We start from the raw sequence: 72,089 nt of genomic DNA on the forward strand, positions 1-72,089 counted from the left end.
ACCTGTGTGCTTCACCTAGGTGGGGCAGCAAAGATTAACCTTCACCTGCAGAAGGGTTCCAACTACGGTCTCTTGTCAGCCACAGCCACCTTAAACTTTCCTCAGCTGCGTAGGCGATCTCCCCTATGGCTCTCCTCAGATGCTTAGGTTCCATGCCAAACTTCTGCAGGAAGAAGCGTACTGATGTTGCTGGGAATCCTCTGCAGCCAACTTCAGTTGGGGAATAGGGTTGCATGCCACCCCCTCACCAGAGCTTTAACAATCAGGTCCTGGTACTTCGCCTTCTTCAGCTCATGGGCAACAACAAGCCTGTCCTCCCATGGCACTGTAAGCTCGGCTACCGCTATGGCTTTACAGCTCTTGGATAGAAGGATCACGTCCGGGCGGAGCGAGGTAACTGCCACCTCCTCTGGGAAAACAAGCTTCCTTTTTATGTCGACTTGCATCTCCCAGTCAGATGCTCGATGCAAGATGGAGGGTGAGGTTTTGACTGAAATTTCCCTGAGGAAACTGATGGGTCTCGGTAGAAAAATTAAACCAAAGATTAGCCTATGTTGTTGATGACAGTAGTAAGAAAAAAAACAATATGCAAGATCTGCAGCTCAAAAATTAGTGCCACGAGCGTCACAACATGCAACTTGATCCGATATTATGAAACCCACAAAGAAAAGAACTTATTAGCTTACTGGCTGGTCAAACTTTAGCTAGCTAACATAAGCAGGCTGCTACAGTTTGTCTTAATGTTGAAAATAAAACTCAACCTGTGACTTACTCGACTTGAGCAATGACATGACTTGTCTTGTCTTTACTTTTCTCAGGAACTCAACTTGTTTGATTCTCACCACTGTAACTTGGGACTTGATTGAGACTTGAAGGTTAAGACTTGAGACTTGCTTGTGACTTGCACATGCGTGACTGACTCCCACCTCTGCATTGAGGGGATGCATTTAAAAGCTGTAAGAGATTTCATTGTGTTCTTTTACAAAATCTGTCGTTAGGAATCTGTGAGATGTCTCTGACATGCACGTGCATTAGTGCACATATTTGCTTGTGCATGCATTTCTCTGTCCACCTTTGCATGGAATCCTTACCCTCTCCCTCCATCTCCACAGTCACTGGATACAGTTGCCTCTTGTTGAACCACAAAAGCCCAGCCACTCCGCCAACGAGCCAGCACATATCTGCTTGCAAAGTATTTGCAACATTTTTTTAATCAGGTGTCTGCAGTGACAGCACCACCATCTTTGCTGGCAAGTCAGCTTCAACGCGTGTCAGAGAGCAAGCATGAGCATGTGCAAAGGCACCTGATGAGCGTACCAGTTAACTGATGTGTCAGTTGTACAGAAACGGATAAAAACAATTTCAAAGAACACAAAAGTGGTGTCAGCTTGCCACGTAGGAGTAAGGTTACACGTTGGACAAGATGACTGACTGAAACATGGCACATGCATTTGACTATGACAACTCATTTGGACATTTGTATTGTTCGTCTCAGAGACCATTTGTACTGTCAAAAAGCAATGCAGGAACAGAAAACTTGCTGAGAGTTGTCAAACATTTGCCAGCATATGTTTGGTAGCAGCCAGGTATGTTTCACCAAGGAGAAGTGCTTACAAAAACACAGTGAGAAACACAGTGAGTTCAGGCCCTCAGACATAATAAACTATAAATACTTTGTCTATCTTTTAATCCATTCTAAGTGCCATGAAATAGCTGTGAGATCATAATTCTCATTCACAGTTGTGTTTCTGCACGAAATCCTGGCTGCATATTGGGGTGTGACTTGATCTTTGGAGAGACTTGGTTTGAAAGGTCTGTGTTAGGCTGGACAAAAACTGCCAACTGGTCACTGTTCATAAGCCAACGAGGCTCTTTCACCACCTCCGTCACCCTTACGTAAAGACAAGATAGAGGACAAAAAAAATGAGTGAAATGTTTTTGGATGAATGTTTTAGACTTTGTAGAGTAGAAGAAAATACAGTAATGTTAATGATGTTGTTATGAACTGAGAAATACACACATCTGACCTATATTGATGCTGCTACTTAGCATGTTACTATAGCAGCAATAGAGTTTAGGTTTGTGCAAGAGCAGTAGTATTTCTTGCTTTTGCACGGTAATGTATTTTTAAGGGCAGCCTGCACAGCATTGTTTTTCATTGTTATACTGAACTGAAATTGATACATATGTATAGAAAAGTAAAACAAACACACCACAAGACCGAAATCTAAGGTATGAGTTGGAAAACAGTTGCCATTAAGTGTCGTTTATAAACTTCACATGTCCATCAGTTTGAGGCTGGAAAATCAGCCCAGTCACCAGAAGAAAATGTTGGCACTGTATGTTTCAAAAAACAAAAAACAAAAAACAAGATACGTTACCTTCATACGTGTCATACCAATGTTTTTAGAGTGACATAGTCCTGAATACATGTATATGAGCTAATTTTGTTGTTGGTAGGTGGAGGGAATGATGGATGGTGTGGCACCTAAGTGAGACAGCTGCAAAGCTGCAGGCCACTGCAGAGTATTGATAAAGACCAACAAACAAAACAACTGGTTGATTTTTGGCAAGATGGCACTGCATTTCCAGTGGCAATCGTGCCACCAAAAGCGAGTGTTTCTTAGCAAGACATCATGGCATTTTCAGCTGTGACTGTACCATCAAAAGCAGTTGGTATTTTAGGAAGACACTGACTGCATTTCCAGCATCACTTGTGTGTTTTGGCGAGACATCTGCGGCATTTCCAGCTGTGATTATGCAACCAAAAGGTTGTGTTTTTAGAGCAACATCTGTTGAATTTTTCCAGCTGTGATTGTGCCACTGAAAGCAAGTGTTTTTTAGGTAGACATTGGTGTCACTTCCAGCGGCAGTTATGCAGCCAGAAGTGGATGCTTATTAGCAAGACATTGGTGGCAATTTTCAGCCATCATCATGGCACCACATTCTCACTCCAACCTCATCACATATCAACGTTGATTGTGGACTTTCCATGTCAACATATAGTGTGCAAGCTACCCCGGGTGTGTTTGTCGTTAACGTTCTGGGACACCACATCAACTTCTGCCTGTTACATGTATTATGTGTTTTCAAAATACATGCTCATTTTCACAGGTAATGTACAGTTTGCATACAGTCTCTTTCCAAATAAAGCTTCTACATCAGTACAATACCGCAAATTTACTTTTTTCTTCCTTCAACAGTAAATGCACATGGTTATGTTTAACCAACACTCACACGTGGTTAGGTTTAGGCAACAAAAGCACGTGGTTATGTTTAGAAAGAAATAACAGGGTTTGGCTTTACATTTATACAGGGCATGAACACCAGCCTTACAGGTGAAAGTTGGGGGTTGCTGGACCCATCCACCACCGCTCTCACCCTCCCTACTTGGACTTTTCACGCCCTTCACTTATGTTGTTGTTCAGCCACATTTCCCCCTGACGCCACTGGGCGCCATCACAGAATAACAGCAACCGGTTGCGTTATTCTATTCTATTCACGCTGACGTGAAAGGACGGCTTTTTTCATTGGTGTCTGACGCTAAAAGTCACTGCCCAAGCGCCAAATTTGACGGCTTAAGAATGAGACCAGCTTTGTTTTTTAGCAAGACATCGGTGGCATCTCCAGCCATGATTGTTCCAATAAAACGAGCCATTTCAGGCCAAAACATGAATTGTTTCCTTACCATAAACACGTAGCTTTATGTGGCTAAAAATAACCGAATGTTAACAAATGTAAAGAAACATATCCACTACATAATAATCAACAAATGTTAAAGTTCCCTGGCTTGCAGAAACGTTCAAAGCCAACATTTATTCTGGTGACTGGGTTGGCATAATGATTAACTAAGGGAACTCTTTTCAATCTGACATTCAGTGTTTTGCAGTGGAGAATGGAAATAAAGTTGAGAGTTTGCTGTGCATATCAACTACGAGCCTCTGGGTTAAACAGATGTACAGTGCCTGTGCAGTCCACAGTCCTTTGATGTAACAGCTCAACTGACCGAGGGGGTGTCAAAATCTGTGTCTGCCTTTTATAATGCTCTATTGATCATTTCTGTGCGGACAGCTTCTCCAACATGTTTTGTCATTCAGGTACAGTTCAGGTATGGGCTGCATTAGCTGTCTCTACACGCTAATACAAACTCTGCACATCAAAGAACACCGCGAGCACATTAGATTCAGCGTCATCCAAACAAACACAGTTAGTTTCTATTTCTTTCTGATGAGCGTGGCAGCCAGCGCAGGATCACGACAGAAATATGTTAATATTTTCTTTAGCAAAGGTCAAATATTTAATCTATCTCCACCCATTTTTGATATGACAGTTGAGGTATGGTGTCAAGTTTACACAGTAAAGATAAATGAAAGCATACTATGTTTGACAGGCTTTTACACTGCTGGGTCAAATTCTGTCAGAGGACAGTCTTGATACAATAACGCTGTGAGAGATGAACAATGAGGCAGTAATGAGAATGACAAAATATTTTGAATGTCAAAACTGTTTTATCAGTGCTTAATGGTGGGTTGCTGCAATGAATGATTTTGAATTATGAGTTGGAGATGAAGTAAATGTGTTATGATGAAGAAGAAAAGGAACTAGCTGAAGATGGGGAAAAAAGACGAGTAGAAGAATGAGAAGACACACACGAGGTGGACCGTTGTCAGGTTGAGACACTTCACTTCTTTAAACAGAGTTTACTGCTGTAGATGACCAAGTCTGAGTCACTACTACACCGACAAAGAAGTGATCCCTCACCCGCTTCCCACCTTCAGTTGAGTTCACTGGAACCATCGATGTTCAAATATGGCACCTCATTCAGTCCATAAAAGGCTAATGTGTTTTTGCCTTCTGCTAGGGACCACTGCATGATGTACCCCATTTTTGTCTCATTGGTTTTGACTCGGCTTATCGGCAGGGTTTTGCATCTCCATGCAGCAGAGCTACCCACTTGAAACGTTTAAAAGCTGCACCCTTTTTAATGCTGTTTACTATTGCACTGTGCAGTCGAGCGGCGGGGTACACCCTGGACAGGTCACCAGACTATCACAGGGCTGACACGTAGAGACAGACAACCATTCACCAATTAACCTGCATGTGTTTGGACTGTGGGAGGAAGCCTGAGTACCCAGAGAAAACCCACGCTGACATGGGGAGAACATGCACACTCCGCACAGAGGGGCTCCTGCACCCGGATTCGAACCAGGAACCCTCTTGCTGTGAGGCGACAGTGCTAACCACCACACTATCGTGCTGCCCAGCCAGATATTTGGTCAGTTTTGGTCAGCATATACCGCTTGTTGCTTGAAAAGCGGAGACAGGATGTGACGGTAATTGTCACTGAACGTGGATGCTGAATCTTCCCTAAATGATGAAGAGGCCAATCTGATGTCACTGCAGTCCACTTGGAGGTGGTCAGGTGCGCTTTGACCCGACTCCGAAGGTGGTCCATCTTGGGCATGACTTGTTGTTTTGAAACTGGGAATGGAAACGCAAATCAACATGGAATGGTTTGACTCGGTGTGATCCAAAGTGCCAATGAAAAGCCCAACTGTGCTGTTTCAGGGAGCTTGGTTAAGAGTGTCTGACCAAGCCGGAGGTACTACATTACATGTCCCCACTTTTGCATGCTGTACCACATCTTTCTCACTGGCATGGTATTGCACTGCCATACAACAGGGTTACCCACTTGAAGGTGTGTCTTTAAGCGCTGACATGCTTGTCCTGAGTTGATAACCCAGGGAATGTCGCTAAATGTTGATGCGGAGTCATCCCTAAATAATGATGAAGTCTCCAATCCTCCAAGCTTGGAGGCAGTCAGGTGCGCTTTGACCCGACTCCAAAGGTATTCCATCCTAGGTGCGACTTGGCACAGCTCAGTGCATTTAAACTAGTAATGGAAATGCAAATCAGCGTGCCATAGTTTGACTCGGCGTGGTCGAAAGTTCCAATGAAAAGCCTTGCTGTTCCTTGGAGCTTGGTTAAGAGTGTTCAACCAAGCCAGGAGCACTGATCCTTTGTGAGCAATTGTATTGCCATCCATGTGGCCCCAAAACACACCATTTGAAAAAGAAAAAAAACTGCAAGATTGTTTTTTTGGCACAGCTGGAAGACTTTTGTCCTAAAGGGCTTTTTACCAGAAAGGGATTTCTTGGTGCAGGTTTGGGGAAAAGTTGTGGTTTGTGTTAACATGAATAGATTTCTGTCAAAAAAAAGGACTTTCTGTAAGGTAAACCTTTACCATGTGCCTTTTGGCTTTGGCTTCATCTGGTTGGGCCAAAATGTCACCTGACCTGTTATGTTGTCTCATGAAAAAAGTGCTTTACTTTCCTTCCATTTTGTTGCCTGCCTCCATGCTAACACTTGATTGTCAGCTGAACTCAAATTTGCTGATTTAGAGTTTGCTTCAGTAAATCTGTCTGTTTATGACCAACCAAACATGTCCAGTTGTTTTCATCTTTGCTACTTGAAGTTTCTCTTCTTTTACCCCATATAACTTTATGCACTCTCACTTCTATAGAGTTTGAATAAATAAAAACTATATGACATTTGTTTGGAGTTGCACATTAATTGTGTTTCTGTTGTGGGAAAGCTCAAGCCACGAGTATATAATTGTCTTCCCTTCCATCTAGTCTACAAGAACCTTTTTAAAACCTCATATTTCCAGAGGATATTGACTTGGGAAATGTATCTCCAAATGTAGTAACACGAGAAATACCTGGAAAAACACAGATCAAAGATTACACCGGGCACACAGTCAAATAGATATTAAACTGAGAAATTGAAACATATCATGAAATAATCTCAGAAGGTGTTTCTCTTCTCTCCCTCCTCCTGTTCGAAACAACAGGTGATAGAGCGGCTGATTTAAAACCCCTGACTGTTGCAGCACCAATTAGTTTGGTGTACATTTACATGTGTCTGGGGCTCATGGACACTCGTAGATCATACTGACTCAAGTGGGAGCTGTTTGGCCTGGAGCAGCACCGATGAATTATAACAGTTTCCAGCTTTAGCTTGGAGGGCCCCCGCGTTTTGGGGATGAATCAAGTTCCTACATCACCAAACTGTCCATTTTAGCAAATCACCTTGCAGTCAGATTTAAAGTCATATAGTTCTGTGAACAAGACGTGGGGTGCAGTGACAGCTGCTAATTAATTTTGTTTGAGGGTAACAAAAAAAGTGAGTGATGATCATTATTTTAAGATGACAACACTGGCAAATATTATGTCTGTGATTTATGGAAAGTAATTAGAGACTCAAAATGTACATTATTTAGTGATTTTCTTCTGCCTGAAAATACTGTTTTATTTTATTTAATGCCTCTATGAGAAAGCATCAAATTAAAACTTTAAAGGGATAGTGCACCCAAAAATGAAAATTCAGCCATTATCTACTCACCCTCATGCTGAGGAAGGCTCAGGTGAAGTTTTAGAGTCCTCACATCCCTTGCGGAGATCGGCGGGGGGAGCGTCTAGCACACCTAATGGCTGACGGCGCTCCAGACTAACGTCCAAGAACACAAAATTGAAACCACAAAATATCTCCAACATGCTCATCCGTAGTGATCCAAGTGTCCTGAAGCCCCGACATAAAAAGTTGTTTCGAAAAACATCATTTGAACTCTGTTTTTAGCCTCACTGTAGCCTGTAGCTCTGACTGCTTCTCTGTGCTCCGCGCTCACATGGCCTCATTCCTGAGGTATTCTTTTGGTTTGCACTATAGACTGTATGATAAAGATGAACGAAATGACAGCTCCCTAAAAGCAAAAGTGAAACATCTCGATCGCCCCCTGGTGGCTGGCTGCAGTATAGGTCATAAATCCCGCCCCCTCCATGGTAGCTGATGGTAAATGGGCCAAACTAAAACATCAAAGTACACACCAAATTAATTTTCCCCAAATATGGTTTCTGTCACTTTGAGTAGTTCTTATCACGCTGGTGTATCAAGAGTTCATTTTTCTGTGAAGTCTGGTTTTAGTTTATTGATGTCAAAAAAAGGGGGTGTGACATCAGATTGACATTGACGAGATTGGTCGGATGGCAGGAACTTGATACCATGAATAATGCTAATGCACAGACTCTGGCTCCAAATGACGTCACTAGCAAAAGATGGCAGCGGCCATATCAGGGAGTTGTTCATCTTTATATAAAGTCGTTGGTTTGCACCAAATTTCATGGCATTCTGTCCAATGTAGTTAACAAGCTATGTAACTCAGAACCACAATTACACCCTAAAAAAGTCTTTCGGACATACTGAACTAGGAATGTGCCAATCCACCCAGAAAATGTCGAGAGTTTTCCCTGGATAGGTGAAAACTATGACCTGCTGGTGGCACTAAAGCTAAGTGAAGGGATTGCCAAAGTCATTAAGTTTCATCCCCTGGGCACCATGAATATCTGTATAAAATGTAACAGAAATCAGCCAAGCAGTTGTTATTTCAGTGAATGTTTCACACAGGACAAAGTGGTAGTCCCCGCTGTTCATAAAGCCATGCTGCTAGTGTGGCTAAATGATAATAAACACGATACTGTGTTGTGTCCTGTGTCTGACCTCCAATATGCCAGGTGCATACTGTCTTTTAAAGAGTCTACCAGTGTGTGTTTGTGTGTAAGTGTGTGTGCACAGTGTTGAGGAGAAATATGAGCCTCTTAATTAGATGCTTTCGTAGCATGTTTTCAGTTATGAGTTAAAATTTCAACAAGTCCCTCATTTTGAGGGAAATAAACTACAAAAGAAAAAAATGCTGATTCCACTTTTAGAAGTAAAGACCCCAAAATAGCTAACAACCTAAATGCAGTGCTTTAAAAAGCTTTACTTTAATGTCTGTAAATGGATTCCTAATGGTGGGTGTTCGTTTAAATGGCAGGAATCTTTTTTTTTCTGGGGAATCAGTCTATTTGTCAAAAGCTCAAATTGGCTTCTTGTGAGGGACGTGGCACCATGACCTCCACTTTACCGTAAGCGCTCTCATCGTCAGACTTCCAGCACATGATGCAGAACCCAGGACTCACTAATCAGACGATGATGTTGCGAAGAAGCCTCAAGACATGATGCTAGATAAAGACGAGGGATAGAAAAACACTCGCTGAACTAAACATCCTGCTCTTCACAAACCAAGTGGTCTTTGTCCTGTTTTTTTTTCTCCTCCACACTATTTGCTAATGAGGACTTGGGGTCAGTGTAATTGTTGCAGGAAACACCGCGCTGATCAGAGGTGCAATTTGAGGGAAAATTAGGTTCTGTCGGATGACCTCATCTCTTTGGTCGGGCAGGCCGAGCCCCAAGGCTTTTCTGATTTGTCTTCTTGGGTCAGCACCACCACATATGTGGGGTTTGTGTGTATGTGTGTGTGTGACAGACTGAAGTGAAGTCACCACAGGGAAAAAATGCCAGTGAGGATGAGTCTGGGTGAGGAGCTGAGATGATTAGACCACCTACAGATGATTCAGCGCCCAGTTGAGAAGATTTACTCAGTTCTCAGTGGACTGGCTCCTCTGTCTTATCAAAGCTCTCGCAGCAGGAGTGCTGATTGGGGATCTTATTAAAGAGGAATGTAACATGATTTAAGTTAAGTAGATAAAGGATGAGTTAATGTATCATTCTTGTAAAGGCCAGTAATTTGGAAGACTACCAGCAGGCTCAGCGCCAGGATGAAGTGACTGAGAAGGCTATTGAAAATGTATAGTGTATGTATTTTATGTAATAAAACTGTATTATCATCCCGACATGCCAATTCATGCTTTTTTTTTAATCGAATTGGTGGCAACATCGTGGCGTTTTGACAAGATGTGAACAATTCCCAACCTTACCTTTTCCATGTGTTTGTGTGCCATAGTCACTCTATGAGTTAGGACTATTTGGGGCAGATTTCCAGACGACCATCTGGCGGTAGGTTCAATGAAATTCACTGATATAACCATGATTAGCCTCTGAAAGGCAATATAACAACAACATAAAACTACTTGTGTTGGGCTGTGGGCCCGTTCTGACCTTGCCTCTAACATCTTCTGCAGCTGGTAGAGCTAGCAGATTAAGCTTGGCCTCATTGCTGCTGTTGGGGCCACGAGCCTTGGTTGTGGTTTTGTTTGTGGTTGTGGTTTTGTTTTTCAGAAAATACAACAGAGGGGCCAAAGCCTCCTTTTGCCTGCTCATGGCATTGTGTGCGTGACCAACTCATACCCAGAGCTAGAGATCACAGACAAACAGACTTAATAACAAGGCATGAAACCAAGGAACTATGACTTATACCTGCGATGTCATCTAAATGTAACTGAGGAAACTCTCTGTAAAATAAGTACCATTGTAGTGTGAGGCTAATTCAAGTGACCTGCTCACTTTCTGAGAAGCGCATTCAGATCTGATATAGGATGTGTCAGTAGCCAGTTTAAGTTTAAGTTTAAGTTTATTTACTTTATTAATCCCCCTGAGGGGAAATTCAATGTTTTCACTCTTGCTTGTCAATTACACACAGGTCCGAAAGACACACACATGCACAAACAGGACCTATACATGCGCAAAGTGGAGAGATGTCAGAGTGAGGGGGCTGCCCTTTGGTCAGGCGCCCCGAGCAGTTGGGGGGTTTGGTGCCTTGCTCAAGGGCACCTCGGCAGTGCCCAGGAGGTGAACTGGCACCTCTCCAGCCACCAGTCCACGCTCCATATTTTGGTCCGGATGGGGACTCAAACAGGCGACCCTCCGGTTCCCAACCCAAGTCCCTATGGACTGAGCTACTGCCACCCCCGATAACCATGTGCATGGTTATGGCAGCATGGGTTAGGGGGTAGATAGTCTCTATATACAGACTCTACATTCAGTGAATGTAGAGTCTGTAGGCAAACCCAGGAGATCTTGCCTCCGGAAGAAGAGCGGAAGAGCCCTGGTTTCCGGTTGTAGGCTGTTTGTAGTCCGCGTGATATTGACCAATCACGTTTGAGCCGGCTGCAGTTGTTGCCAGGTTAAACGGTCCATGCGGTGAAAGAACAAGGCGGAACATAATTGGCGTCAGTGCAAACTCTGAATCCATTTCAATGGTTCAGCATATTTACTTATATATAAACGGAAGTCGGAAACGGAAATTCGCCTCCTCCGCCTAAATCAAACCGGAATGCCAAAAAAATCGGGGGTCTGCCCCCAGAGGCTGTATCGCCGTCTGCCGGAAATCAGACGCCGAATACAGCCGATGGGTTCCGAGAAGGGGGTAGACAACCCAGAACCATGATTTAATGAGAAAAATAGAAAAAAATTGTGCATGAATGATGCAAGAACCAATATGAACATTTAGGTAAAACGGAAAATGGAAACTACAGGTCTAACAGGTTTGTAATGTTACCAGAGGTAGTTTGAGAAAATGGATTTCCAGCTTGGGAGGTACTGACAAGACGATAAACGTATGAGAACAAAACACCAGAAGAAAGGTTGGCATTGTACGTGTCTGCAAACCACAAATACATTACATTTATGATATAGCAAATATGTTGAAACTTTGCATGTCAACCACACTGTGGTTAGGTTTAGGCACAAAAAACCTTGGTTATGGTTAGGGAAAGATTGTAGTTGGGCTTTGGGCTGCTAAAAAGCTGCTGGTGTGATATTCTGTCAGGTTCATGTTCGTGTGTTTGTGTCTACTTCCTGTTTATTCTGAAATATGTTCTCATTGTGTTTAGTGTTTCTTTTACTTCCTGAGTTTTCCCACCTTTGTTAATTACCTCGTGTGTTTCACCTGTGTCTTCTTCCACTCACCTGTGTGTAGTTAGTAATCAGCCCTTGTGTATTTAAGTGTGCTCATGCTCTCCAGCCTTTTCTTTGTGATTGATTCCTTAGTTTTTGACTTTGCTTGGATTTATGGACTTTTCTGTCCTTGCTGACTGCCTCCACTTGTTTGACCCCTGACCTCCTCAGTAAAGATTTGATGAACTGTTCTTGGTGTTTTGTGTTTTTCTCTGCAACTGAGTCCCCATTTTGTACTAGATTACTACAGCTAGAAAACACATGCACTTTTCAGTACTATGGCAATTACTGATGACTGTCACAGTTAAACATTAATTCATTTCAGGGGGTTACAAAAAAAGGATGGGAACCACTGGCCTAAAAACTGGCAACTGTATTTCTGACACCTTGAGTATGTAACAATATTTATTTCCCCATTTATTATAATAGATGTCAATACAAGACTCAAATAGCTTGTTAGATATACATTTTTCAAGCTTTATTAACAACAGAAGGCAATTGAGTTTATACAGAAATAAAAGGAATGAATCCCAACTTCATTCTTTTGTTACAAAATCACTTATGTCAATTGGGCACAGTCTCAAAAAGAGTATGTACATATGAGAAAATAAGTAATGGATGCTTCTGAAAGGATCCCTTGTCCACTTATTTCACACAGAACAGCATGCTTTAGCTCTCCTTTAATCATATCATATCTTTGATCCACCCACCTATCGGAAAATTAAAGGCTCTCACTCACAAATTCTCCATTAGCTGGGAAATGTGTGCACTGGACTGGTTGTCCTCGCCAAACCTCCACCATTACCAGCTGTGGCCAAGCCTTACAGCGAGAGGAACACGACCAGACAATAGGTACACTCAGTCTGACTCCAGGTCAGAGGCTTGGTTTATATCTGGCATCTTTTGATCTCTCTATCTCTCTGTGGCAAACACAGTTTTATATCAAATAAAGAGTTTATTTGATCATTTAAAGAGACACAGATGACACGCAACAAGGATCAGAGACCAGATCCGAATGCAGGATGTTGTGATTATATGGTTGCATTTAAGCCAATGTGTTCTTTTAAATATCATTTTTATAGATTTTCTGCTCGTAGGAACAGATAAAAGATAGGAATGGCATGTGACAAAGATCCAAATCCTCCGGGGCTTAAAGGAATACTTTGTTATTATACAAAGCTGGTTGAAATTGGCAATGTGTGCAGTATGTGCAAATGGACTATGGGGAACTTCCTCCATCTAACCAGTGCCCAGATCTCTCTGCTCATCTTCCAGCTCAAATGACAGATTTTTGCTGGCCCTTGGGCTGATTTTACTGCATAGACAGCCCAGTTTTGTAAAGAGACCATCATTCCAGTAGTGACATACTTCTTTAAAGATACTTTAACAAGACACAAAGGTAAAAAGGTGATTATGACTTCTCTGGAAGGACAGTATAATCACCAGGTTAGTGTGCAGCCTGAGGACAAAACTAGAACATATTCCAGCTGGACATGACTGTTGCACTGCTGCGGTTAAGGTTTGGTTAGCTTTAGGCATTAAAACGACTTATTTAGGGTCATGACTATGCATAAAGATCGACCACATGAAAGCTGCCTAAAAGTGAAGCTGAAACATCATCATTACCCCTATCGTGGCTGGTTGAAGTATAGGTCATAAACCCTACCGCCTCCATGTTAGTGGATAAGACATGTGCCAAACTAAAAAAATAAAAGTACACATCAAATTTTCTATGAGATGGTTTCGTCATTGTTGTGTGTTCAAGTGTTTGTTTTTCTGATGAGTTTGGTTTGAATTAGTTATTCGATGCCATCAAAGGGCGGTGTAATGTCATGATTGCGGTCGATGGCACATCTTGGGTTGGATGGGTGTGTAGGTGGCACCTCGATACATTGGCTCCACTTCACAATTGCTATTGCGCAGATGACATTATTAGCGCAAGATGGCAATGCCCATATCTGGGATATTTGGCTTTATTTTTCTATAGCAAGAGGAAGATGAGACATGTCATCCATCTCTATAGACTTTATATACAGTCTACGGTTAAGGTTAAGGAAAGATCATGATTTGGGGTAAAGCTGCTACTATTTCAAGGTTCCAGTGTTGGAAATGCATAGTGAACCACTGTCTTCCTTGATGGGACTGCCATCCTGCCCTCCTACTTCAGTGGACTTTCCATCCATACATCCATTTTCATCCGCTTATCCAGGGCTGGGTTGTGGGGGCAGCAGTCAAGCAACGCACCCCAGACATCCTCTCCCCAGCAACACTTTCCAGCTCCCCCTGGGAGACCCTGAGGTGTTCCCAGGCCAGATGAGATGTGTAATCCCTCCAGCATGTTCTAAGTCTACCCTGGGGCCTCCTACCAGCGGGATGTGCCCGGAAGACCTCCAACAGAGGCCTCCTGATCAGATGCCTGAACCATCTCAACTGACCCCTTTCGACACAAAGAAGCAGCGGCTCTACTGTTAGCTCCCTCTGGATGGCCGAGCTCCTTACCCTATCTCTGAGGCTGAGCCCAGCCACCCAAGTGGATTTTGTGGCACTATAATGCCACACATCTTCCTTCCCTGCTCCTGATGAACATGAGGTCTTTGTCACTTGAGCATGCACATGTGTCATGAGCGTTGGTGAAACAACTGATGCTTTTCATGGGAAGACAGATTCTGGTATTTCATGCATCCTAGACTAGAAAGCAGAAAAAGAAAAGAGATCATATGAGTAAATCAAAGCACTTCAGTTAATTGTGCAAAAATCCCAGTTTCACTCAAATTACAGATTACAGTTCAATGCTAACTTTCCAATCACTGACTGCTCCTTTGTCATGTGCACTAATGTAAACCGTGCAGCCAGTCGTGCAGCCACTGCAGTCAGCTGATAGACAGAAACATGTCAGTTTCCACATCTCAACACTGAACAAACATGCAGAACCTGAGAGCCGCCAAAACTCTATCCCCCTTAATCTCTCAGCCTACATCGCAGACCAGGAAGCAGCCAGACAACCCCCAACCCAAAGCCAAGGGCAAGCACGAGAGCACACCTTCGACTGCGGAGAGCAAACAGGGGAGAGGGGAGATCTATATTTCACAAAGCGGGCCCCGGCACTCAGGGCTTGGCAAAAGTAAACAACAGCACTAGCAGGCCCATAATTGATGGCACTGTTCCTTTTTATACAGTAAATAGATGTCAAACAGTGGTGGAACGCAGCGACCAGATTACAAAAGATTTGCAACACCCCAGGATTACAGAAGAATGCCTTCCTTTGATCTTACACCACTTACTCTTTGATTCCCTGTAATTACTCGAAGCAGCCGCTTTCTTAGAAAACCTTGAAAATGATGTATGGCCTTCAACAATTTCTTAATTTTAGGAGGAATTAGTCACTGGGCTGTGGGTCATGCACGTGATGGTGGCCAAGAACTAAGGTAAAAGATTAGAGTCCATTTTGGGTGGTTTTAAATTTAAAAAAAAACATTTGAATGCATGTAATTAGGAGAAACATTGCATGTCTTCAATATTGTATTTATCGCAGGCTGTTTGAATACAGCTGGTTATTGATGTTGAATAAAAAACTGTGTCTCCAATTTGTCCACTTTTTTTCAAACAAATCTGACCATCGTATATTTTTAGCCATGCTGTCACAGCTCAAGTGTCTTTAGGTATGTTTTTTTTATTTCATTCATTCATGTTTCCTGTTTTACTTTGAAACTCTCATCTCCTCCCGTTTCAGATCACTTCACTTCCTGCCCCTGTGTGTTTTCCCTCCCTTTTAATGACTCCACCTGTGTCTGATTGTCTGTCCCGCCCTGATTAGCCTCACCTGTGTCTCGTTATCCTTCCCCTCACCAGGGTATTTAGTGTGTGTTTTGTTTTCTCTCAGTGCCAGTTTGTCTTAGCTCCTTATATGACTAGTGTTCCAGCCTTTCGTTTCCCAGTGTCCATTTAGCCTGAATGACTCTGCCTCTGCCTCATCCCTATTGGATTTGCTTGCCTCCACTGATAGTCCTTCTGTGTATTACACCTACCCTTTGACCAGTAAAGACTGTTATTTTACATGAACTGTCTCCAGAGTCGTGTGAGTCCACTTTCACCTGGTTCACCAGTTGTTACACATGCTAGCAGCACGGCTCTGGGCGTGATGGTCTGTCAATCAGTTAGTTAGTCGATCCACCACCTAAGGCCGGACCAAAATATCGACAGCTAGGCTATTTGGTGTATTACCAATTAAAGTTTAGTTACATTACAGCTGGGGTAGGCAGAAATCAAGGCAGGAAAACAACAACAACACAAAAAAAAAACAGCAGAATTTGAAAACACACGCTCCTCCTGCAATTCTCCCCTCTCTGTCCTAAGCCCCTTCCACCAGACAACCAAGGGCATGTGTACACCTCACTGTTTCCCATACATTGATTTATTTATTCTTATTTAATTGTAGAGTTGCATGTAGTGTAATCACTGAAACCCTCCTTGTCCCACTCTGTCTGTCTTTGTTTATCAGACAACAAATGAGAATTAGCTAGCTAGCCACCCCATGGTCCCTTTGATTCACTCCTCTACACTGCTTCGCTAGAAGGAAAAGAAGTAGCAGCTCAAATTCATCCAGCACAAACCCTCCAGCGCCAGGTGTCAGAGCAGGCAGGTAGCCAGTGGCCTAACCTGTGTAACAGCAGCAACAGAAAGCCAGCACTTTCCAGGGTTTACGCTGCCTGGATACAGGTTGCTGCAGGAGCTGACTGGCGGTCCTTCTCGGGGCTGCTGCCTGCTCTCCTTCCGTTGAGGTGGTCTGTAGCGGGAGTGATTTGAGGCAACATAAAGATGAATTTGAATTAGTTGCAGTTGTGAGCCTTTGACTCCGGTTAGCAGACAGCAGGCGAAACTATTAGTATCATTTTCTCTCCATCGCTGAGACACTTTGCTGATATCAACATGTTTTATTTTATTTATTGTCAGACCCTTTCTTGACTCTGTTTTTCTTCCTTTTTTGGGATGCTTTGCAGTGTAGGCAGTTCTTGCCAATGCTGGAATAGCAACCTTTTCTGCAGCACTCTCCGTCATTGAACCAGGCTTTCACCAAAGGGACGTGCACACACTTGTGCATTTGTAGAACAGCCAATGGGAACGCCCTCTCATTGAAATGACCCTTCACAGGTTAGATTTTACAGAGCCAAGAGGAGGTGCAGAAGTCTAGTTTTCTCTCAGTCCACTTGAATTACAAAATGTTCAAGTTTAATATGCAATTTTTACCCAATTATGCCAAAATAAAACTGCTTACCCAAGCTCTGAAGCCAAAAAACTTCCGACTTACATATTTAACATATTTATTACAGACTGGTCATACTGCATATTATCATACAGTGTATTCGTACTCCTATCTTTTCATATCTACTGATCATTATTATTATTATTTATGCTACAACTACATGTCTGGTCTCAGTGCTTGTACTTTGTGCAATGACAATAAAGTTGAATGTAATCTAATGTAAAATTCTGTACATGGTTGCTTTACATTTTAGATTCCCTTTTGTCTGCAAGATTTTCAATTTAAAACTAACATATTGCTTGGTGTCATCTAAATGTGCAGTATCTGCTGTCTTTTCAGTTGTTAAGCATCCATGAATCATGCATGTTACAAATTGTTTTATAAACATAACACTCATCAGCTCTCTTCCTGTGTGTATCAGTGACGGTGAATGCTGAGCTTCATCAAGACAACCCATGCAGATAGCTCTGCTTCCTCTAAGAAGTGGCGGCGTGGGTTGGCGATCTCAGCAGTTGCATGCTACGAAAGAAGATAGAAAAGATAGATGAAAGACTGCCTGCATGTGAGGCTGGAAGAGAAGAAGATGAGACGGGGGTGAAGTCTCCAAAACAATTCCATTATTGACACAGTAAGTGCAGGCAATAAGGGTCTTCTCTTCTGGGTCCTCATCAAAGTTCTTTACAGGAGGCCAAAAGGGAAATAATGTGCCAGAAAGCTTGAACCAAATCACTCTCGGGCATCAAAGGATTGCCATTATCTTACACAAATACACACACACACACATAAGCTCACGGCATTCTCAGAAGAATCTCGGAGCACCAAAATGCTTTGATGTGCATTTATCTGGATGTTGCAAACTAGTGATACAGGGCCACCGTGTTTTAAGCTGTCGACTGAGTTACAGTTGGTTAAAAAAGACAGATACTTATATTTGTGTAGACAACATAAAAAGGACAACTTTCAGCGCAGTATGTCAACAGAGAGGTGATCCTAATTACATAAAAACTTGTACATCTATAGCTATTATTATTCGTCTTTGTACATTTCTGTAGACCACAGATACGGTACACGTGTACATTATTTTGTAATGGATACGTTAAAACTTTATGGATCTTTACATTTACAAAAATGTGTGGTTAATGTGTGGTTAGGTTTAGGCACAAAAGACTTGGTTATTATTAGGAAAATGTAATGTATTGATTTAAAATGCTTTTGGTGGCACTATCCACAGTGGAAACACGGCAGTGGGTCACTATGTTTGTTGGCGAAAAAGCTGCTTGAAACACAGCAATGAGTCGCTATAAGCAACCAGTTTCGTTGTTTGTTGGTCTCGAACAATGGTTGCTGAGGTGACAAGCCACCATCTCCTCAACCTCCTGATGACAAAGTCAGCTCATATACATTAGAAACATTGGTATGATAGGTATGAAACGCATAAATGCAGCATATCCTTGGTTTGCAGAAATGTACAATGCCAATCTTCTGGTGACTGGGCTGTTTCAGAGGGTAGTTTTCTAGAAATGTAAGACAATTTTGGGACATAAAATCTCTCCACTGGAACACAAATGGATGAAACTGGAGTTAGCAGTTTAGGTCTAGCAGATCTGTATGACCCATCTCACCTGTTAAAAGTGCTCCATCTGGTTTTCTTTTCTTTTACGTGTGCTAGCCCAGTATGACAAAACATGCTCCATAGCACCTCTAGTGGTCAAAAACACAACAAAGTACCTTTAAAAGATACAGAAAACTTTGGCATACACTGTGTTTTTGCCTTTAAATGAATAATTAATTCCAAAATATATACCACTTATAACTTGTGACAATCACGACAAATCGTGCTTATCTTGTTGTCAAGAAGGAATACTCACAAGTGGTAATATTAATCATACTTTATAACTGGAAAATAGTGTATGTCAGGTTTATAATTGGTGAATATTATATGTTTGATGTATTACATGCCCAATACTTGGAAAAAGCAACATATCGGTCCACCCTGGTCTAGACGGCCTGTAAGTGCAGCACTCACCTAGCCTGCATCTTTCATTGGGATTTAGGCGACGCTTCCTCTCTGCTGAGTTTGTTATCCCTTTGCCCTTATTCTCTTAAATGGCCATGAAGATAAGATGGCTGCGTGATAAGCGAGCGTGCACCTCCCTGCACAGAGCAGATACAGTGGATGGCAAGTGTTCTTCTCCTCTTTGTGGGTCTTAAATTTCAAAGACAAATCGGTGTGGGCAGGCCGAGCTGGGAATCTTGCATGAATGGACTCAGAAACCTCTGTAACGTTTTGGTTGCATCACGTGAGAGATGAGCAATCGCGAAAAATCAGAATCAGACGGTTTGTTGTAATTTATATCTGCACATAAGCTACTGAAATTCTCTGTTACGCAACATACCCTGATCCATAAATAACAAGATTTGTTTCTTGTTATGAGTGGGTGGATTATGAGCACATGCAACAAATCACCTTATCTAGTATGGCTGTGTTTACGTGTGTGTGTGTGTGTGTGTGTGTGTGTGTGTGTGTGTGTGAGAGAGAGAGAGAGAGAGAGAGTCTCTAACCACCATATTTTAGTCCTGAAACTCTGAAACCGTAGGTTCTGTGCCTTACTAAAGGCCATGAAAGAGCCCGCATGCTGTAATACACTCTTAGAAATAAGGGTTCCTAAAGGGTTCTTGATGAAAGGCCGAACCATTTGCTTCCGGAGAACCCTTTTTTAAAGAGACGGTTCTTCAAGGGTTCTTTGAAAGACTAACAGTGTGTCTCAGATCGCATGCTTCTGTTCTGAACACTTAATATTTTGAGTGCACAGTTGCACAAGTGTGTTCACGCTGCATAGTACGGGAAAATGCACACTGGTGAACTAAAAAGATTACTGTGGGACGATGGACATTTCTCACCCTCAATGGTCACCATTTTTGTGACGTAGTGGAAGCAATTAGCTTCATGTTATGTATGGTTTTTGCATTGCTAACATTAGTTTGCTAACTAACATTAGCATTCGTTAGCTAGCTAAGTTGTTCCTAGCTCTGGCGGCACATTTTTATCAGCATTGACATTGGCTACGGTTACATGATGGCTTCTCATTCGGAATGAAATGAATCTGAATGAAATCATTTGGAATTAAAGTCTTTCCTGGTAGTTTACATGGGAAATATTCATTCCGAATGAGGGTTTACATGGGAGATCAGTTCAATTGCCTTTATTCAGGTCTGCGCAAGGTTTGGGGCAGGGAAGGTTTCTGATTGGATAGGTGGCGGGGCGGATGTTACGTGTTTACGTTTACCGGAAGAAAACACTGTAGTCCTCACTCCGGATAACAAGATGCTTGACGACGCCGTTCTTAGTGCCTTTTTCGGACTTGTTTTGCTTATATTCTTGAAGCAGCAGTACGACAACAACCTTGTTCTGCTAATGCTTCGTCTGTTGAGCAGGAGAAGGGAGGCAGAAGACCGTGCTGTGGCGAATGGAAACCGGTGAGTGCAACAAGTCCGACTGCTCTAGCTCAGCCCGTTGCTATGCAGCCCGTTGCTATGCGCGCTATATACATCATCGCACCAGAAGGGCAAGGAAACGAGCATGCGCAGGAAGACCGGAATGAACTTAAAGAGGAATGAGTGTATACATGCACACAAAATTCTTTCATTCGGAATGACAAACAGAATAAACCACCCCCTTTAATCGGATTTAATTTTCAATCGGAATGACCGTTTACATGACCACTTTTAATCGGAATGGCCGTTCATTCCGATTAAAAGTGGAATTAAACTGTCCATGTAAACGTACTGACTGTGGCGTAAATTTGGTTTATGTGTGGGCAGAAATAGCGGTGAAATGTTGACGATAATGCACCATCATCCATTTGCAATTCATCGTTTAAGAAGAGAAGAACAAGAATAAGAGGTAGTCAAGAAAAAAAAAAGCTGTCGTCACTTCTGGTAAGTGTAAAATGGCAGTATGTGATTTGAGACAACACTACCCTGCTGAAATCAATGCACCACGCAAGAAGTATGTACATGGTGTACTCCACTGAAGTGCACCAAGTGTGCAATTTGAGACACATTCTATAGGTTTCATGGAGGACCCTTTTCAGCTCTTTGGAAGAAAGAGTCCTTCAAGAGTTACTGGTGAAAGCATGAGAAGTTCCTCACCCTCAAATATTCAAATGACCCCAAGAGGGTTCTGGGTAAAACCATTATACAAAAGAGGGGTTCTCTGTTGAACCTCTTATAGTGGGTGCAACTTTTCACAGATGGTTCTTGGTATAACCCTTTACATTGAGTTCCAGGTGACACCATATACTGTATGGAAAGATGGACTGCATGACAGCTCCCAAAAGTGAAGCCAAAACATCTTGATCAACCCCCAGTGGCTGGCTGCAGTATAGGGCATAAACCCCGCCCCTTTCTTGTTAGTGGATGGGACATGGCCCGAACTAAAAGATCAAAGTACATGTCAAGTGAATTTTTCCCAAAGATGCTTTTTGTCATTTCATGTGTATCTTATCACACTGATGTATGTTCAAATGTTCTTTTTTTTTTTTTTTTTTTTTACGATAAGTTTGGTTCTAATTTTTTCATGCAAAAAATGGGGTTTGCCGTCATGATTGGCAGCAGTGTGTGAACTGGTGTGCTTGCAATTAATGAGAGAGCTCATGGTTGTTTGGACAGGTGTATGGGCGGGAACATGATACCGCAGAGATAGCTATTGCTTAAACTCTGGCTCCAATGACCAGTGCAAGATGGCAGCAGCCGTATTTGTGATATTTTGGCTTCATTTTTGTGAGGCAGGAGTAAATGAAGACGTGTGGTCCATCTTTATATACAATCTATAAGAAGCTGTGGAAACTTTATAAAAGTTACCAGGAACTCAAAGGGGATCTCCTTTTGGGGACAAACCTTATATGGTTCCAGTTAGCACCTTTTTTTCTAAGAGTGTAGCTCTTACCAAGGGAGAGAGTGTAACTTGTTCATTTCTAGCACTGAAATTTTCCCAGCTCAAATTACTGAATTTACTAAAAACTTCCACAGACCATCAGCATGAAATGTTTTTCTAATATCTTACAATTAAAAGGTTCATGTTTCATGCCCCTTGTGGCGAAAAGTCAAAGTCCTCAGATAATCCTGAGATAACCGAGACGCTTGAAAGTTATCACGGATCACTGCATCTTGTGTGTGCACTTGACTCACACACAGGCCTTAGCGCACAGATACACTCTCCTCAAAGCCGCACACACGCACACGCATGTGATTAATGAAAATTCAATAGATGACAGACAAAGCCCTATTGTGCCACATTAATAAGATTTAATACGGAGCTTTCTTTCTCTCTGACACTGGCAGGCCAACTTGTTCTTGCTGGCAAACTCGTCTTATCTCAGCATCTTCCAATCGTGTCATTCATTATTTGGCCTCTAGCTTATCTAAACTGAGGACTGGAGTTTTCAAGGCATCCCGACTCCCACAGGCAGGGAAATGTGAAAGTTGCACTTCCATTTTGAGAGTAAACTGAAATGTGTTTCATTTGCAGGGGATTATATTACAACGAAACAGAGAGAGTATTATGTCAGAGCAAGTGCCAGATCTCTGTGCGCATGAACTGTTTTCAGTATTTGCATGTTTACTCCAGTGCAAAATAGGCATGTAACAACTGTTGATGTCAAAGGTGTGATAGTGATCAAACATATCGCTAAAGTTTCACAGACTCCAACAAGAAGAATAGCTACACACACACACACACACACTAACACCAAAAACCAGAAAAAAACAAGAACCCCTCTTCTTACAGATATATTGTTATACAAAGACCAACTAAATTCAATGAGCTTCATTGAATGTGGGGTGCCTCATGTTGATCTGTGGGCACTGTCTCAGTCAAATAGACCAGTAAGTGAAATAAACTTAATTGAATAGATTCAATTTGATGACCACATGCACAAACACCCGCCATTGCACAGCAGTGTGTACTGAGTATAATGCACAATGATCTGTATAAACACCTGTCTCTTGCATGAGCATAATTTTGATTGCAAAAGTGGGTAGACACAGTTACAGGCACAGATCCTCAAAAGGGATTTAGTTTTTTCGATAACTGTACCCAAAACACAACCATGTATTTTCTTAATTTTGATGTGTCCCCTTCATGAAATGGATGGTCGTAACAAAAATATTTTATGCAGCACAAAGTCATGACATTGATGAATATATTGACTCGGCCTACAGGTGAAAAACGCAAAATAAAACTGTTCTGAAGATGGTGGACGCACATACTTAGTTTCATGTAATTTTTGACCTACTGCTTGGATTTAACCCTGGTTCAAACACTCTGTGCAGACTTTGCATGTTCTGTTTTAGTTGTCTCTATGTGTCAGTCCTGTGATAGTCTGGCGACCTGCCCCACTGTGACCCCCAACAGGATAAGCGCTTACAGAAAATGAATGAATGAATTTTTTATCTTTATCTTACTATACAGTGACGAAAACTCTGTCTGTGTGTCTGTTCCATGTTTTTCTCCTCACTGACTTGGTCAATCCATGTGAAATTTGGCACAGTGGTAGAGGGTCATGGGAGGATGCGAATGAAGCAATATTACATCAACTGGCCAAAGGGGGGCGCTATAGCAACTGATTGAAATTGAAAACTTTGAATGGGCATATCTCATGCCCCGTATGTCGTAGAGACATGAAACTTTGCACAGAGATGCCTCTCCTCATGAGGAACACCTTTGCCTCAAGAACCCATAACTTCCGCTTATATAGATTTTCCACGATCTCTTCCTAGGAAGTTTGAGCGATCTGCATGAAACTGGGTGAACATAATCTAGGGACCAATATCTAAAGTTCCCTCTTGGCAAAAGTTGGAAAACTTACTAAAACTGAGCTTCTATAAGGCAATGAATATTGCGGAGGGCGTGGCTCATCACATAAAGGTGTATAACATCTCAAGAGTTTCACCCATCACCACGCAACTTTGTAGGCATATGACCACACATAATCTGAGGGGACCCCTCCATTATTGACCCCATCAAACAAAATGGGGGCGCTAGAGAGCTCATTTCTTATCTAGGCCTAACCACCATATGGATTTTTACTAAACTTGGTAGACAGAGTTTTCGTCACTATATAGTAAGATAAAGCAATCGTACTATCAAATTCACAAAAACTCTGTCTGAACACATTGCTCTTCTTAATGGGTTCAGTTTAATCTGCAATTTCCTATGACCTGTATCCCAAACACACACCATGTTACACTGTATGTGGGAAACTGTACACTCAGTGGTATGGAGTAGTTATTATAAAACTAGAGCCTACATTTAAATACAAAGTTGTCATAGGTTGAAAGTTCACACAAACTTTGCACTGAAACAATGAAGGTGGTGCAATAAAGCAAAATGAGTAGTGAGGAGTAAAAGGCATTTTTAAATGTTAATATGTAACAAAGTGTGCAAAAATAAACAGCTTGTTTTTTATCTCTTTTATACTTTGGAGATGTATCAAAAAAAAAAAAAAAAATGAACCCCATCAAACCCTATAGGTCAGGGTAGGTATCAAACATATGGGTCCAGTCCAGCCCACTGGATGACCTTGCACACCTAATAGTGATGCACTTGGGAAGGCTAAGAGGTGCTAGGTTTCAGGAGCAAGTTAAACACTGAGTAGCTTTCTTCGCTGCTGCTTCAGAGGCTTTTTCACCCTCGACCAGAATACAGTTCTTTTCTTTCACTTTAGTTTGGTGTGGTGGTGTCAGGATTTCGACACAGTAGTGGAAAGGTACAGAAAAATGCACTGCACTGCACTTGAATTTATTCTTCGACATCACAGGCTGTTTGTCATCTGATTTGTAAATGGATTAGCGTTTTTAAAATGTACTTATAAACAAAAAAAGGGTAAAATTTGGAGATGTTTGTTATTTATAGGATAATATGCAATGATTTTACTGGACTGTATGTGGCCTGTGAACTAAAACATGTTTGACAACCCGACTATAGGTTGTTGTTGTTGTTGTTGTTGTTGTTGTTGTTGTTGTTGTTGTTTCATATCTGCTGTCCCAGAGTTGCTCCACTGGCAGACTGGGGAAGTCTTTTGTCCTCAGTGACTGCACAAGTCTTTGGTGGGGGGGCTGAAGAGGGGCACAGAGAGGTAACACTATAGCACTTTATGGACCATTAGAGCACTTCTTGAATTTTTGTAATGATGTATTTTTAATATATATTCTATTAAACCTATTAATGCGATTTATTTTATTTGATTTCTATCTATTTATCTATCTATCTATCTATCTATCTATCTATCTATCTATCTATCTATCTATCTATCTATCTATCTATATAATGTTAGTTTTAAGAATGTAAGGGCAGAGGGGTACAATACTTCCTTCTGAAAAAGTGCTCATAAATTACACTCCTGGTCTCTTGTGTATTTTGTTCTTTTACACTGTATTTGACTCATCTATTCATTGGGTTGTGTATGTCAGTGCATGCTATGCAATTCTGTGACTCTGACAGCAAATGTTGGCATCATTTTCTCACTGAGACAAATTCCTGTGCATGTATTTTTACCAGCAGTTAAAGTGATTCAGACTGTGATATTGGGAGTGTGGGTTTTGTGCCAGGGGGAGGCCTAAGGGCTTGCCCTACATCATTCATTATGCCCTTGCCCATCAAGCAGCGCAAGCTGTACTGCTCTGGAGTCATTCCAAGAGGGCTCTCGTCATTAGCTTGCCACTTGGCGGCCAATTGCTAGAGCAAAAGAGACAAAGGCTGCAGTCCACCCCTGCATGCTCTGATTGCTCTGTGAAAGAGAGAGAGAGAGAGAGACACAGAGAGAGAGAGACAGAGGAGGGATGAGGGGCCTCCCTTTTGGCATGGCGGACCGTAGATTCTAGTAGCAGGGTGGTTGTGTGGTTGTTTTGGCACAGAATGTCCAGGACAGAGGTAAATGGGGTCTCTATCAGCTCAGTGAGTGTTCAGTTGATTCAGACCCTCGTGGTACAAAGGAGTTTCCTCATGCATGATTTCATTACATGGAGTAAAAGTTAACATCCAACCTAAGGGCAGACACAGAGATGAGGTTTGTTATCCGCTGTTGCTTTTTTATTTCTGTCATTTTTACTCAATGAAAAATAATCCTCAAAATTCTTCATAATAGCACCGTCTTTGTAGTCCTGGCAGGTGTTTGATCCATCAGATAAACTAATTATTTCCAATAAAAGTGAAGGACGGGAGAAATATCTGGCAGATTTGCCGACACTTCAGGAAAAAAGGGGCTCTATTGTCCATGATTTTGACATGAAGTATGACAACAAATGAAAGGCTGGGTTTGTCTTGATCCTCGCCCTTCTCGTCGGCTCTTTTGCCTCTTCACTCACTCTCTCTCCCGCTCTCCCCAACTGCTGGATTTTGCCATGCTGTGATCCTCCTGCGCCTCCAGGCCCTCAGGTTATTTGGATATTGCGTAGAGTCAAAGCCCTGTCAATCAGATAAGCAGTGACCTCGCAGGCCCAGCAGATAAGACGTTACATGGCAAGAGGAAATGGCAGACAGCAGGGGACACAAGGCCCGACTATGAAGACTTGGTGAAGTGAGACTGATCACAACGGCTCTTCAAACTAAAAAAAAAAAAAAAAAAAAAAAAAGGCTGCCAAGAATGAAAATATATTGCTTGTGCCTTTTCTTTTTTTTCCAATTTAGATTGACTGAATCTGATTTGGAGCTCACTGGCAAGTGTCGTTTCATCTTGAAGAAAAAAATCCCAGTGTGCAAGGTGTTACAAGTTTCTCTTACAAATGGATGAATGGAGAGGGGAATATTTTCAAGAATGAATGATGCTTTGTATTATACATGCACTTGTAAAGCCAATGTTGTAAGGCAGTGGATGACCTTCTTTGGATTTTCACGTTTCTGAGAAATATAACTTGAAAAATAACAAAGAAAACTGCCTCAATTATGAGTCTTAATTATCACTGATAGACACCCATAAACAAAGCATTCATGCCAGATTTAACAGTCTCAATAAATGGCTTGCACATAGCCATTTCGGCTGCTACAGACTCACTGAGGTGGTTGGAATAAGACAAACTTGCCAGTCATTCCGTTACACTGGGAAATTACAAAAGGATGAATGAAGGGCGAGTCTTTGTGAAGGACGGCAGCTTTTGGGTGGTCCACAGGTTGGAAGCCCTCTGGGAGGGATCAGGGAGACCTCCACATATAATAATACCAATACGGCGACCTGTTGAAACAGGGTAGACACTAATTCAGATGCAACTCAGCCACAACTAAGAATACATTCTCTTCTCCACTTGAAAATTAATTTTTCCACAAAGCTATACTTTAAATTCTCCCCACGATTAAATAATTGTGAGTAATTTGGGGAATAATAAACTGGTTGTAGCCCACGTCTGAGTGAAAACCTCAGATATATTGCATGTATGAAAGCATAAGACATCTCACCGCTGCAAAAGCCTCAATAAATACCAAAAATACAGCACAACACAATACAAACTGTTGATTTAAATAATATTGCCCCAAATACTAAGCCATGTGATTATCTGGGGAAATGTTTGCGGAGCCCACACACTCTTTCATTTCATCACCCTACTTTATATTCACACATATTTAAACATAGGTTTGGGAGCTGCCCAGGACGACCACAGGCCTCTGCTGCTGGCCACTAAACCAATGGTTCAGTTCTTTTCTCAAGAGCCCTCCGATGGTTGTTCAGGGAGGGGAGAGAAGTGCTCATTCAAGCTCCAAACAATCTGGGGGGATTCAAACACTTCAGTCACAGTGAAAGGATTACCGCTGCAAAGATTAGATACGTGAAGCCAATTAAACTCAGTTTAGCTTTTTTGTTTTATTTATGGAACACACATTGTGTTACATAGGACTACACATATGGGTTGCAACTTTTATGAGAACGTGGAATACAAACATTTTTTGCACATTCTGAAAATTTGCTTTGCCATGTTATGCCAGTTTGTGGTTCCAAGACCCTAATGCAGATTTCTGTTTCAGCATCTTTTGATTTATCTCCTGATGCGACATCCGCATTAAGGTGTCTGACATAACTCACCCGACCTAATGGGATTGCGTGCAGTGGCGAGAGCAGCCCACCCTCCATGATGCCTGAGTACTGTAGGTCTCAGGATGTCAGAGGATTCAGGTTACAAGACCCACCATGTTGTGTGTGTTGCTGAGGATTGTGGTTGAACAGTGTTTTTTCCCACACTTCACCTTTTATCCTGGAACACCTTCAGGTACTGTCTTTGCACTCTTTTCCCCATGTTAAGTGGTTTGAATACCAGGGGTGGTACATCATTGCCAACATTTTTTTTTACCTGGGCCAGTGCCAAATATGTTGTGCATTTTATCAGCAGATGTCTGACATACCAATGCAGCACTGTATACACCTGTATAGCCTACATGGTCCTATTATATGTGGGTTTGAATGGGTGATAAAAAAAATAAACCGAATTAGATAGGTGTAAAACATCCTGTTAAACCAGTGCAGACTTTGGCATTCTGTGTGCACACACTGTGTAAAGATGACTCAAAGGCCTGGCCCACTGAGCATGAAGTTGGTTCAGTGAATTCAGAAGTTTAACAGTATCTTCTTTTCAGCAACATTAAACCCCCGAGTGCATGAATGACTGAATGTCATTGCTTTACTTGATGCTACATAAATTTCAGCAGATCCCAAAGGCTGTTAACAACTGATTGAAGTGTGTTCCTGCAGTGCCCTCTATTGTCAAGAGAAGAGACCAACAAGCAGGTGAATACAGACCGAAAGCTGCTCTGTTTCTCTCTGGAAATGAATACTTGTGTAGGGTTGGTCCAAATAAAGACATAAAAGTGCACTTGATGAATAAAACTACATTTAGGAAGGTTTTACCTCTTGAAGCTTGAATTAATTTTTAATTAAGGTGAAAGTTGTGAGGCAGCTTTAACTTTTTGGTCCATTTTATGGGACTGTTTCTCTTAAAAATCATAAACCATTGAGATACTTCATAAATAAACCCTTATAAGAGAAGGTAAGCATCTTTGGGGGATGAAAAAAACCTTAATTGATGAATGAATTAATGAATTAATGTATATAAGAGGGTTTTAATTGTTTCTCTTCACATACAGTTAAACCTAAGCTTGCATCTTAATTGCATAAATTCAGGTCCTTCAGGGTACAAAGTGAGGTGCAGTTACCTGTAATGTTATTTTGTATATTTCAAGGGGAATTAGTTTGTTTAGTTGTCATTCTACAAAACATGGTTGCACAATGAAATGTGAGAAAAATCAAAACAAACAAAAGGTTTTACTTACTTTAATTCATTTACATTAAAGTTAGAGTTGCAAGGTTGTATCAGTTTTAACTGAAAGTGTGAAGATGATCCATTAGAAGGCCTTAATAAGGCTGCTTTACTGTATGATGCAATTTGCAGGTGAGAGTCACATGATTAGCAGCCATTAACAGCCTTCAGACTAACACACTACAGGTAATTTAAAGCCATTACAAGAGAGAAATGCCCATTGAGTGTCTGTCTTGCTGAGCTAGCTAGCTTGATTACCTGGGCTCACGTGGACTTAGGTCTACATGCTCTGTGTTCCCTCATCATTGGTCGATGTTGGAAATTTGGAAATTCTCAAGCCATAATCAGAAATTTACAGGTTTAAATCGATACAAAACCTCGATGAATGGCTTTTTTAGTAGCTATGGTTGCAATTTTTAGTTTTTGTTGTTTGAAGCAGACAAATGAAATTGCATACACATTCATCACATACACTTGTGTGACATACCTCAGAATTTGAACCCAAGTCTCAGTGTTGCCACTTGGTGTCCTTAACTGCTGGACGATCTCCAGCGCCAATTAATGCAAAGAACTAGAGAGAGAAGGAAGATCATAGTGGAGCTGCAGAAAAGTCACTGTCATTGATCTGCAGAAAAACAAAGATTTTACTGACTGAAGCCTGTTCACATTGACAAAGTCTAATTTTTGTTTGTGTAAGACTCAGTTCATTTCATAGAGTCCTGAAAGCTCAGCCGGTAAAGATGGAACTGAGCTGTCTGAAAGTTATGGGTTTAAGTCCTTCCAGGATTCTTCTCTGTTGACCATTTCATAAAGGTGTCTCTTATTATGAAAAGCCTGTCTTGAATTAGTCTACAAATAAGTCTGTTTCATGAAGGCACTCAGATCTCACCAGAGCCTAAATTCATCAGAACATCTCAGAGGAGGAAATCAGTCAGAATGAGACAAAAGCTCTCACAGATGTTTTCGGAAGGCTTCAACACAATAAACGTATTTAAAGGTGTTTTGGACAAAAGGAGAATCATAATAGTTTATTTATCAAAAAACACAACTTTTGGGTGGAGCCCAGCATTTGATTAAAGAATTAGTCTAGAGTCCCTTTGAGTGATTACCCCCCCTTGAAAAATATAACACAATGCTCCATTAAAATACCTTTAATAATAAAGGCCGGATTGTCTCAAACTAAAAGTCAGAAAAATTACTTTTTTTTTTTTTTTAAAAAGTAAGTCCTTCAACAGAGGACATAACCAATTGCTAATGGCCTTTTGCATTCCATAGTATTGATATTGTAAAAAGTCATTTTATAGTAGAGATTGAGGAGTACCTGCCACAGTTATGCATTCTCTTTGTGTACATTCCTTTTTTATGAGTCCACCAACAATATTAGTTTCTCTACTTAACGTAGAAAATGCTGTTTTAAAAAGAAATAAAATAAAGTCGAGGAAATTAAAAAATGTTTTCTTATTCTTTTTTGCTCTATAACACAGATTCTTATTCGTCTTTATATTTAAATTATTTATTTATTTTTCATTTTTTTCTTCTTCTTATTTTACCCGCCTCCTTCAGCTTGCAGAAAATACCACTTCCGGTTTACCCGGAAGAAAGCATAATTTCCAAAGATGGCGGAGCAAGGTCCGATGGCCATAGCGATGCGGCTACGAAATCAGCTACAGTCCGTCTACAAACTGGACCCGCTGAGGAACGAGGTGAGTGGGCATGTTGTTGGAGCTCCTGCTCGCTGGGGCAGAAACATACGGGGAGTCAAACTTTACCGGAGCCGAGTTACACACGCGCATTAGCGGGAGATCGTTGTCGTCTCCGCGGCGTGATGGAGAGAGAGAGAGGGAGAGCCAAGCTGGAGCGCTGTGAAGGAAAGCGTGTGTGAGCATGCGTGGATGGTGGGAGTCCACCCGTGTTGTTCTGCCACAACAGTGGAGCAACGTGCCGAAATAATATCAAGTAACTGTTATTCTACTCATTTTACGTCACATATTCAGCTGTGTTCGTCAGCTCCACTTAACTTGTAGTTCAGACGCTGTGTGAGTGAACCGGGACGGTAACGGCCGCTGCTTCTTCTGGCTCCGCGTATTGAACAGTGAAGTAACGGCGGTTTGTTTCGACCTGCCGTTGGATTGTGTCTACCGGGAACACCACACGTTGTTAAACGAGTTATACGTGTTTGTTAAGCGTCACTGGATTTGCTGTTAGTGTGGTACGTTAGTCCCATCAGCCCGAGCACCAAATTAAAACCCACTTTTTTGTTGGTTCCGCTCAAATGTAGCTTTGTTTCAGTATGATAAATCACTGTTGATAGGAACATGTCTCATTTCTTAACGTTTACTTCCTTCCTTACACACGGAGGTCAAAGGTCAGGGTCAGCTAGCTTATCCAGATGCACACTGGAGAAGTTTTCCTTTCTCCTTTCTCCAAGAAAGCCCTTTCTGAGAGAAATCTATTCAGTTTAACTCAAACCAAGACTTTTCCCCAAACCTTAACCAAGACATCTGAAGAAAGATTTCTCCCAACTGCTGCACAGGATCAGAGTTTGTCAGATACAGGACTGCAACATAAAGTCAGGTCATTTACCCTGCTATATGCAGATTCTGATGGAGATCAGTAATGTTGTGTATTTGGGGGAGTGATGATTGCAAGCAAAAATGTCCTACAGAATCTTCTGTGCAGTTTGCTCATCAAAGCCATCACAACATGACGTTAAATTCAAACTCACAGTGCATAATCAGTCATAAGTCTTTACACCATAACATATAGCCTAGGTGTTGTATATCCAGTCTGCTTTAAAGGTCCAGTGTGTAAGATTTAGGGGGATATATTGGCAAATATAATACACTAAGTATGTTTCGTCTAGTGTAAAATCACCATAGAAAAACTGAATTGCAGTGTTTTCACTCCCAAAGAATGAGCTATTAATGTTTACAAAGGGAGTGGGTCTGTGTCTTTACTGGTTTTAATCGCCTGGTCTGTTTGTTTTGGAGAGGAAGAGACCTCTTTGGATAATTCAGCTCCCAGTAAAAACGTCCTGAACATGTGGATCAGAAACAAAAAAAGCACTCACAAAGTTATCACAAAAAATAAGTGAGCACACATTTGCAGGTGCTGGGCAAGCACACCATCTGTGACATGCATAGGAGAAACACTGAATCTACTTTATTCAGTGTTTTTTACTAGTTTTCATTACCTGGTCCATTTATTTCGGAGAGGAGGAGACCTAACCCTAATCTGACTCCTGGTAAAAACCTGCCAAACAATAAAAACTGCGGGAATTCTAACCAGGAGAAGTTCCAGCTGGTTGCAGTCTGCAATCCTCACTGTTAGATGCCACTAAATGCCCCTAAATCTCCCACAGTGGACCTTCAAAAGTGTCCTCAAAGTTTTAGCAGCAAATAGTATGCAGATATTTGTAGAGTCACTGTTTATGATTCAATTTCTGTTAAGCTATCTTGATCATTTAGAGCAAAAATGAAAGATGCTGTATGGTGTATAGTATCGATTGCTTTCAGGTGACATGTCTTTGGCTTTAAACCCTGGCAGTGCAGAGGAGCTGTATTTATTAAACGTTGTTTGTGGTATAAATCAATGTTTTAACCAAACTTTTGAACTTTTTAAAGATGTAAAAGACCTTTTTCTGTGTCAGGAGGAGGTCAAGTTGAAGATCAAGGACCTGAATGAACACATCGTCTGCTACCTGTGTGCGGGATACTTCATCGATGCCACAACTATTACAGAGTGTTTGCACACCTGTGAGTTTAAACAGAGATGGACAAAACACTAATTTGTTCACAACATTAACTTATTTAGATGTTTAGCTGGATGAACGAATCAACGTGAGAATTAAATATCTCTCTTTCCTCTCTGCTCTCCAGTCTGTAAAAGTTGTATTGTGAAATACCTGCAAACGAGCAAGTATTGTCCCATGTGCAACATCAAAATCCATGAAACGCAGCCTCTACTCAACCTCAAACTGGATCGAGTGATGCAAGACATCGTCTACAAACTGGTGCCTGGACTACAAGAAAGTACGTAAAACACTGCTCTCTGCATCTGTGCTACAAACTGTTGAATAAGTTCCTATGAGAATTTGATGTTTGTGAAGTCGAAAGAGAAAATGTTTTACTAAAATGAAATGTTGCTTTACAGCTAGTTGACTATAGACAGTATTTAATATTGTAAATACCACCTGTTTTTAGCGTATTTGAAAATCAGTATTGTCGCAACGTCTGCCATGTTTGTCTAATGTCCACACTCAGGTGAAGACAAAAGAATAAAGGAATTTTATCAGTCGCGTGGGTTAGAGAGAGTCATCCAACCAGCTGGAGATGGTAAGTCTTCAATTTTTTAATGTCTCAGTCTGCGTTGAGTTTGTTTGTGATTAAATCAAATTGGAGACCAGATTGGGATCACATGATGGTTATGATGTGTCATGCCAGAACATTAAAGCTAGGTCTGCCATTTGTGATTTTATCCTACTTGTGTGGGTACTCTTTCCCACTGCCTTGGCTTCCTCTGGTGTTGGATAATGCTCCTCTTACCACTCTGATATGTTTCCATATTACTTTGCAACTTCCAATCTGTTTTCCGCCACCAAAACTGCCTTATACTTAGGTGTTTTTATTTCCGGTAACCAAGCAACCAACCCCCAGGCATCTGCTTCCTGTTTACATCTGCTCGTGCATGCCTCTTGTGTGTGATCAGTCATGTGATAATTTTCAGGCGTGTTAGTATGGATTGAGATCATTTCAAAAAACAAAACTTGAGATTGTTTTCCCTTTTAAAATGGTGTTTTAAAATGAAAACGTAAGTGTGGATGTGGCCTCAAACTGTCTCTGTGTCTGGCTGCAGTTTGCGTTACTGTTGGACAGACTACATTGCAACAACCTGCCAGTCAGACTTAGTGAATGTGTTCTTTGATTTGTAAAATTAAAATCATTTCCCCCCCTACTAACTAGACGCTGTACCCGACGCTACAGGTTTACCGTACACAAGCTTCGACCATTCAAAAGCCCACTTCTACAGATATGATGAGCAGGTTTCGCTGTGCTTAGAAAGGCTAAGGTGAGTCTGTTATCTCTGGTGGATGCATCTAACAGTGTTCTGCATTTATTATGTCATACGATCCCTAAGAAATAAGACTGATAGACTAGATAAAATATGCTGCTATGTGTGTCAGACTTTCAAGTTAAACCTGATTCTCTGTTTTGTCTTTAAAGTTCATCGCTTGCTGGAAAAGATAAGACGAAACTTACTCTCCAGGTAAGTCATACCAATAAACTGTCCTAGTGATATTTAGCATTGTCTGTCAGTAAAGTCTGTGTACTTAGTGAGTTTGTTAAGCCGGTTATGGATGCTTTGAAAGCAACTCGGCTCACAGGTTTGCACAGCCGTGCAAAACATGTCTCCAGGGACACATTTTTGAAGCCTGAACAAGTAATTTTCTACCCTTAACTGCTAAGCAAATACATGGCACAATGACATCTGCAGCAACAGCAGAATTCAGCACTCAGAGCTGGTTACTCTGGCTGCCTCACACTCGCAGAGAGATGGGGATAAGTGGGACAAGTACACACCAGCGAGGCATATAATCATCTTAATCTCTCGGCCAAACCACTAATTTCTCAGTAATTGAGGATTTTATAATTGTTTGAGAAAGTGTTTTTAACTAACAACTTGAGGCGAGATAGCCAAGATGTTGACTCTGTGTTTGTGGTGATTAGTGCTGACTTGTAGGACATTTTTCCAGCCATCACACAACAGGGTATTTCTGTCAAACAAATGTTTTTATTATCTTTGTTTCAAATTGACTAGTGCACCGGATGATTGCAATTTCCTGTGAGTGTCTTTTTCTTCTTGGCAAACTCACTAAAAGAAGAAAGACTAAGAAGAGCTAATAGTGACGGTGATCCCAGCATTTTCATTAGCAATGGCCGAAGTTTAACAAGTTGCCGTTCTTACAAATTTACATCTTGGCAGTTTTAATGCTGGCATCTGAAACACAGCTTGTTAAGCAATTTCAAGCCCACTAAACTGAAAATAGTGCCTACCTTGTCAGTTTTTGCTGGGCTTTTCCCTCTGTGGCTGAATCCTCCTGACAGGCCCATTTGTCGAGGGACGTGTGTGTGTGTGTGTGTGTGTGTGTGTGTGTGTTTGTGTGTGTAACACAATGCCTAAATTGTACTGAATCAAGCCTTAAACAAAGGTCCTTGTGGGAGATTTTTAACTAAAACACACAGATGTCCACAGTGTTTCTTATCCACACTGCAAAGCCAATATTGTTGTACATGCTGCAGGGACTTCAGCCAGCCAGCAGAGGGCACCCTTGGTTAACACATGCATGTGTGGTACCCCAAATCAGGGCTCAAATCAAGATTTCAGTTTGTTTGTTTTACATATTTAACTATGGAAGATTTTAAGGATTCTTGACTTGTGAGGCCATCAGTCACTCTATGTTTCCATAGGAAGTGAGATGTTTTATTTCACATGGTCCAGATGTCAGTTTATATTCAAAGAGACCAGGATCTCGTCATTTCGGGTTTTTAATCTGGTTTTACAGTATGAGAAGATTATTACAAAGTCCCACAGGATGTAAATTAGGTGTTTAAGGCCCTGTCTAAACATATACAGATATTTACATATTATTTTTTCCCTAATGTTTTGGCCTTGTCCACACACAAGTTTAAGGTTTCTTAAATGGAGAGTTTTTAAATTGCTTTATAAGGTTGCAGATGTTTTAATACTCCAGTTTGTATCCGTGTTAATATGTAAAAGAGAGTGTTTAGAAATCTCCTCAATTCACGTATCTCCAGTGTTGCTCTGTGTCATGAGCATGCAACAGAAATAACAATATTGCCACCTAACTCACGGGTTTGTTTGCGTGATATGTCTGAGGTCTTAAGTCCATCAGAAACAGCAGTTTTGGATCAGACCCAGTCAAACTAGAAGGTGGTGGGACAATTTGGAGAGTGGGATTGTTGTCAGTGAGGAGTGGAAGGAAAACATAAGCATATCCAGGGCATCACTCATATGTTAAAATAAGTTCCTACATCCTTTTATCGAAAGGGAAACAACAGTGATGAGCTTTTCAGTAGGTGTTTAGGAAACACAGTGAGGCTGTGCACTTTCATGCCTTTGTGACATGGGAAGAATGTTGGAGGCCGCTAGCGCCAAAGAGCATGAGAAGTCGTTCTGCATTCTAGTGTGACAGATAAATTTTTGTAAAAAAAAAAAAAAGGTTGTGTGTTCATATCTTTTTTGAAAAATGTCTGTATACACGTAGACAGGGCTTTCGTGAAGTGATCTGGTGACCGCCACAAGCGTCATCATCATTATTCATCCTTGTCCTCTTTGACCACTATGAGAAATCAAAATGTTGTTTATTGTTGTGTCTAATGTTTCCTTTTGGAATGGAAACACGAGGCTTCATTGGTTCCATTCCTGACTCTCGATATATGAACTAGTGTTTCACTCCACCCTCTGTGTGAACTTATAAAACAGGTTAGCTGGTAACATTTGGACTTAAATTTGACTCTTAACCTTTGTTTCATGCTTTTCTCTGTCCCCTGCACATCCAGTCATAATCCATGTTTTTTTTTAATGAGGTGGAAAGTTAAAGAAAAAACATTTTGCACTGCATTCAGGTGGAAAAAGGAAGTTAAGCTTCACGAGTTAAGAGTGTATAATAAGTCAGTTGGGACCAGGAGTGTGCCACACCCTGTCGATACGCTGCTACCTTCTTATTATTATTATTATTTTCTTTTGTGCTGGAAATGTGTTTGTCACAGAACAGTGTATAAGTTTGTGACTGTAAACTTTCAATACACATTATAAAAACTAATATTTCAATGCTGAAATTAAACACAGACTGTACTTCTTGTGTTGCAAGCAAACCTAAAGAGAGATTTTTTATATATCTGACCAACAAAACAGAGAAAATGTCAGTCTGCTCTGAACAATAAGTTACTTCTGCAACAGGTGGCTCCACAAGCAGCAAATCCAAACGCACAATGACTGATATGATTCCACAGTACACTTACATGTTAAATACTGAAGGAAATCAGGCATCTTAACTTGCTTTCTGAAAATAAAACTTACTCCATGTTGGTCACAAACGTTGGCGTATGAAACACAAATGTACAGCTGGTCATGATTTATGAGACTAACCTTCTTGATTTCAGCCTGTCACTGACTGATCATATTGCTCATCTGGAGTTTTACAGCCTGTTTGTTTGACCTTGTCTCTGCAGCAGAAGTTTGTTCGTTGTTCTGTGCGAGCGGAGGTGAGACACCTACGGAAAGTGCTTTGTCATCGACTAAACGTGGAAAAACATCAGGTCAGTCAATAATCGTCATTGATTCAATAGGAGAATACATTATGGGACACATGATGTTACATTAAAGATTTTTCAATGTGCATTTGGCTTATTAAGTTCATGAGGACATGTGTGGAATGGCTATTGAGCTGCATTATCCACTGCCTTCAAAACACACAGTATGTCTTCTATTTAATGGAAGAACATTTACAATAATTCTACATTTGCCAATGTGCAGGTAAACATACTCTTTTTACTTTTATGCACTGACTCTCACTAAATCATTGGTGGCTTCGTAACTGTATTTTTGGAGACAATTTTGCAACACCAGACAAAGAGTAATTCATGACTTTCAAGGCTCCTTTGACATTTATTCAACATTTATTGCGGGCCTTGTTGGCCAAGATTTTACAAGCAAGATTCATGTGTGGAATGAGGTGTCGTCCCTGACCTCCCACTGTTCATACAAAGTAAGTTGGTCTCAAACAGTGACTACGTAAAATAAGTTTTGGTTGCTTATCAGATGTTTATTCACATTCTCTTAACTGAATGTCCCTTTGTAACTCATAAATTGGTACACACTGTCATATCAGTGCCAAGATACAGTTTAATAACTATTGTTAAAGGTTGCGAAGGAATATGGAAAATATACATGCAAATTTTCCTCATGACAACTACGCACATTGAGTCCAGTGCAAATTATCCATGGTGCCATGTTCAATATTCATCAAGAAAGTCCTCCTAAGTAGTGTTCATGTCCACTCCACACAACAAAAACCTATCAAGAGAGAGAATATCTAAAGGCCCGTTTCCACTGAAGAAGTTCCTGGTACTATTTGCGGGGTAGGAACTACAACAGGAACGTCCTCTCGCTCGGTGCTCTCAACCGCCGTGTCTCCACTGAGAGAGCGGAGTAGGAGGAAGGTTCCTGTAAAGTTACCGCAACCATTTTGACCGGGGCGACGTAGGGGCGTAGGGACGCCGTTAGCGGTGTCTGTAATAACTCCGGTCATGGTCCATGGGAAAAAAAAAATTTTTTTCCAGCGGATGTCTTAGTTACAACATGATTGAGCTAACTGGAGTACTTTCATGTCGTATCCGACAACGGGAGGTTTTTAACAGATGACGTCCTGATGTTAGCTTTGCTGCTGCTGTTAGCTGTCCCTGTCAGCTGATGCTTTCTAGACATCGTGATTTCCCAAAACTGAATAAATACCACACATAGCAACACAAAACTGCTTTGCTAGCTCAATCATAGTGTAACTAAGATATCCGCTGGAAAAAATATGTTTTTCACGGACCGTTTATTGAGTTATTACAGACACTGCTAACAGCTAACAGCTAGCTAAACTACGATAACCATGTTATTAATTACAAAAAGTCACATCCCACCTTGAGTATATTCAATCAGCACCAAGTAATCCCCAAGTCCCAGCCAGGAGTCTTTCGGGGCCATTCTGAGTACCTACTCCGAGGCAGGGACTTGTTTAGCCCCTGTAAAAGTTCCAGAACTCTGTCCTTAAGTGGTGGTTCCTGCGGTGGAGACACGCACCAACGGCCCCGGCCCCATAAAATTACCCCGAAGTTCCTGACTGGTCCAGCCACAGGGTCCAGATTTCTCCTTAGGCCATGTCATCAAGCTAGTTTGCTGTCTCTGTCAAGTAGCTGTCTGTTATTCACTCACGCTACAGCAGGAAACGGCACTTCAAATTAAAAGCTCTGTGCCGGAAATTCCCTGTACTTCAAAATAAAGTTTTTACAAACTTGACACATTTGTAAGTCACTTGTGCCACTTTTGCATGGCGACCCACCAGGTGGGAGACACTGATCTACGGGGCTTAAGTTGACTCTACAATTCATAAACTAATCTGACCCCAAATTTGATGCTAATGCTAGCTGTTGTTGCTAGCATTAGCATCAACGTTAGCAAGTGCATATCAGCTACACTACCTTCTTTATCATATCCCAGCTGAGACAGACACCAAATTGATGAGACATTTCCCCCCATTTTGGCAACAAGCTAGCTATGACCTGGAGGTATGACATCACAAGGAACAAACGATTTCATTGGTCACACATATATTTCCACAGGTTGATCAAGTTTTTATAAAGTTTGGTGCAAATTTTACAGACAAAAATCCATGTGTGGTGGGAAACGGCTTTTAATGCACTACTTTTGCTCATTGCTATATAGCTAAATGACTTACTGGCAAAATTTGCCGAACCACAGATTAGACTGGCAACGTACAAACTCGAAAAATGTATGACAGTTTTAAGAAGACTTACCTTTTGGTAATTGGCCAAGTGCTAATCAGTCTGAGTCAGTATTGTGTGTTACATTGCTTGCATAAAACTGGCTAAAATTACGTTAGAGCTCAGCATACCTGTATATTTGTTGAGATTTAATTCCTCTTGTTTGAAAGTGTGGTTCATTAAACAAAGTCAATACAGTAAAACAGCAGTGCAGAAACTTGACACTGAAAGTCTGTCTCCGTCTTTTTATCAGCTGTGTTTCTCTGGTCACTCAGCTCTGTAGGAATGAATAGATTTCCTGTGACTCACTGTCGATGTGGAGTCTTCATCAATAACGCACGTGTCTTCATAGTTTTAATTTAGCCACAGTTAACAGATATATTTGTCTCACATTTAACTCGTGTGTTTTCAGTGGGGAGAAACTATCTCTGCCTCCTCGTCCCATCTTTTACCAGCCACAAACAGGTTCTCCTATAAAAATAATCGCATATGTTCCTTCCACATCCCCCTTCACATCTGTTTGTGTGGTCTCCCTATAGGTCCAGATGTTGTTCAATAACGAGTCTCTGCCCGATCACATGACCATGAAACGGTTATGGCTCTCACACTGGTTTGGCAAGGTACAGTACAGCCACTGTTAACTGGTGCCAACAATGCATTCCTTCACACTTGGACAACATTTCTTTGTACTGTAGTTCAGTGAAGATGTATAATGGTGAATAGAAGTCTTCAAATGTAACTTGGAAGAAAACTAAATCATTGCGTTTCACTGTCAAATTCAATTTTACAGTGTTACAAAATGTGTTGAACATTTTTGATGCAGTGTGACCACATGTAGCACAGCACTGGAGTTGACACATTGTGAAAAATACAAAAGAAATAACTCATCTGTTTAGACAATGGTAATTAATTTCTAATATTTAAACTCCTCTCTCCCCAGGCCCAACCGTTAGTCCTTCACTACACCATCAAGGACAAAAGGACCAGATAGGACATGTTTTCACCCTGAGGACAGCTGTACATATTTTGTACCATACATATTCTATTTTAATAGTGTTTGTGTACATATACTTATTTTCCTTGTTTTGTATTTTTGAAAATAAATTTTAAATGGGAAAAATAATAGTTTGTATGACTTGCGTGCAGTGGAGTATATTTTTGGAGTTTGCTGTTTGCTTCCTTTTGGACGGGTTAAAATATGTTTATTTACTTTTGAATTTTAAGACATTATAGTTTCTTATACTTCTGATGTGCTACATAAGTTTTGCAGAGAATTAATAAATTATTGGTTTTTGTAATCTTTTTATCTACCATTATGTCACGACGTGTGATTAATGGTGCAGCGATTTGCAGTTATGAGCAACAGAAGTGGCTAATAAAATGTACACACATAATTGTATGTTGAAATATGTTTGAGGTATGAACCACCAGCATGTTGCAAGCAAAAAAGAGATGATTAAATTATTTATATTGTTTGGAACATGATGTCATGGTCGTGCACACACCTTTTGAGGTGTTAAAATCAAGCGAACACATTTCCACTTTCTCATGGACTTAAAGTCTTAGCAGATGTAGTTACAGTTGTTATCACACATCATCAAAGACAGTACAAACAAATCTTGCCTATCTAATGGCAATCTCCAGTAGACGCACTTCTGGTAATAGTTAAAATCCTGAGTTTGTGCGAAGAGGTATTTTCGTGTCTGGACGCTGCATTTTTCCCTCATTCTTCTTTACAAATCTGCCTAAGCTCTGTCGAGTTTCATTGGGACTGTGAGTGAACAGTAATTTTAAAGCCCTGCCACAAATTCTGGACTCTGACTTGGCCAGTCGTTGTTATTTTGAAGCCATTCCTGTCTAGCTTTGGCTTTCTGTTTGAGGTGATTGTCTTACGGAAAAATAAATCTCCCACGTTGCAGTGCTTTTGAAGAGTGCAGCGAGTTTTCCTGTGGGAATTTTCTGTTTTTCTGCACTGATTTTTGGTTTGTACATTCCCAGGCCTTCTGGAGCGGAGAAGTACCACCACCAGGCTTTTTGCTGTATACTCATTTCTGGTGATGGTGCTGTGTTGATGTCACCAAACGTAGAGAGCAAAAAGGTGGTCAAAAAGGTCACTTTTCTACCGGCCCATAGAATCTTCCTCCACTTTCTTTCAGTCTCCTACCTGCCCTTTGGCAAACACAAACCATATCATGAGTCACAGCCATAAAGTGCAACTGGTGAATCTTAGCAGCAGCAGTTTTATGTGTCTCTTATCTTGACCGTGTAACTCGCAGCTCCCTCCGTGTCCGGATCTCTCGGTGGCCTCCCTCACCACCAGCGCTCCTCTCTCACAGACTCAGCCTGCACCAGGCAGATTTACAGCTGTACCATGTTCTTTCCATATTGACTGCACTATAAACTGAGCAACATTCAGTGCCTTGGGTATTGTCTTGTATCCTCCCCTGAACGGTAGTGTTCAGTAAACATGTCACAGATTTGTTTGTAGTGTTCAGTTAGATGCAGGTGCATTTAAGGTTAATTTTCATACTTGGTGATCTTTGTGCAACTTGTAAAAATGGAACAAATAATGATACATGTCAGTGTTAGTATTAAAGGGTCTTTTTTTTTTGTTCCAACGCTGCCAAAAATCCCATAGCCTGTAGCACTTTTATATCTCTTGATCTTTCTTGACCTACCCATAAACCACGTCTGTGGACAGTTGGCCTGCTTATAGTATTTTGTTAGATTAATTGAAGCCTTAAGGTTTTGGGGCAACCTAAAACCACAGAATGCATTATTACACAGATTTTTTTTCTGAGTTTAAAGGGAACTTGAGTGACTGATCATTGTGTTTCCATATATAGCGTAAAATCTGACATTTTGATTGTAGTTAAAAAAAATCTAGGAGACCGATCGCCTTGAAAGAGGTATGAAAATAACGTAGTAGTTTACTTACTTTTCTCAAGGTAATTGGTTTCCTAGAGTCTCAAAGACCAACTTGTCAGATTAACAGTGAAGCTGAGGGATCTCTGAGGGAAGAGACAGATTAAAAACAATTGCCATGTTTTTCTGACTTTGCATTCTTAGTATGAGCCAAGCTTAAAAAATGCTGGAATCTACATTTCCAACTCAATAGCATCTTTTCTTAGACCGTGCATGCCTCGTAAATGGACACACTTTTCAAACTCCACTCCTCCCACCACAGCCACAGACAACATTAAAACAGCTGTCACCGGTGCTGTAGTAGGGGAGAATGGGGTAGGTCGTTACATTAATTAGACCTCGCTCCCTAGAGGGCGCTGTTAAAAAAGAGTTGGTGCTGAAACTGAAATTTGAGCTACAGTTTAGATCATGTTTTTCTCAGCCAGGCTACAAAGCTCTTTTTAAAGCCACAGTTTACACATCCATGTGTGTCCACTCTGTGTGGTGTAAATCTCGTCATCCACCCATTAACACTTTGACCCCTATGCAGATGTTTGCGTGCCGCCCATTTTTTGGTGACTACGCGGACACTAGGCGTAGCAACCTCTTGCTTCACACTCCAGTCAAGTACGAAACACTTCTTTCATGCCAGCTGCACTTGCCTTTCCACAGCGAAGTTAGTTTTTAGTTGGACATTTCACAGACCCAGAAGCATCGTTTAGTTTTACTTTCACCTGATGTCGGCAGTAGGAGGATCGTAAGCTCACCTCCCAGCTCTACTGTTTACCAAACTGTACTATGAATAGAACCACATGCGTGTCTGCAACATGGTCTCGCTCTGCAGTTGTCGAAATCCAGCGCTTGGGCAGTGACTTACTGCATCAGACACTGACGAAAAAAACGTCCTTTAATGTGGCACGATACGCAGCCAGTCGCCTTTACAGTTTAACGGCGATTGGTGGTGTCTGGGGGAAACGTGGTGGGACAAGAAGAAAATAAGGCGGCGAAAGTCCGAGTAGGGTGAGAGGGAAGGGTGGTGGATGGGTCCAACAAACACCAACTTTCACCTGGGGAGAGCGGTGTTCGCGTCCCGTGAGATCATAAAGCCAGACCGTTCTTTTTGTACTGACGTAGTGGATTTATTTTGAAAGAGACTGTATGTAAACGTTAAATTTCCTGTGAAAATACAAGTGTATTTTGAAAACAGACAATTCATGTAACAAGCAGAACTTGACACGGCGTCCCAGAACGTCAACAACCAACGCACCCAGGGTACCTTGCACGTCGTATCTGGACGTGGAAAGTCCATGACCAAACATCGATATGTGACGAGATCGGAGTGAGAATGAGTTGGTGTCTGCTAACTGCAGCTCTCTGTGGACGTTTAGAGTGGAAAGTAGGTAAGAACCTTTATTCTTCTAGCAAAACATCGCAGTCAGGTATGTTTGTTACATTCTCTCTGGGGATGGTTGTCATGTGTTTTGTTTTTGTCTCGTTCTTTGTATTTTTATCTAAAGATGAAAAAAATAGGAGCAGTTTTTCCCAATAATCCTCTCCCAATACATGCGCTGGGTGGGTTTTGCATTTAAAGAAAAATTTTCATTACAATTTAACTTTTTAAATTCATTTTTTAGACTGATTCCACTTTTTAATTTTCCCAATTAAAATAACATCGGGACAACGAACCCTTTAGTGTTTGACAACTGACCCTACGATGGAGATGGGTGTCTCAAGTTTACAGTCCCTGTCTCTCCATTTCTACCTGACGCTTCAGGCTTCCATCACACTTTAAATTGGAATCTATTAAGGATACAGTTTTTGAGGGGTTCAAATGAAAGTAAAAAGTGTGTCGACCAACCCTGTTATCCCCTCCTTCTTACGATAGGTGGAGTGAGTGCTCTTTTAAGCAGCATACAAACTGTAAAAGCAGCTCAGCCATCTGGCGTTCCACCTCATCTTTGAAACCTTTATGTGACACACTAACTGTGGTGATTTTTACTGCATATTTTAGAAGCTTACAGAGAAAAGGGTTGGTGGATTTCTGCAGTCTGCTCTGTGATGACTTGACAAGGATTTCTATTTTTAACCCCATTGTTCAAGATTTCTTTAAAAACAAAAACCTTCGTCCATCCAGACCCACAACCTCTTCATGATTGCACAATTTCGCTGACCACCGTCTCCATCTCTCTTTGTAACCTTCACTCTATTTGCACTGATTACAAAGACACAATCCTCCCAGATGAGCACTAGGGGGCACACTTGCTGCTCTCCAGACAGTCAGGCAGGAGGGAAGCTTTGATGTGTGTGATCTTGTCCAGAGTGAAAGGAAAGACTGATAACCTGACACGGGCTGATAATATATACAAGCCTTGTATCTTATTCTGTCTCTAGTCTTTCTAAGTAGCCTGCGCTGCAGCAGCCAGAACATTTCAGCAACACTTTACTAAGTTGCACCAGTGGCATCTTGAATATCCCTATGAGACATTGCTCTTAAGTACAAAATAACCAAAAATAACGCAGTAAATGTGCTTAATGAATTGTTAACATTGGGATAACATTGTGTATTTTTGTTCCACTGTGCAAAGACAAATATCAGCACTTGGTGTTTATGTGTCGTAAAGGTCAAAGGCTAGAAATGGAGTTTAGATTTCATATAAAAGACGAGCATGTGTTCATCAAGGGCAGAACAGTTTTCCATTTAACTGCAGAGGTCAGTGACGTAGAGTGAGGCAGCTGTGGAGGAAAGACTTGTTGGATCTCCTCACAACTGAAGAAGAGACGCCACAAACAAAGGGTTTAAAGGACAGTTTTAGGGTTTTCTTATTTTCCTAAAACAGTTTCCGCTTTGTTTGGAGACATTTTAATATTTCCCCGATAACCTTCACAACAACCTGAAGTTAATTTGAACCTTTAGCTTTTCCAAATCAGGCCCCTGTGGCCGTGTTTTTAAATGACAAATAAAATGAATTCCTTGTAAACCTGCAGCAGCCAGCAGCATAACACACACACACACACAAAATCACACATGCCTGTTATTGGAAATCACCAGCCACCCTTATAAAGCCGGAGCAAGTCCCTTCAGGGCACTATATGCTTAAAAAAACAATAATCCCCTAAAGCTTTGACCTTTAGGGCAAAATACAGAATTCCAGGTTTCTGCTGGATGGCTCAGTTAGATCGCAGCTTGTCTTTTTGGCACCCCTGGGCTTTAATTTGTGTGATCATAATACACAGGAGAAATGTGCATCACCTCGGCTGATTTTGGAGAGCCCCTGATTGCTTGTGTGTGTAATTCACCTGAGATGCTATTGCCATTTAACGGTAGAATGTCAACCTAATGCAAGAATACAGCAGTGGTGGTAAAATGAATCTGGTTTTGTTGAGGTTGTTCAATGCAGAAAATGTGAATATTATATGTGTATGTGCATATATCGCCAAATCAGTCCTATGGTTATAATACATTAGCTAAGTGGCTAATATATCTGTTTTAAAATGTTGGAATAAAACAGTAAAATAAAGCCAGTATCTATAGGAGGAAACATAGGAATGCCACTGAGATAAAGGAATAAAATTGTCATTATTGGGCTTGGAGCAACTGACATTGTTTTAATATATTTATAAAGTCAGTAGGTCCCAAATGGAGACATGTTCTCCCCATGTATATTTCTATATTGGATCAGGCCTTCACCAGTTTGCCCACTGACTTTTATTTAAAGCTCCATCCTCTGTGTTGTTCCTCCTGCCAGTGCAGAGTGGCTCCATAATAAAAGGCCTACTTGACTTTTCAACCTCCACTATTCCAGCCGATTACTTCTATTGTGCGCCGCCAGCCCGCTCTGTTTCTGTGCCCACCCCAAAAAAAGGAAAAAGAAATCTGTCCTAACAAGCCCTATAGTTTCCTTTTAGCCTCAACGTCTGTCTTGATTTTTTTTTTTATTTCCAAGAGAGGCCCTGATTCAGTTTGTTTCCAGTGCGTTTTATGCATAATCCAGAATAAACTTGTAAAGTAACTTGTATCAGGAAATTTGTGGTTTGATCCCACAGAGCTTAAATATAAAATAAAAAATAATATCTGGTCTTTTTTTTCTCGAATATCCAAAACATCTTTAGCTACTGAGGATAATTCCCACATAATAAATACTGTGTAGTTTTAAAAATGGAAAATAAAATGAACCCAGACGGTAACAGGACACCGACCTGCGCGTAAAAGGAGCTATACGATCTATGTCTTATTGTTTTAGGATAAATAGCATTTTATCATCAAATAACCACACTACCTTTCTCCTCGCACACACACACACGCACACACTCTTACACACACCAAACTCCCGTCACAAAACTGTTGCAAATGGTCGGGCCAGCAGCAGCAGCACGCCGCATTTCCACCGCCTCCCATTGAGGTTTATTCATTAGGAGCCTCACACTAACCCATTTGCTATTCATGGGAGACTTTTTTTCCTCCTCTCTCTTTCCAAACAAACCCGAGTCAAGAGTGGCAGATGCGTGCCATTATTGCCCACGGCTCGCTGGAAGCTGTTTTATGCAAGGCAAAGGCGGGTTAACCTAATCAATCATGTCGACTAGTTGTGTTAAAGACGATTCATAGAAGGTGGAAGAAAACATATGGCGCAGGGGCGGGTGCAAGCTTTTCTTAACACCGCAGCCAGACCGGGACCTTCTTGTGACAAGATGTATTCAAAGCCCGGGGAGAGAATGGGAATAAAGGCAGCGGACGGCGGCTAATTGAAGTCATGGCACTTGAAGGCTAAAAGCAGGGGTCAATTATTCAAAGGGGCCAATTTTTACCAAGCAGGGCAGATTTTTTAAGGGGGTGAATATTTTATGTATTTGCTTAATCTGTCAGGACAAATCCCTGTGTTGTTATATTCTTATAAAAGTCATATGAGACATGTGTGACTTTAGCTCTTGGAGCATTCCTGTAGAGATTTACAGACTGCCTGGTGAGCTCACAGGTCACCTTAACGCCTAAAGTGTTCCTCTAATATTCCTGTAGGGATTTAGCAGAACATGTTGTTCTCCTTGGTCATTTCTATCACCTTCTAGATCCCCTTTTAAATCATAGAGTCATCATAATATTCCTTTCATTTCTTTAATCCCTTTTGATTTGCGATATTATTTTAGAGTTGTCTGCACAGTGACACATGCAACCGCGCCGAGAGCTTCTTGAAATATCATATAACCTTTATTTACATAGATGCTGATTAAATAGAATGTTACAATAAAATTATCGCATAGGATGTTTGATCTATATACAGAACTCAGAGCGTGTAAAAGTTTGCAGTCGATACTAAATAGTGATGCGTCCTTTGCGCTGCGAACAGGCCTGCATGCTTTGCAGAAACACTTTTCGCTCAGAAGAAAAAAATAATAATTTTACACTTAAGGAGGGATGAGCTGACAGACTGACAGACCAAAGACCCCGGGCTGCAATGTGCATGTAAAAAAAACAAAAACAAAGGGGGGATTTAAATATTTGGCAGATCCGATTCCTTTAACAGAAAAATACGAATACATGACGCACAAAAAAAATAATTGCACAACATTCCATCCCCCCTTAAAAACGATTTGAAAAATTCAAATGTTTACACAATTTTCAGTCTCACTGTACCATTACAGTTGGGGGTCTGACAGGAAACAAGATATTCCTCAAATATTGTGGTGAAACTTAAACAACAGACTTGGAAGGCTTTACAAGTCCGATTAATAAATTAAAATGGAGAGAAAAAAGAGGAGGATGAGGAGGAGAGAAAAAAAACTTTCCTGAAATGTTTTTATGTATATATTCTCCTTTTTTTGTTAATATCCGTGCAAAAGTTTGGGAAGAAAAATGCCCCCTTTTTGATATTCTTTTTTGTTGCTGCTTATGAAAATCACAGGCCCATCTGACTGTCAATCGTCCACCTCGATTTCCTCGTCGTCCTCCGAGAATTCATCCGTGGTTTGGTCTCTGGATGAGGAGGGGGACTGTGGGAAGGCGCGGTGTCCTTGGGAGGTCGGGGAGATACTGGGCGATCTGGCCTCGGGGCCCCCACCGTGGGGCTCCTCAATGCTGTCCATGCTGACGAGCTTCTGCAGGGTCTGCGGGTTGATTTTCTTTAGCGACTCCACGTCCGCTTTCATCTCCTCCAGGTCCCGCTTGAGTTTGGCCCTGCGGTTCTGGAACCAGGTGATGACCTGCGCGTTGGAGAGCCCCAGCTGCTGCGCGATCTGATCGCGGTCGGCCGGAGAAAGATACTTCTGGTACAAAAACCTCTTCTCCAGTTCGTAAATCTGGTGGTTCGTGAAGGCCGTCCGCGACTTTCTCCTCTTTTTCGACGTCTGCCTCTGTCCGAAAGCGTTGACATGCTCACGACCTTGGAGGGGTGGAAGAAGAAAACATACAGGAGGATTAAAACAACCGCAGGGGTCAGTTTCCCCAAAATTACAGCGGCAACAGAGGGCACTGCGCAACAGGCCCGTGTTCAGTGTGCATGCTGGGTTTTGTCCTTTTCCTCAAAGCAAAGCATTATTTTTATTTTTACTTGCTTTCAATAGCGATGACACAAAGCTCTGCTGAATCATGGTCCCTTTCTGATAAACACCGAGCTGATTGTTTTATAGTGCTGTCAACATCGTCACAGAAAAGAAAATAACTTGAAATATTGATCCAAAAGTCACAATTTTCTCCACATATTTTGAACCAACAAGAATTTAACCAAATATCAGAATTGTTAGATTATGTTCTGCAGTGTATCATATATTTAAATATCGGCGTGTCACTGACGTTTATCTGTCAGTCTGTCCATTTTCATCCAACACATCACTGCATGAAGGAGGCCATAATGGCTGATTGACTTTTTGACAGCACGCAGAATATATTAGCCAGCATATAAGACAGTTTAAACATTTAAACAGATCCCATGCGTGCATATTTTAATGCGTAAATGTGCCACATTCCTTCTCTTATATCTTGTGTTGTTACGCATTGCTTTGCAGCTGTCATTTCCACATTTAAATTCAAAACAAACCCAGCTAGCACTGTCAGCTGTGAGTCAGCTGTGATCACGGCGCTTGCTTTCCTTCAGGCACAGTTTTAAAGTTAATCAATCTGTCAGGAAATATATATTTTACATTAAAAAATACAGATATGTCTTTACCTTCCGCTGCCTGGATAACGCTGACTTCAAGACCCTTAAACGTTTTGCTGGCGAGCTCCTCCAGCGCGCACAGCGGCGAGGAGGGAGTGGTGATCCCGTTCCTCGCCGAGTTGGAGCCCGTCACTTTCTCCAGCACTCTCGGCGGACAGATACTGGCGACCGACTTCTTTACCGAGGGTTTGTTGAGGATATCCTCGATGCTGAACGGCGTTAAAGGCTTGTTGGAGTTGGCCGGTGGCGGCAGCTGGTCCAAGGGAGCCCGTCTCCTCTCCTCGCCGCTGGACTGCAACACAGAACCTGCCTTCATGTCTTTACTGGAGGTCATCGCAGTCCCGAAGAATCGCTGCTTCCAGAAAAGTTGGTTATTTCATTCAAATGGCGGTTTTTAAGCGTCCACAAGTGTTTCCTCTGGCGCGCGGCGTTCTCCCTCTATATTTTGACACTCACAGCCGAATGCCGCAACTTAGCTCGCCTGAGAGCTTTCCTCCAAAATAACCATGCTTCGGGCGTAGTTGTAAAGGCAGCCGGACCGTATTCCCCTCAGAGAGTCGCAGTTCCTCTGCCAAGCTCCATGTAGATCTTTAGGAAGTAACAGACTGGAGGGGGTGAATCCCTGCAAGGGGAAAAAAGCTGTCTCAAGCAGCAAGAAAAAGAAAGCGACTGCTAACGAGTTATTGTTGATTGGGCGAAGTTCAATTAGAGAAACACTACACTACTTGCTGACCCGCTGCTGCGTCTTAAAGGGCCGGACCATAATAACTAATTGGACGTGGGGGAGAGGAGGAGTCTGTTGCTGCCGAGGAGAAAGATGCCCTGAATGTTTATGCATCTGTTTCCCTCTGCTGGTGTGCTCTGCTAGAAAGGGAGAGTTGATGGCCATTAAAATACTGCCACCAGCATCTTTGCATTATGGAAAAGTTTGGAGGAACACCGAGCCAACAATGGTCTCCAGCCGTGATATTCATTTAATCATTTTCGTGCGTAATTACGCACAGAGCGTTACGCGTAATGTGCGAATTAGGCACTGTGCTGCACGGGAATTTGGCTTAAAATAGCCACGATGAGCACATCTACGGAGCTGATTGTGATGTCTATTAAAATTATTTGCCTACAAGTAAACAGAAGCTGCTCAGGTTAACCCATTGTTCAACATGACAGGTGATGGACTTTATTTTTCTTTATGCAGCCTGCTTCTAATCTGAAACTAAACAAATATATATATATATTTTAAAAATGGTGGCAGCAAGGTGCATATATTTTCTATATTACCTTAAAACCTGGAGATATTTAAAAGGTTTCATCTGAGACTGAAGATACACATTATGAAGATTAAAAAATGCAAAGAAAAAGAGAGAAAAGACAGAAAATCACAAAGTGTCATTGTTGACTTTCTTCATCCATTTTTGTTTCTGCTGTTTATCTATGATCTTATATTTTTTTCCTTGCTATATCACCCGCGTGTCAATGTGACCCCGCGGATAAAATCCAGAGTAGCGTGAAACAAGCGGATAATAAAGGTGACGCCGTGCTGTTGCTCAGAGTCTGAGGACGGAGAAATGTGATTTTTACTGATGGGGGTTTAAGGTGTAAAGAGAGAGAGAACGGGGACGAGCTGGACGCCGAGGAGAGCAGCAGGTACGTCTGCTCAGAGGAAACACACCTTGTTTTATTTAAAGCTTGTCACATTTAACACATTTGGCTTGTTTTCGCTTCTTTATTCGTTTAAATGCATTTTAGAAATCGCTTATAACCTGCGGGCAGAACGAAATATAGATTGTGCAATTATGGGAAAGAAAGCGATATTTTATCCTCCTCTGACAGAACAATAAAAGCTCTAAATTTAGCTCTAAATTATAACCCATGCACAAACCTCTGATACAAACCAGAGCCTGAATAAAACAAATGCTGGGGAATTACTCGTGTTTTTTTTTCCTTTGAACAATCACATTATTCTGACCCATTTGGATGAAGCCTGCCGCCCAGGAAGCCACTGCGGAGAGTCTTGTGCCAACAGGAGCATATGGTGACATTGGTTTAGGGACAGAGTTATAAAACAGCAGGAAATTCTATTAGCTACCTTGGAGGTCCACCCTTTGTGGCTGCTTTGAATATATATTTCTCCATAACGAGCAGGAGTTCGTGGGGGATAAATTGAGTTTGGGAATTTGGGCGGAAACATGCATCGTTTTGAGGAAAGTTGCAGGTAGCTGAATAACTCGGCTGGCCTGAGCGGAGATTAATATCAAGGTGATTGTGATTTACCTTGACACGTGGATTCAAAAGTAGTTTGAAATATAAAAGGGGGTTGCACTGCAAACTATAACGGGCATACACTTTTATTTTATTTTTGCACATTTTACACACAAATAAAATAAATATTATTCTTTTAAAAATGAAAATAAATGATTTTAATTTGACAGAAATGCAGAGATGATTCTACTCTGATATATATATTTTCCGTTGGACTAAATGTTTGATCTAATAGAGGATAAAATAATCTTTGCTCTAGCTCTGGATAATTTCACATTATCCCTGCAGGCCTCTCTCATCCACACTGGGGTCATGACTGATTATGAAAACCTGCTGATTTTATTTTACTGTTAATCCTACAAATTTAATGTCCAGAACGATAAAAGTGCACCGAGCCCTACAGACCATCTGGAGCCACGCTGCTGCAGATTATTAACCTCAAATTTAGTTTAAGCGTGAATCGCCTCTAAGACCTCCCCAAACAACGGTCCAATGGGCTTTAAGGTCTGAAGTGAAGCAGCGATGGTCAGAAAGTTTTTTTTTCCCCTCCCTTTGCCTTAATTTAAACGTTAATTAGAAGCAGAGCAGCTGACATCATCAATCATCAGCTCTTGAGGGATTTAATTGGATGATTCGCTTCGCTTTTACCTCCTATCAGTGCCAGGCTCCGTGCTCCAAAAAGTAGTGCGTTGCATGGAGTCACTTCAAGAGAATATTATTAGATTTCAGTCTTTCTGTGGAGTAATTCATCAAACAGCACCTCACCATTTCGGCCTCTCTTCCATTTAAAAATCACTGGTCCTCTTAATAATCAGGAGGGGCAAATGTGCGGTGTTCGTGTCATCCTTTGGCTCGATAAAATCAAAGCAGTGGGAAAACTCCCACCCGGTAAAGGTCAGCCATTCTGTCATTAATCACCAAATTAATTCAGAGCGGTCCGGAGAAGGCGAATATCAGGGAAAATATCCACTTCAACCTCCATCGGAGACTGGAAGGAGGTGATGACAAATGCAACAACTGCAATAATAATCCTGAAAAATGTAATTTGTTACAGTGCTGCAGCGCGTTACCGCTCATCTCTGCTCTGCTGTGAAGCTCCCTGTCGCTGCGATCCAGGTGTGTTTGCTCAGAATAAAAAAATTGGAGCGAAATAAGATTCATTTTGATGCGTTTTATTTTTCGATTTCGATTATTTTTAACATGTTTAGTGCAAGACTAAAGCACAAAAAGCGATATGCGCAATCATTTTTATTTAAGAGCAAGATTCTCTTTCTTTTATTGGTAATTATTCTCTAAAAATCCTCTCGAAAAATAATCATTAATATATGTTAATAAAAAAAAGTCCTTTAAAGGGATATTAATAAGAATAAATTATTGCAAATAATACAGGGGAGAAAACACAATAAAATAATCTTAAAGGTCGCCATATAACACCAAAAATACATCTCCATAAACATGACAAGTTTAATAGGAGACAAAAATAATACAGAGTTGAATAAGGTCACAATAAAATCAGCATTCGTGCCGTGAATTCTTTCTCTTCCTCTCAGATGTTTTAGGGGTGATTTTATTGGACAAAATACGGTAATTTTATCCTCAAAAAATGAGTAATTTATTTTGTGGTTAATTATTATCTGGTTCGTGCGTAAAGGCCGTACAGGCTGCGTCTTTGTCTCCAGTGCTGTTGTAAAGAGGCAGCTCTCACAGCGCAGCGTGTCGCCCTGTATTATGAAACAAAACAGCTGTAAACGCCTCTCAGTATAACATGATACAGGAGAAGGCTGCCCAGGGCGCTGTGGGTGTGTTTGTTTCCATTCTTATCCGGCACTGTTTCCACTGTAAAACACACTCTGTGCGGCTCACTGAAAGGGCCTGATCAAGATGTGCGTGTGTGTGTGTGCGTTGATGAGGCTCCACGGCACCTGTATTTAATTGGCACAAGTGGCTCCTAGTCAAAACGTGAAAATTTCTTTCAGGGATATTGGAGTAAATATCAAAATATTATTATTGTAAGGGGCAGAAAGGCTGGATGCCTAACAATAAAAAAACAATACAAAAATAAATATATAAGAACACATGGGCATTTTCAGGGGATATGTATTTTACTGAAAAAAGATTCACCCATATGCTGTATTTTTGTGCGTAATGGTGAGGGCACGGCAACCCTATGATCACACCTGCTCTGTCCAGTGTGTGTGTGTGTGTGTGTGTGTGTGTGTGTGTATTATCAAGCCAAATATCAAATTACGCGCGGTTCAGTCAGTGTTGGTACTTGGTGTCACTCGTGCAGGGTGTTTTTTCCAAGCAGTCCTCAAACGCACCGTTACAGTTTGACGTCGGTTGAGACGCTCAGGTGTTCATCTCCTCAGTTTGGAGGTGACGCCGGTGACGTCGTCAGATCTCATTGGCCATCAGTCTCCATCCGGTGCATTCCATTACATCATTTATTATCCTCAGCGTTTCTTTTGTTTCAGTAGCTTTCACACTCTGGTCTTCATGTGTTAAGTCAGGAGCTGGCGGTGATTGGATTTCTGGAGACAGTGTGTGTGTGTGTGTGTGTGTGTGTGTGTGTGTGTGTGTGTGTGTGTGTGTGTGTGTAGCAATTACTGATGATTGATAGGATGTTATTGTTTGAGCAGTAACAGACATGCAGCCCGTCAGACTAACAGCTTAGAGAAGATGTTGGTGCAGGAGCTGCTGCTGATATACATTTTAGAGCAGCCTCTGATTTATATTTGATTTTTGTTAAACAATAAGCTCTCTACTGCTGTGTATATTAGTACCCAAACATTACCTCAACCAAATGGCACCAAAGCTGCAACAAATTATTTTTATTATCGATTCATCTGCTGATTATTTTCTTGGCTGATCAATTTTTGTCTATAAAATGTCAGAAAATAGCAAGAGTGACATATGCAAATCACTTGTTCTGCCCCAAACGACAAAATGCAACAAATCTTCACATTTGAGAAGCTGTATCCAGTGAATATTTTGTGTTTTTGCTTGAAAAATACCTGAAATAATTATTAGATTATCACAACTGCTGGTTGACTTTTGGTTAATTGAGCAGTCACTTCAGCTTTGAATGAAAACCTTGACCGTTATGCATTATATTATTATTATTATTATTATTATTATTATTTATATGCTCCGAGAGAATTCTAATTCTCTAATTCTGATTGCTTTTTAACTTGTTCACGTCAAATATAACGCAACAAAGAGCACTTAAATTATAGCCTGCATGCTAGAATCACTTGATTTTTGAATGTGGTGTTGCTGAACACAGCTGTCCCACAATGCAACACACTTAAAAAATGAGGAAGATTCAGTCAGAGTGCAATTTTTTTTTAAAAATATTAACAGCTCATAAGAAATGTCAAGTACAACAGTTCAGGTAAAAAGTCAGAACTCAAAGAAATAAAGTTGGCAGCAGCCTTGCACAGCTCGACTGACATCTGTCTGCACACTTGTATCCTTTCCTGTTACTACTATAGCAAACTACAGTCATTCCTGTCTTCTACATCAGTGTATATTTGTTGGGTCACAGACATACAGTGAACCAGGTGCTGCTGTTATAATAATGGCTGATACAAAGATCAGAGCATATGCACTATAAACTTCACACACCTGCTTCCGTCATACACAGATGAAGTGAATAAACTATCGTTCTGTAGAGCACAGATTTTTTTATTCTATCCCCACCTCACTCCCATCTCCTCTGACATATACCTAACCATCTGGATTCCCAGCAAGGCTGCAGTGATCCTCATTTAAACAAGACCAAACTGCCTCCAAGCCCTTACACCTTCTGAACACAAAGCTACAGTCGACCTCTGCAGCTTCATTGTGCTCCACGGCCTGAATGCACACACACACACACACACACACACACTCACCACCACCCCCAGTCTCCAGGGAGAGGACTGTGGTTGTCCTCGTTGCTCTCTAATGACCCACCGGGGCCCATTTAAAATCATAAAGAAGGATATGTGGAGGCTTTAAGTAGGATTACAGCAGCATTAGATCTGAATGTTTCTCTTGTTTGACTCTTGATTAGCTTCATTACTGTGTAATTAGCCCAGTGACTGGAGGTGCACAGTGTGGAATCTGATACCAGACATTAGATTTATATTGTCAATGTGTGTGTGTGTGTGTGTGTGTGTGTGTGTGTGTGTGTGTGTGTGTGTGTGTGTGTGTGTGTGTCATTTGTTGCCCAAAGGCAGTTTGTCCAAAAAGAGCAACTAAAATGACCCAACACTAATATTGTTCTAATTAAAAATAATAATTTTCCTTGCTCAGGGTTGTGGGTTGCGTTACCTTGTGGGACATGTTGATAGAGTCTCTTTTATTCTTTATTAGTTAATAATGACCTTGTACATTAAAGGTATACCTGTATTAATAACTGAGGGGGTTAAGGTATGAATGTAAAATCAGCCATTTGTGTGTTTCTCAAGTGATTGTAAATCTTGGCAAATATGAATGTAAGCAAACATTTTGCAGCATAAGTAAATATATATATCTATATCTATATATATATAGATATAGATATATATAGTTATATATATAGATATGTACATACATTGATTTTTGGCTGTGGAGCGATCATTTTGTTTGTATTTGGATCTTGAATTCATTTATTTGTTTATTTGGATCCCCATTAGTCACGACCAAGGTAGCAACTACTCTTCCTGGGGTCCACATGAGTAAACATTACTTTATCATGCAACACAAAAATGTAAATAAAAATCCAAGGCAAACGGGAACCAAAAAAAAAAAAAGAAAACATGCAAACTACAGAAACAAACAAAAAAAACCCAATATCAACAATAATAAAACTAATGACAATAATTATTACAGCAATGACACAAAGTACCCACACCATATCTAAATAGTCAGTAAAACATTTGTTATAGCTCATAAATAATAGTTGCACTACTAAAAACATCATTTACTGTGACTGAGAAATTAAAATTACCAAGAGAATTCCCCATTAATGATCATATAGTCAGATATTATGTAACAAAACATGTAATGTCTGACAGCAGACTATTCCATATTTTCATTCTTCTGAACATAACAGTATGATGCATTGCTTTAGCTTTTGAAACAGGAAGTGAAAAACAATGTCTTAATGCATGCTCAGTACTCAAGTGAGTGAATTGAGCTTTAAATTAGTATAACTATCTTTTTTTGTTATTTCCAAGCATTAAAATTTCAGTGCACTAGTTGGGAGTGCAAGTCAGTGTCAAGGCAGCAATTAAATGTAACAAACAATCTTTACTGGGAATTATTTCACAGTCTTTTATGAGATAAACGTCACTGACCAGCCTTAAATTCAGTATTTCGTCTTCATCATATTGGCTACACACAGACATACACACCAAGATACAGAGTGCACATGGCCAGGTCTATTTATAAATGTTGATGGGAGTCTCTTGCTGAGTTGCTCTGTGATCAGAAACAACCACAGCTTCATGCTCAACAGGCCGAGGTGCAGAGCAAAGTCGAAGAGTTTTCAGGTTTTAAAATGGCTGGAAAACTGCTGCATTGTCATCAATGCCAATGTCAATCACTGTTTGGGCAAAGCTCACACTTCTATAGGCTGATAATGTAGAAAAGTCTCACTTTGTTGTTTCTAATTTCAGGTCCTACAATTTTAATCCACGTTTATATATGTGTGTGTGTATTACTGCAGGTAAATTAAGGTTTTGTTACACACCTAGATGACTTATCACAAGGTCTCTTTCTCTCACTCCTTCTGAGTCACTGACAGATTTGTATTTATATGTTACAATTAAACCAGTGAAATACAGCACTGACATTTTACTTGCTTCTGTGCAGGCAACAAAACTAAATGTATGTACGAGCATTATGACACTCATTATTTGTCCATTCGTTCCACGGTTTTAGCTGTTAAATGAACCGAGAAAATGTTTTCCAGCAGTAAGACAATGTACAAGCAACAACCAACATATACAGGATGTTTGACTAAAGCCTGAACTGTTGGTTTCTGAAATGAGAGGAAAAAAAACCCTCCACTCAGGGCTCCGAAGGCCCATCTTCTCATGTCACTGTACATATCTTGGCAAATGAAGACAAATGCTTGTGAGAGCACACCACGTTCCAGGGGAGCTTTCAACAAATTAATCACTTGCAATTCTATCCTTGTCCACTTGGGCGCCCGGCGGGTCCTTGATACAGCGTCCGAACATATGTAATGAGGGGCTGATCGTCGAAGTTCTCTTTACGAGCTCCTCCAAACAAGAAAAACATAAATGAATAAGTGAAGCCACCTCTCTGGAGGGGCGTCGTTTTCTTTAGATGGTGTGGCGCCTCGACCTCCAAGATCACCCCTCTACCCCTCTACCCAGTCTTCCTCTCCCTCCTCACATCAGGATTTCATTAAATGGTGAGCAGAAAACCCCCCCAACCCAATCCACTCCACTCCACTCCATCACCACCATCACCACCACCACCCCCTCCTCCCCCTTTGCTCTCTCCTGCGCCACTTTGCTCCCAAACCAAATGAGGAAATAGCTTGTCTGGTCGCTGACAGACCTCGGGTTTGGCCGTAAAGATAAATGACCCAAAGTATTAAAGTTTAACACGTTGACAAAACCCACCTGATCTGTGGGATTAATGCAACAAAAAATCCATCTGTGGAAAAAAAAGAGGAGGGAGTCAGCAGAGGTGATAGGGACTCACAGGAGAGTAATAGCCAGGCACTGGGAAGGTCAAACAATATTTAGGATAAGTACACATCCAGCGCTGAGAGGCAGAACTTTGCAGGGCCGCAGTGTTATATCTCCTGCTTTTGTGTGCGTCATGTTTTGGGAAGTTTAGCAATTCCACAAAAGGTAATCACACACACAACTCGTACAACACACACACAGTAAGACTTATGATGCTTAATTGAGTCACATGAAGAACACAAGGAGTGCTTTCACTTAAAGTCACATTAATATTCTGAAGTCATTCGGTGCAGAGGTTCTGTTTTCGAGTATTCCAACCACAACAAAGTGCGTAAGCAGAAACTTGACCATGCTTGCAGAAAACAAGATTACATGATTCATACCCATATCTGTTGTGTTTGCCACCATTATTAAACATAAGGCATTTGTTTCCATGATGACAGAGGTCTCTTCCTGAGCACAGCTGCAGACAAAAAGCCCAAAATGGAAATAAACACACATTTTATATTTGATAATCTTTCTCAGTCTTTTTATTAATCTGCTTCAAATGTTATCACTCAATGGGCATTATAAGTGGTTGTCAGCCACATAGATTTGAAGTAGCATGGTGCTTTTATGGTCAGGAGGCGACTTCTGATGGAAGTAATAATTATGATGGAAGGAAAGGAGGAAGTCAGGTGACGTAAAGAGCGACAACATCGGCATACAACCCAGCCTCACTCCAAAGTTCCTGAAAACCGCTGCTTGGTAAGTGACTTCAGCCGTCAAATGCCAATGATAAGAGCCGTCCTTTCACGTTGGCAATGATACGCAGCCGATTGTCATAACGGCGCCTGGCAGCGTCACGAGGAAACGCAGCTGGACAACAGCAAAAGCTATAATGGCAGAAGTCTGGTTTACCCAGGATGATCTGGTTCACTTCCCGTACTCAGCCATGTGCATTTGTTGTTGAAGGTATGTACTGATGTAGTGCCTTTATTTTGAAAGACACCGTATGTAAACTCTGCATTTCCTGTGAAAACGGAAATGTATTTTGAAAACAGACACCAGGCTGACATTGACATGGTGTCCCAGAACATCATCAACCAATGCACCCAGGGTACCATGCATGTCATATGTGAACATGGAAATTGAAAGTACATGACCAAACGATGTGTGACGAGGTTGAGAATGTGTTGCCGCACACACTGGAAATCAAGGTGGTGAATGTGTCAAACAAACACAGGACATTCACCCAGGAGACTGCTGTTTGTGTTCCGTGTAAAACCAAAAGTCAAAATTAACATTTTAACTGATGTAGGTAAGTTTGTCATGATATATTACATTACATTGCATTGAGTCACGTCACGTCACGTCACGTCACGTCACCAAGTAGTTATGGTGCCTAAACCTAACAAAAATGAAATTAAAACCTTGCAAAAACTGTGACTGTTTCATATCATTGGTAGCAGGCCCCTTCTAACCCTTATCTATCAGGTTGATAACCACTGGTAACGTCGGTCACAACGGTGTTTAGATCAGCTGTTTTTGGTCATTCTGCCAAAACTATACATCTAATTAACTGAATTGAGAATTGTTTGAATGCTGTTTCAATGAATTCTCTAACTCCGCCAAATATAATCACCTAAAAGAAAGTTTGTCACTCATAAAGATATTACACATAAGCATACAACAGTGCTGGTATTCACCTTCAAAACTGTACTGCACAGCATTTACTGCTGGTTGTTATAAGTAAGTGGTGGATCTGTTTGCAGATTATCACTTTTCAAGCACTGAGAAAAATGTACGACACATATAATCTTATATGACCTTTAATCAGGATATGAGGTAATTTCCACAGTACATTATAGATGTGACTGTGGTCATTGCATCATCCTTTTGTTCTTGATTATTACCGAATGATCCCCATGGGGACGCTGGTGATTGAGTTCATGTTATCTTCTATTTAAAGTTGAGGTTAAAGGTGAAGGCGCAGTGTATACTTTACCTGTCAATATTCAGAGGACAAGGCCGTGGTGGGAAACTTCCAGAATTTAGACATTTTGTGATGAGTGTTCGTCCTCGTCTGCTTGTAGAAATGTTTCACTGGTGTGTGGACTATTTTTTTTTAAGCATGTTTAACAAAACACAGTAGGATCAGAGAATAATGTGCAGCTCAGTATCAGGAGATTAATGAATGGAAACCATATAGAAATTATGGTTACTTCTGAGTCTAATATATATGTTGTAATCATACTCACTTTGTGTTTTTGGCAGCGTATGATTGGCCATGTACTGGGCAATTAATCTTACCATCACACTTTCCATTTTTATGAATTTTATGCTATGTCTCTGTGTGTAAGAGGCCAATAATTGTGCAAATTCTCTTTGATGATCTGCCTGCTTTTCTCACAGAAATTTAACTTCCATTATGCATTACATATTTCTAACCCAGTCGCCAGAGGAAAATGTTAACACTGTACGATTATGCAAACCATGGATATTTTACATTTGTACATCTCTTTACCAAACCCTTACCAATTGGGTTTTGTTCCTAAACAAAAAACTAAAAATAACATATACGCTAGATACATAAATTTAGGATATGAAACATATGGACATATTTTGGTGATTGGGTTGATATTTTTCATATTGTGTATTTGCGTATTTCATATTTTCTTCTACTCATAATTTGGCACACCCAAAATTTTCCACTAAACACAAACATAATGACATTTAAAGTGTTTATTAACGTATTTATCAACAGTTATAACTTCTCTTATAAATTATTTATAGATGATACAGAAAATTAATAAGTTTGATAAGTTAAAACCAGTGGTTCTCAAATGGTGTGCCGTGACGCCAATCCAGGTGTGCCGTGGGATTTTGTGATAACCCCCATTATTATTGGAATATTCAACTGGGCCTATACAAAAAGTTAGGAATTCATTTTTAACTGACTGTATTAATATGTTGTGGGCGCCCATTTCCTAATGTAAGGCAGGTTTCTTCCTCCTGTCTTATCTATGAACTTACTAGTGACTGAATTATCTATCAAAGGGCTGTGGGTCAAGTACGAGCATCTGGACAGCTTCTCAGAGTGACTTGATCGACAACAAGAGTGGCATCTCACATCGTATTTATCAGTCCGCCAAACTTCATCATAACTCTTATTACCTGCACGTAAGGTGTGGGATAGTAGGGGAGTGAGGGATGATAACATTTAAAAGGAGAAGGTTGTGAGTGGGACAATGGATCACTTTGTTGTACAGAGGAAATTACAGCAAAGCACCAGCAAAGACGATCTACCTCTAAAAGAAAAGGGAAAACAAACTGTCGGTAGACAGTACAGAAAGCTACCTGTCTTATTTTGTCTTATTTCTATTGTTTTTTTCATGACATGAGTGATAACACGTTATAGAAGCTATTGTGCATAGATACAAATACTATGGCAACGTATGTTTGATGCCTTTAAAAGACTTTTAAAGAGTTGAAAACTATGACTACACAGTGAGGATCATTAATAACTCCAGACTGAGGATTGGTTCACCTCAGATTAGACGTCCAGCAGAGAGCAACAGGTGTAAAAATGATTAGTTGTAACTCCTGGTGTTTGTTTTGCCTACTTGGACCGACCACATGGACAGGGATACTCACACAGGACAACACGACTGCCAGAGGTTTTAATCATTTTGAAAGTAAACGCATTATACCTCTCTGTGATTAAGACCTAATGTGAAATATGGATTGTCATGATGCAGAGAGCACCTCTCCCCTCAGCAGGATAAAACAAACACTAAGAATTATTGGCAAACACACTGCTATTTGGCCCAATTACGACGGGCTTCATGGAATAATGAATGTGTCCACATGGGTGAAATATAAGCCATTAAACTCTGTGTATCACAGCTGAGGAGCAGCACAGTACTTACTGGAACATGTTTGGATGCTTTTAGTCAGCGGTTAAATCATTATTATTTCCTTCTTTTTTTCCACAGAAGATTCAGATTGAAGTTGCTCCTCTGGGAAGAAATTCCTTTCTTTCTGAAATACTTAAATAGTGATAATGCGTAGAAAGATGAAAGTAACACCATGGGCCAGATGGTAAAACCTGCCTTTTCTTTGAGTCATGCTAATGTCAGAAGCTTCTAGGAGAAACCCTCCAGATTTAGATGCTGGAGTTCTTGTGATAATACTTATTCCTTGTGAAACAGATAAATAGTTTCAGGAGCAAAAACTGATTTCAAGAGACCCATCTCACCAAATTCCATCGTGACAGTTCAATCACTTTACAACAAATCTTACTTTAAAAGATAAAACTTAACAGACCTTTAAACAGTCGGGCATTTACTACTGGAAAAAGTTATGATATTTAACGGTTTATTGACTTCAGTTAACTATCATAAACCTTTTTTTCTGTTTGATAAAACTCTTCTAACACAGGAGAACATTCTCATACTTTATTTTGGCGTCCCTCGTTTCTAAGGTTGAGATATTTTAATGGACAGGAAAACAGGAAAAATAGCAATAGGAAAAAAATGTCGGGGAAGCATAAATATTAAGGGAGTGAAAATACTAACCAAGGTCTTGGCCCGATCTGTGTCCATAATTTACCCCGCTGCAGTAGTTCATAAATATTAAGAATAGGCTCACTCTCCATCGCAACCATGAGCAATGAATCCATAGAGAAAAACTCAAAAGCTTTTGTGTGCGTGCTTTATATTTGCTTTCCAAATCAGCATCAAGACAGAACTGGACTCTTAAACTAACAGCCAAACCAGTCTCTTTTGTATTCAGGGAGCTGGACAAGAATCCCATCCAGTGTTAATAATTTACTGCCAAGCTCATGAGAAACATCGGCAACAATCATTAATCAAAATCTGAATTTTCTGACTGTTTTTTGACCGTCAATTTCCAGACAAATGTATAGATTTTAAATAGATTTTCTGGCCGTGTGATAAACTGACGGTTTATTTTCCACAGTAACTCTCAAAAGTTCACCCTCCTCCCTGTTCCATTTAACACTGTCTGCCTGCATAAATACAAATTGTAGAGAGACAGACATGCATGCATTCACCCTCCCACTCAGACCCAGTCACTTCCTCTATGATTTTATTTCCTGCAGCGGAGCCATTTTAATAAATTTCTTCTTCTCCTGCGTTTCATTGTACATATGTTATTATGTTCTTACCATATTTTCCATGTCGTTGCTGTCATCACCGAGGTTCTAATGTGCATCCCAGTTGTGGAATTGCCGGTCGTATTGGTTTTGTTGTTGTTTATGTCATTGTTTTGAATTTTGACTCACCCGAACAAAAAATTGTGGATCAGCTTAGTTTTACTGTAATTCTCTTGTGTGTGTGTGTGTGTTTGTGGACGTGTATTACTTACGTTGTGGGGACATATATCTGTTTACACAGTCACACTTTGGGGACACACCCTCCTTTTGGGGACAAAACAGTCCCCCAAAAGTAATATATTAAATTTAACTGTGAAGCCTTGGGTTAAAGTTAGGTAAGTTTGGGTTAAGGTTAAGCAAGTAGTGGATATGGGTTGGATTAGGTAAGTCTCCAGGAAATGACAACACATTCTCACTCCCAACTCATCACATATCGCTGCTTGTTCAGTGGACTTTTGACGTCTACACATGATGTGCTAGGTATCTTGTTGTTGACGTTCTCAGACAATTAACTACATGCATTGTGTCTTTTAAAATACTTTCTTTTCACCGGAAATGTACAGTCTCTGCTTGTTAGATGCAAACAGTCTTCTTCAAAATAAACTTAGAACGTCTGTAAAATACCTCCTATTCACAAACACGCGCGGTTAGGTTTAAAAAATTACCGTGGTTTGCCTCAACATTGATATGGAAAGCTAACGCCCACGCGGGGGGTGAAAGTCTGGTTGTTGCACCCATCCACCAATTAAACAGAGACTTTCCAGCTTCTTGCGTTGCTTTCTGGTGGTGTTTTAAACTGACACCATCTGGCAGCATTATACACCGGTGTCGCCATAATACCGCTGTATTTTCTCGCTGGTGTCTGACATGAAAACCACTGACCAAGCACAGTATTTGACGACTTCAGAATGAGAACCTGTATGACAATGTCATGTCATTTGAAGGGTTGGAAACACGACTGTGTGTGTGTTTTAGTCAACAAGTTGCATGAATGTACAACGAAACCAAAGTTATGCAAACTTATTTAAACACTCCATTATACTGTCAACAATGGTAATCATTCTGAATATGAAGTTGACTGTTAACACATGAACAAAATAGACACTGAGTCACTGCACTCTGTTTTCCTTTCTTTCTTTTTATTCCTGTAAATCTCTCTGTAGGAGGAGCCACTCTAAGAGTCTTATTGGTTGGGTGACACATAAATCAGCAGCGCCAAGGAACTTCAGTTTTGTATCAGACTAAAACCAAGTGGAGGAGGCAGGAAGAGAGAGGAGGAAACTACAATAATGTTATGAGTCCTAATGCTCTTGTTTAAAAGTGGAAACACAGATCATGGCTTAGCTCATCTTTCATGTTTAAACAAGGTTCAGTTGCCTTACCCTCTAGGTATCTACAGCGGGTGTGTTAGTTAGACAGACTGCTGGACCACTAACATCACATGTTAATGACAATATATGATAATGATGATCCCACGTTGCAGAGCATGTCTGCAACTTAACTAATTATGTGTTAAAAAATACACTCAGGTTGTTAACGTTTTCTGCTTTTGTGCAGTTTGAGTGCAGATGTGGATTGTAAGCAGTGTCTCAGTGAACACTTATGACAGGATTTGGCTTCCCTACTTATGTTTAATTTTATTTAAAATATGTACCCATGTATATGTTTTCACATTTGTATGTTTGTACCTCTACTGGTGGCTCATTTAGTGCTTAGATCTGGCATCCTTTATGTATTTTGGGTGATTATAACCTGTTTTAGGGGCTGTTTATATTTGTGATCAGATCACATCAGATACATTTTAGTGTCACTTGTGAACAGGGCCTAAGAAATGTTTGTAGCGGCAGAAACTCCAATCTGTATTTTCCACAAACTCTCCATGACTTTGAGAATGATAAGGAAAAAAAAAAAACTTGAACACATCAGTCAACTTTGTGTCCCATTTTTGCATCTAGAGGATCGACAGTCTGTGTGCAGCGGCCATGGCACACCCCTCAGTGACCACATCCGCCATAAGCAGCCGGAGATGAAACGATATGGAGATTATCGGGACAAAAAGCCTCCCAGCTTGTCACGGGATGCAGAGCGTATTGTACATCCACATGTATTGAACACAAACCTGTCACCGTCTGTGACAGCCCCATTCATCACACACAAAGCCAATCCTGTCAGCAGCACAATGCGCTCGATCTGTCCCTCCTCCCTCCCCCCTTCTAAGTGACAGCATTGAAATGAACATTAGGACGCCCGGGTATGTATTCAAATGATTTGTTTTTCCGCCTCCCACTGAAGCCAATTTCCAGAGGCTAATAAACCTGGGAATTATTTCATCTCAGAAAAGGGATAGGCTTTCTCTTACTGAAACATCATGAGGTCCCATGGGTGGTTGCCATGGAAGTTGGTACATCTGTTATCTGAAATCCGAAAGATTATCACCAGAGAAATGTAGGATATTCTTTTATTCCTCACAGGCAGAGCTAGTGAACACAGAACCCATGTTACCATTTGGGTTAAGGTTTTGTTAGTGAAGTCAAAGGTAAGGAAGGTTTATAACTCAAAAAGCAAAAGGCAATGAGGAATTATGAAGATAATTATTAAGTGTCCAGGCTGTATAGTCAGACTAGTTGACCCTACATGTTTAAATACCCTTACTACAAGTTATGTGCACTTTTATTGTTCTGCTAATTGCAGACTACACATTTGGGCTGTGGCTTTAGGGCCAAAATAACACACAAATGTTTCCCACAGGGGCAAAGACATATCTAGATTAATACTTAAAACCCATGGCTGTTTTTGCTCGGTTTTCCCCTTTCTGTTTACAGGATTTGGGATCTTTGTCCTCACTTGTATGCCATACAGCAGGTATTTTCAGAATAGGTTGGGCAGCTAATAAATACCATCATTTGGCATATGAGCTGTAGTGTGCATGTTCTCTAACACAGTGGAAAAAAAAGGTTTTACACTGTTTCAAATTGTTAAGAACTCACGGTAAGGTAGCGAATATCTGTATTTGAGTGAATGTAGGAGTCATTGTTCCAGGGAATCCAAGGATATTGGTTGGGCATCCTGAGCTTTGGTTTTCTCAAAAATTGTTTTGATATTTGACCCATTGGCATGTGAAGAGTTAGCCACACCTGGGCTCAATATTACAGCTCAGAGTTGTTGACATTTTGATGCATCTGCACCATTATGAGTGATACTGTATTAGCATCTAGAAGTTCATGTTGGAGTTCAGACGACTTTTAATATTTTAGACACATAAGAAAATGACTTCTAGACAAGTGTGGGTATTTGTATTAAACAGCTTTGATCAGAAAAAGTAATCTCTTTTGATTCTATCAGTATCTATGTAATATGGAAGCCCTGACTGGCAAGTGAGAAAAAAAACATCTGGTGAGCCATTTTTCAAAGTCTGATCTAAATTGTTTTTCTGTGTTTATGACTGAGAAATGGGTGAAAAAGGTTTCCATCTGTGAAACAGGTGGAAAACGTTTTGGCAATTTAATTTTTCATCTTTGAAAACAAATGGAGGAGAAAAAGGTGAATTGTGGTTTTTTTTTTCCATTTTTCTAAGTATGTCATTGTTGTAATACTCATTTCAGCCACATGAGGCTGAAGTGCACTCACCCATTTTCTAAATAGGAATAAAAGCATTCATGTTTTTTAAGTTTTAATTTCTCTATCCACTCTAAACACAGGGACATACTATACTATATTATCATGTCTTTATTTTGGATCTAAATGTATCTCAATCATCGCTGATCTGCCGTTAGCCTTAGCTATACTGAATTTAGCCATTGTATTTCTAAAATATAAAATCACTTGTCAAAGCTTTTTTTTTTTTACTTTTTTTTTTTTACAGATGAAAAAAGTGACTCAGAAAAATGATCCTGACAAACCTTTTCTTTTAACCTGGCAGAACTTTTTTTTCTTTTAACCTGGCAAAACATTTTCCCCCACCTGGTTCACTGATGGGGGAAAAAAACTATGGCAAAACCTTTTTTACCTGTGCTTCAGTCATCAGTACTGAAGAGAAAGCAATTTTGATCACACTTGGAAAATCATACACCAGATTTTTTTTCTCACTTGCCTCTCAGAGCTTCCATATTGTCATGCCTGTTTGTTCCACTTTGATGAAGTAATGACTCTGAGATGACCGGGTACAACTCTGACTCAAAATGAATCAGGTGCTTATAAATATGGGCTTAAAAATGATGTTTTGACACTTAAAAATGGTGGTCTATTCCCTGAAAATGATTTTTCTATAGGCTAATTAGCTGCCCTGTTTACCCCCCATGAATCATGAATATCATGGTTATGAATGAATACATGATTCATTTATTTTTTTTTACTTTTAAGTCTGATAACATTTGCTCCATATATTACATGCTACATGATCATGTCTGTGTTTTAATTCAACCAACAAGATAAATTCTACCTCAACAGCAGTTCTGCCATCGTTCCATCTGCAGTCTGTGCCTGAGCAATATAATCTGTCCTGGTGGCAGCCTAAAGTCTACGGCATGTATGAGAGATTTTGGCATAGTCTTGTCCATGTGTCTGTATTTATATTGAGCTGTATGCAGGTGTGTAGGGGCTTTACTGTGTTCATATGGGTTTGTGTGTGTCCTGAGTCAGCAGAGTCCCAGTAATTACCCATAGATCCAGCGGCAGAGGGGCTTTGCAGCGTTGACAGGGGGAGCATCATTTCCTGAGTGTTCCCAGGGACTGCAGACTGCAATAACACCACTCAACCGGCCTATCAAGTTGATCCACATCACATTTTCACACAGCCGCAAACACCTAACCTATTTATGCTGTAAACAACAGCAGCAAGCTAATAAAACAACTCATTGCTGTGTGTGGATGTAATCCAATGAAGTACCTTCTTAAATAATGTCTCTTGTACTGTACGCAATATTGGGTAAAGAAACATTGGTCCCAATATGTCTTTGATGAACATAATGAGACTTTTCAATAACAAATTCATAAAGAATGTATGAATTCAGGCAGAGCTCGAGCCATCGCTGTCGGCGAGGTCTGCCAAAGTGTTCCGTTCACTTTGTGTCACTGTCCCGAGGAGCTGAAATAGTCTAAAGTTTCTTGATGCCGGCCTTATCGATGGCAACTCACAAACCTCATCACACAGGCTGATGTGACATCTTATTGACAGTTAAACATCAGCCGCTGTTTGTCTTGAAGCTGTCACACCTGCTGGGAACTGACAGACACTGAAGGTCTCTCTGCTGAGCGGCATTTCATTGGACAACATCTGGCCATGTTATTACTTGTATTTTGAAGTTACTGTATGGGAAGATATTAGGATAATCTTGTTTTCATCTAATGTGTAGAACATCTGAGTTTATATACAGTTTTATACACCTGAGCACCACTTACAGAGAAACACATTGAATACTGTAGAGTTTGGTTATATGGTGGACTTTTTTAAGTTAAACAAAAGTCACCAGAATATTACATCCATTATTTTTTGCACAGTCCATGCCTGCATAATTTAACTTTTTAAATACCCTTCTTTGACTTACCTTTACTCCATTATCTTACATGCCAGTCAGCCTGACCTATTGTTAGCATGCTAGTTAGCCTAATGTGATGTGGAGTGAATGCTCTGTTACTTGTGAAACGAAAAAGCTGAGGGTGATTATTTGGCTGTTGTTTGGGTTGGAGTGCCAAAAACTGCAGTTCCTCAAATGGCCACTTGAGGCTGGCTCCAAGAGCAAGTCAATCTGGTTAGACCCACAATGTTAAAATGCCCGACTTTACAGCAGAAATAAATACGTTCACAGCCTGGTGCCAAAAACGGGTTTGGTCTCTATAGCTAATTTCCCCGTTCATGACATCAGCTATATGGGGGTTGAATTTTTATATTACTTACCCATTTACATTTTATTAAGGCTTAATATAATGCACAATTAAGGGCATGGCCACTTTGAGTGACAAGCGGGTGCTGTCTATTGACAAGTAACTACCATGGGACAACGTTGGCTAGGCAACGTAACCATGGCGTACTCCCAGATTCGCAGAAATATCGGTGTAGCCATAGCTGTTGCTATTTTAGGGGCTGTACACTTGCCACATTTTTTGCACCCTCAAAATTATTTTCAGTGTAGGCGCGCTCAAACCCCAGAGCGATGCCATCGCAGTGCACATATGTTCCTAAGCACCTATTTTTCAGGGCAAGATGGCTGTGACCTGAGATAAACAGAATTCAACTTTTGGAATGCAGCAGTGCGCACCGCATGCCATGTGACGAGGAACAACCAGTCACAGCTGGCAGATATCTTTCCCTTCTTCCATAAATAAAAGTCTGCAGTAAATATGGAGAAGTTCATAATTTTAGTGCAGTGCTTAGCTTTACAGCTATCCAACAGACAATATTTTTGGTCTAATACACACTTACAAAACAACACCTGGAAGAAGATCAGCTCTGCATCAGGATTTATGGTAAGTAGGCCATGATGTGGTGCTGGTTATGGTCGCTTAGCAACCTTACTTGCAATGTGCCTCTGCACCCTTGAAAACTAGCACAGAGCAGGCACAAGAGTAGCGCCCAGTGTGCGACCTTGTGTTTTCCAGGTGGTTAACGACGCAGCATGTGTATGGCCACTTTGTGTGTTTTCTGTTCATGAAAGTTAATTGTAATGTTTTGGTCACCTAAAACATTTGATTGTGCTAAAAGACCCTCTATGGAGTTGGATATTCAGTTTTGCTGTTAGGTAGGTGACATTTTGTGTCGATGTTTTCAAGTTTATTTTTCACCAGAAAAACTAGCATTAGCATCATTACAGTCCGCTATAGCTGTAAATGCACTGTGCTAACCAAACTAGCAGCTAGCATTAGGGTTAGCTCCACCTTCTCGTCCAAACATGGTCACAACTGGCTCCAAAAATCCAAGATGGCACCAACCAAAATGGCAAACTTGAGGTTTTAAATAGGAGTCCAAAAACCAATGGGTGATGTCATGGTGGCTACGTCCATTATTTCATACAGTCAGGTACATAGGTACTGTACTTCATACAGAGTACAGTGTTGCCAGTCATAAGACCCAGCAGATTTATGATGGCACAGTCTGATACCCGCTGTAACGCCTACTGATAGGTGGAAACATCATTTAACATGAATACTGGGCTTCCATAGGTAAGCTCTCCTAACTTTTGGCACAGTTCCAGTCAATGCCTCAATAGTTTAAGGTTTTAAACATGCATGTTTAACAGGTTTTCACGTCATTTCCATCTATTGTTTATAATTAGAAGAAAAAAAGCTATTGTTTAGCAGCTTCCACCTGGTTGGTTTGTTTCATAAAGATAAATTAACTCCTTTTATTTCATCATACGCTGACCACAAACATATCCACTAAGCTACTGGAGTGAGCTCATTTGGAAGTCGGTGCACTTTTCCCTGGTGAATACAACCCCTGCCCTTCCCCCTTGTGCTTTTATTTTTAATTAACCTCTCAAAGATACTCTGTTGTTGCTTCCTGTGTCTGTGCCAGCGAGGTTAATGATTTCACCAGTCCAGGGAGACGCTGCAGAGGACAGATCAATGCACCTCAATTCCCTGCGCCTCATGTTCAGTCTCACTTGCCGGACCACAGTGAAAAGGAGCAGGGGCCGATACTGATTGCGTAGCAGCGGACACCTTCCCTCTGACACGTCGTGTGAAGCACTCTGCATGTCAACAGACGGACAAGCACATAAACACGTACATGGCTAATTCAAGACATGCACACACAAACATCCACACTTAAAGCATATTAAATACCTGCAGAGGCACAGAGACAGAAACACTCTGTATTTAAACACCATGTATCTGCATCTACACATAATTCAAAATTTAAAAAATGAAATAAAGCTACTGCTGCTCATGTAAATACTTGTTTCATGGTTTTGTTAAAGGTGCAAGATGACAAGCAGAAAATGTAGGTTACCTAAGAAATAAAGGAGATTTTCTTGTGCGTGATCTTCAGAGGAATTTTAAGACTTTAACTAAAACCAGAACACGTTCAGGACCTCCTGTGAAGTGCAGTGGAGTTTGTGTACAGTATGT

General features: G+C 40.8%; 2 protein-coding genes across 4 annotated transcripts; one reads left to right on the forward strand and one right to left on the reverse strand.

Moving 5' to 3' along the window:
• The first annotated feature begins 30,882 nt into the window (after positions 1-30,882).
• On the forward strand, positions 30,883-41,365 carry pcgf1 (polycomb group ring finger 1). 3 transcript variants are annotated; one of them, XM_049585447.1, is made up of 9 exons: positions 30,883-30,996; positions 32,943-33,048; positions 33,172-33,324; positions 33,556-33,627; positions 34,255-34,360; positions 34,516-34,558; positions 37,549-37,632; positions 40,404-40,484; positions 40,805-41,365. In XM_049585447.1, the coding sequence occupies exons 1-9, from the start codon at positions 30,910-30,912 to the stop codon at positions 40,853-40,855; spliced, it is 783 nt and encodes a 260-aa protein (XP_049441404.1). In that variant the 5' UTR covers positions 30,883-30,909; the 3' UTR covers positions 40,856-41,365. The 3 variants fall into 3 exon arrangements, with proteins under 3 accessions (XP_049441404.1, XP_049441402.1, XP_049441403.1); XM_049585445.1 differs by having other exon boundaries at positions 37,546-37,632; positions 40,805-41,356; XM_049585446.1 differs by having other exon boundaries at positions 30,885-30,996; positions 32,946-33,048; positions 37,546-37,632; positions 40,805-41,360.
• Positions 41,366-47,992: 6,627 nt separating this feature from the next.
• On the reverse strand, positions 47,993-52,958 carry lbx2 (ladybird homeobox 2). Its single transcript, XM_049585444.1, has 3 exons — positions 52,941-52,958; positions 49,926-50,538; positions 47,993-49,142 (listed from the first exon to the last, which is right to left on the reverse strand). The coding sequence occupies exons 2-3, from the start codon at positions 50,248-50,250 to the stop codon at positions 48,679-48,681; spliced, it is 789 nt and encodes a 262-aa protein (XP_049441401.1). The 5' UTR covers positions 50,251-50,538; positions 52,941-52,958; the 3' UTR covers positions 47,993-48,678.
• Between the last annotated feature and the right edge of the window lie 19,131 nt (positions 52,959-72,089).

Source organism: Epinephelus fuscoguttatus, linkage group LG9 (assembly GCF_011397635.1).
Source record: "Epinephelus fuscoguttatus linkage group LG9, E.fuscoguttatus.final_Chr_v1".
NCBI lineage: Eukaryota > Metazoa > Chordata > Actinopteri > Perciformes > Serranidae > Epinephelus > Epinephelus fuscoguttatus.

What these genes read in the sequence shown, in the direction of transcription:
- lbx2 (XM_049585444.1), bottom strand. Translation starts at nt 50,250, where the DNA reads ATGACCTCCAGTAAAGACATGAAGGCAGGTTCTGTGTTGCAGTCCAGC. An exon ending in CGTTATCCAGGCAGCGGAAG is followed by an intron (nt 49,143 to 49,925) that starts GTAAAGACATAT and finishes CACCCCTCCAAG; the next exon opens with GTCGTGAGCATGTCAACGCT.
- pcgf1 (XM_049585445.1), top strand. Translation starts at nt 30,910, where the DNA reads ATGGCGGAGCAAGGTCCGATGGCCATAGCGATGCGGCTACGAAATCAG. An exon ending in TGGACCCGCTGAGGAACGAG is followed by an intron (nt 30,997 to 32,942) that starts GTGAGTGGGCAT and finishes TTTCTGTGTCAG; the next exon opens with GAGGAGGTCAAGTTGAAGAT. An exon ending in TACAGAGTGTTTGCACACCT is followed by an intron (nt 33,049 to 33,171) that starts GTGAGTTTAAAC and finishes TCTGCTCTCCAG; the next exon opens with TCTGTAAAAGTTGTATTGTG.